Source organism: Pseudophryne corroboree, chromosome 12 (assembly GCF_028390025.1).
Source record: "Pseudophryne corroboree isolate aPseCor3 chromosome 12, aPseCor3.hap2, whole genome shotgun sequence".
In the NCBI taxonomy this organism is placed as follows: domain Eukaryota; kingdom Metazoa; phylum Chordata; class Amphibia; order Anura; family Myobatrachidae; genus Pseudophryne; species Pseudophryne corroboree.
Window position 1 is genome coordinate 90,753,178 of NC_086455.1, and position 72,089 is coordinate 90,825,266.

General features: G+C 46.5%; 1 protein-coding gene across 1 annotated transcript; it reads right to left on the bottom strand.

Moving 5' to 3' along the window:
- Nucleotides 1-26,625: 26,625 nt before the first annotated feature.
- GCHFR (GTP cyclohydrolase I feedback regulator) lies at nt 26,626-53,596 on the bottom strand. The gene is made up of 3 exons (XM_063947090.1): nt 53,454-53,596; nt 44,040-44,134; nt 26,626-26,999 (listed from the first exon to the last, which is right to left on the bottom strand). The coding sequence occupies exons 1-3, from the start codon at nt 53,487-53,489 to the stop codon at nt 26,876-26,878; spliced, it is 255 nt and encodes an 84-aa protein (XP_063803160.1). The 5' UTR covers nt 53,490-53,596; the 3' UTR covers nt 26,626-26,875.
- Between the last annotated feature and the right edge of the window lie 18,493 nt (nt 53,597-72,089).

Below are 72,089 nucleotides of genomic sequence, written 5' to 3' on the forward strand. Positions count from 1 at the left end.
GGTTTGCACAGTCTTTACAATTATTAGATGTTTGGAGAACTTTGAACCCCATAGAGAAAGATTATACATGTCTGTCTGCAGCACATGGAACTCTGTCCCGAATAGATTATATATTCATTTCTGATAAATTATTGCCTCATGTGATTAGAGTTATGATTGAACCTATTGTGCTTTCTGATCATGCGGTAGTATGGATAGAACTAAAATTACACACTGAGAGGAGCACTTTTCGGTCTTGGAGATTCCCTTCCTCTTTGTCCCACTCCCTGGCCTTTAGGAATAAAGTAAGAGTCCACATGGAATTCCTATTGTGATACCAACTCTGAGACCCTTTTGAACTCGCCTCAGCTGTTTTGGCAAGCCTCAAAAGCGGTCCTTAGAGGGGAAATTATTTCTCATACCTCTCAAACCTACAAAACTTTAAACTGAATTCTTACAGGCGCAATCCGCATTGACGGATTCTTTCCAGTCTTATAAATCTGCTCCGACCCCTACTAACAAAATTTTATATGGCACAGCTAAGCAGGCCTTTGATAGCTTGCTTCTTAAAATGGAATCTAGATACTCTTTTAAGAAAGATGCCAGGTTTCATCGATTTGGTAATAAATCGGGAAAACTGCTCTCGCATCTATTACACGGCCAATGCCCACCGATGCTAATACACCCTCTCTGAACCCCGGAAGGTTCTATTACTTCCACTAATGCCCAGATTGCACAGATTATGCACACTTATTATACCTCTCTATACTCCAAGCCCACCGCTTCTTCCTCCCCCTCCAAATCTCAAGTTTTTTGGAAAGACTTACCTGCCCCTCAACTGGCAACTACCCTTGGTGCCACGTTGACAGCGGCTATTACTGAGACGGAGGTCTCCAGGACCATTGCTAACCTAAAAAACGGGAAGGCCCCGGGACCAGACGGCCTTTCCTCGGAATTTTATAAATTATTAGCTCCCAAATTGACACCTTTATTGGCCAGGGTTTTTAATGATATTCTCTCCACTGGAGATCTACCCTTATATTTTAACACTGCCACAATTACCATTCTACCCAAACCTGGAAGAGACCTATCTGACCCTGGATCTTATCGTCCTATATCCCTGCTCAATTTGGATTACAAGATGTTGACGAAAATCCTTGCAGAGAGGCTCAAATTGGTCATGCCTTCTATTATCCATAGGGTTCATTATGGGCCATTCCTCAACTGTGAATATTTGGAAAGTTTTATCAGCAATCCTTACATCCCAGAGCACCAGATCATCTGTCCCGGCAGCTGTACTATCATTGGATGCGGAAAAAGCATTTGATATGGTGCACTGGGATCATCTATTTGACACAATGTCTAGATTTGGTTTCCCTTCTCGTTTTATTGATTATATACGGATCCTATATCATAACCCTGAATCGAGAATCCTCTGCAATGGTTTTCTGTCACAGCCTTTTCTTACCCAACAGGGTACCCGCCAGGGATGTCCCCTCTCCCCCCTTTTGTTTGCAGTGGCACTGGAGCCACTAGCCATTTCCATTAGCCAATCATGTATCATGGCATTGGAATAGGTTGTCTTGACCTTCGTCTCTCATTGTTTGCCGACGATATGTTGCTACTTATGTCATGACCTGATTTAACCTTGCCAGCAGCCTTTGACCTGATCATTGCTTTTGGCTCATTCTCTGGATATTCTATAACTGTACGCAAATCTGAACAGCTTCCCTTGAATGGCCCGCCCATCTATTTAGACATGCATGATCCGTATTGACATATTAAGATTGCCACTAAAGCTATAAAATATTTAGGGGTGCAGATACCGGTAATCCTTCGAGATGTGTACAGTCTAAATTTTACACCGATTATTACGTCTGTCTCAAAGAAAATTGACACCTGGACATCTTTGCTTTTGTACATGTTGGGTAGGAATGCTTTAATTAAGTCAGTACTTTTTCCCCAACTATCCTACATGATACAAATGCTCCCTTTACGAATGTCGAAATCTGACATACAAAAAGTTGAAACCATGGGGGTAATTCCAAGTTGATCGCAGCAGGACATTTTTTAGCAGTTGGGCAAAACCATGTGCACTGCAGGGGAGGCAGATATAACATGTGCAGAAAGAGTTAGATTTGGGTGGGTTATTTTGTTTCTGTGCAGGGTAAACACTGGCTGCTTTATCTTTACACAGCAAATTAGATTGCAGATTGAACACACCCCACCCAAATCTAACTCTCTCTGCACATGTTAAATCTGCCTCCCCTGCAGTGCACATGGTTTTGCCCAACTGCTAACAAAATTCCTGCTGCGATCAACTTGGAATTACCCCCCATGTTCAGTAGATTCCTTTGGAAAGGGGGCAAACCACGGATCTCTAGTAGATCTTTAAAATTACCAAAAGATAAGGGTGGTATAGGATTCCCTGATATATTGCATTTTTCTCAATCGGTACTATTCAGGTATGTTTTGGATTGGTTCTATGAGCGCAGCATGTTTACCTGGTATGAACTAGATTGTGCTCTATTCACCCCTTTCTCTCCCAGTGCTCTTCTGCATACACCTAGTTCCATGATCCCTGACTCTGTACGTTCCCATCTATTGTTCAGTGATATTTACCAGTCCTGGTGGCGGTCAATAGGAAACTGTCTAGGAATCTATTGTACTACCAGTATTTACCTCTATGGGGTAACCCACTTTTCACTCCAGGCATTGATGATGCAATTTTCTGTCGCCTGCACTTAAAAGGCATTAAGAAAATTGCAGACATTTTCGACCCCGGTGGTGTCTTATTTTCATTTGTCACATTAAAAGAGAAAATTGGTTTACTTACCTCCCACCTCTATGCCTATTTCCAAATGCGACATTACATAAACGCATTGCCGCCGGTAATGACTGATCCCACTTTGACCGACCCTCTTTTCTAATTACAGAGCTTATCCGGCTCCCGCCCATATAAAACTAGATACTTGTACAATTAATTGCTTAGTATTTCTTGTGATAAAATTCAGAATCGAGTTGTGCAATCATGGAACAAATTTATTCAGAGTCTTACAAATTCAGAATCCATATTTCACCACTGTGGTAAAACAATGCACATACTGAAAGCATCATGATTACAAGAGGTACATGTTAAGACTGTGTATAGGGCATATATCTCACAGGTACAGAGGAAACACTCTGTGGCTGAAGAGACCGGGAGTTGCTTGAAGTGCTTTCACTCTTCAGCAACGTTCTTTCATAACTTTTGGGAGTGTGGTAGTATCAAAAGATTCTGGAACAAAATAGTACAATATAATACTAATAGCCTTAAGATTCAAGTCTCATTACACCCGCAGGCATTACTACTAGCTGATTTTTCATTTTGGAACTTGGGTACCACACATTCCCACCTCTACCCACTCCTAACGTTGATAGTCACTATAGCCAAAAAGGTTATTCTCCAGAAATGGATATCTAGACATGCTCCAACTCTATCAGCAGTTCACAGTTCATGCCTTGCTACTTAAGGTTTTGTTTATAGATCGCTTTGCTACCATACCTAATTCAAAGAGTGGCATGGCAAAATTTTACAAAAAATGGAACCCTTATATTAGCACCCTTCCACATGTGTCTCAAACCCAGATTTTTGCCCGATTTGACTCCACAGATTGGTACTTACATCGGAAAATGTTGTTTGACTTGTAATCCACCAATTACTATTTAAGCATTCTGTCCCATTTTGCATATTCTCATTTTATGAAGATCCCAGCCTTTTTCTCATGTGAGGCATAATAATCCATGATCTTCATATTTAGGAATGTTCACCCATGACTGTTGGTTCTGAACGAATGTGACCCTATATGTCATGTGTTTGTTCAATTAGGCATAGATCACCCTTCCCCCATTTTCCCTCTCCCCCTCTATCCCCCATCTCCTCTCTTTTTCTGACTTTTTTTTCCAGTTGAAGTTTGATATCTGTATTGGCGGTGTATAGATTTACAGCCTTTTATGTGTATCCTTGAGTGTCCCATAGCACTTTTAAGTAGTTACTGTGGTATATAAAGAGCAACATTGGCTTGGTTAAAACAAGGACTCCCCTGACGACGGCAGGAGCCGAAACGGCCATTGGGAGACATAGCTGGGTGGGGTGTATATCCCCAGCTTGGATATGATTTGTGAGAAATTCTTTACAAGTCTTGTATTCTCTTTCTAATATGCTGATTTTGCACAGGAGTTTGTTACTACACAATTTGAATTGACACTATAAAAGTCATTTAAGCATACATGGAGTGCTGGTCTCTTCTGCAACACAGACCCTGCTGGAGCCTCATGGTGTGGATGAATATATATATATATATAGTAAGTCCTTCTCATAGCCCATATCGTTATGGGAAACTAACCCCAGCAGTAGTTGTGGGAAAGACGGACATGGGTAAAAAACTTGAAAAAATTGATATCAACGGTAACACACATGAAATACGGGACTTCATAATGTGTAACGTTAAAAATGTGATCTATACAATTGAATGTCCTTGTCACTTGTTCTACATTGGACGAACCTCACGTCCGTTGAAAATACGAGTGGGTGAACACATTAGGAATGTGAAAAAGGGCCTAGAAACGCATGCTCTATCCAACCATTTCAAACAGTATCACAATAGTGATCCAAAGCAGATTGTTAGGTTTGTGGGCTTGAAATGGGTAGAATGCAATCACTGTCAACGGAATTTGTCAAAACTTCTTGCAAAATCTGAGATGGAATTGATTTACAAATATAATATGTTAACACCCAATGGCATTAACTTAGATTTTGAACTGAAGTGGTTTTTATGATTTCTATTTTATATTTTGATTAGTCCATTATCTCTTTAAGAATTGTACTTGTTTGAATTCCTTGGAATCATTTTTATTATTATCAGATAGGTTGACACAGTTGGTGGTATGCTGGGCTTCAGGGCCGGATTAACAATGGGGCGGATGGAGCTGCAGCTCCAGGCCCCCCATCAAAATAGGCCCACTGCATCTACTGTGCTGCGGCTGTAGACAGGAAACATTTTTCCTGCTACAGCAGCCTGCAATTGCCACCCTCCGACCACCTCCCCTCCTCCTGTGGCACCCACGCACAAAGGCCACCGCAGGCACAAACTTCATGGGCGGCGGAGTGGAATGGGTCACTAACCCTCCCTGCGCGCACAGGCAGTGACGTAACACCAGTCAGTGTTTCTGCCTTTCTTCCGGAGTCCCGGTAGCTCCGCCTCCAGCCAGGTCGTAAAAAAAAAAAAAAACCAAACAAACATAAAAATGGGCGTGGCCACGGGGGTCCGATGTTAGGCCACGCCCCCGAATTTGCTTGGCTCCTGGCGTCGGCGGTAGTCTGTGTGTGGCCTGCCCCTCACTGCTTCCTCTGTGGGGACTTGGAGGTGACAGGTACAGAATACATGTGTGTGTGTGGGGCGAGGGGACAGGCTGAGTGTATGTGTGGTGACTGGGATAACAGGCTGTATGTGTGGGGGGGTGACTGGGATAACAGGCTGTATGTGTGGGGGGGTGACTGGGGGTAACAGGATGTGTGTGTGGGGGTGGTGACTGGGGGTAACAGTGTGTGTGTGTGTGTGTGTGTGTGTGTGGGAGGGGGTGACTGGGGGTAACTGGTTTTGTGTGTGTGTGTGTGTGTGTGTGTGTGTGTGTGGGGGGGGGGGGTGACTGGGGGTAACTGGTTGTGTGTGTGTGTGTGTGTGTGTGGGGGGGGGGTGACTGGGGGTAACAGCTGTGTGGGTGTGACTGGGGGGATAACAGGCTGTTTGTGTGTGTGGGGAGGGGATGACTGCGAGTAACAGGCTGTGCGTGTGTGTGTGGGGGGGGGGTGACTGGGGGTTACAGGGTGTGTGTGTGTGTGGGAGGGGGTGACTGGGGGTAACAGGGTGTGTGTGTGTGAGGGGGTGACTGGGGGTAACTGGTTGTGTGTGTGTGTGTGTGTGTGGGGGGGGGGGATGACTGGGGGTAACAGCTGTGTGGGTGTGACTGGGGGGATAACAGGCTGTTTGTGTGTGGGTGAGGGGATGACTGCGAGTAACAGGCTGTGCGTGTGTGTGTGGGGGGGGGTGACTGGGGGTAACAGGCTGTGTGTGTTGGGGGGTAACAGGCTGTGTGTGTTGGGGGGTAACAGGCTGTGTGTGTGGGGGGGTGACTGGGGGTAACAGGCTGTGGGGGTGACTGGGGGTAACAGGCTGCGTGTGTGTGTGGGGGGGTGACGGGGTAACAGGCTGTGTGTGTGGGTGACTGGGGGTAACAGGCTGTGTGAGTTTGAGGGGAGGGGGGATGACTTGGCTGGGGAGTGGCTGTGTGTGTGTGTATGTGAGTGTGTGTGACTAGGGGGAACAGGTGGCGTGTGTGTGGGGGTGACTGGAGGTAACAGGCTGTCTGTGTGTGAGGGTGACTGGGGGTAACAGGCTGTCTGTGTGTGAGGGTGACTGGGGGTAACAGGCTGTCTGTGTGTGGGGGTGACTGGGGGTAACAGGCTGTCTGTGTGTGAGGGTGACTGGGGGTAACAGGCCGTGTGAGTTTGAGGGGAGGGGGGATGACTTGGCTGGGGGGTGGCTGTGTGTGTGTGTGTGACTAGGGTGAACAGGCTGCGTGTGTGTGGGGGTGACTGCGGGGTAACAGGCCGTGTGAGGGGAGGGGGGGCATGACTTGGCTGGTGGTGGCTGTGTGTGTGTGTGACTAGGGGGAACAGGCTGTGTATGTGCGGGGAGGGGGTGTGTGGCTGGGGGGAACAGGCTGTGTGTGTGTGGGGAGGGGTGTGTGGCTGGGGGTAACAGGCTGTGTGTGTGTGAGTAAGGGGGGGTGACTGGGGGGGAACAGGCTGTGTGGGGTGACTGGAGGCACTGTCGGAGCCACCCCATGTTGTTTCTGCCACTTTTTTTTTTTTTTCAAGCAGGGACCTGCGGCAGTGTGGTGCCATGAAGGGGCATGCAGCAGTACTAGCAGGAGGAGGTGGTCCAGCCAATCCAGCCACACTCACCTTTTTTACCACTCTCTGACGCTGTTGCCCGACGTCATGATCCAACAAAAAACAGAAGAAGGGACCCACTGCTGCCGGAGAAGAAAGGGGACCCGCTTTTCCTGTCACTGATGAGAAGGGGGACCCACTACTGCCCGAGGTACACAGTGCCGTTTCACTGAAGGGAGGGACGCACAGTGTCACTTGTACTGGGGTCAGGGGGACAGAGCTAAGTACACAGGGCCATCTGTACCCCCTCTCTCTCAACCATCCATCCGTCTCACCTCTCTCTTTTTCCCCTCTCTCAACCCTGGTCTCTCTCACCTCCACTGTTTCCCTCTTTCTTTTTCTTTCATTCTGTATCCCCCCACCCCCCTCTTTGTCAACCCCTTCTCTCTCTCTCTCTCTCTCTCTAACTCTCTCGTTCTCTTTTCTTTCTCTCATTTCTCTGTCTTGCTCTTTCTTTCTCTCTCACTTTCTTTGTCACCTTTCTCTCTATACCCTGCTCCCTTTTCTCTGACCCTCCCTCGTTCACACACCCCTGTCTTACTCAACTTTGTCTCGCATCCTCCCTGTCTCTCTAATTCTCTCTCTCTCCCCCCTGCTCTCCACCCATCCCACTCTCTCTCTGCTCCCTCTTCTCCGACCCTCTCCCTCGTTCACACACCCGTCTCACTCAACTTTGTCTCGCATCCTCCCTGTCTCTCTAATTCTCTCTCTCTCTCCCCTGCTCTCCACCCCATCCCACTCTCTCTCAACCCTCTCTCTTACACTACCTCTCTGTCTCACCTTTTTCTTTCTCATACTTTCTCTCTCTAACCCTCTCTCCCTCGCTTTCTTTTGCTCTCTTTCCCTCTCTCTTACACCCTGCTCCCCCACTCTCACAACCGTCTGTCTCTCTTTCTTTCTCTGTCTTTTTTTCTTTCTCCTCCTCTCGACTCTCTTGCGCTGCTTTCTCTACCCTGCTGTCTCTCACCTCTTTCTCTCCCCTTTCTCTCTCCTCTCTCTTTCTCTCTCACACACACACTCTGTCACCTCTTTCCTCTCCCCCTTCCTTTCTCTCACCCCCTCCTTTGTCTCACCTCTCTCTCCCTCTCTCTCTCATTCTTTTCTCTCCCTCTCATTCTCTCTTCCCTGCCTCCTCTCCCCCGCCCCCCCTCTCCCTCTTTCAAACCTCTCACCCACTTTTCTCAACTTTCTTTCTTTCTTTCTCTTTCTCTCTTTCTTTTCTTTCTTTCTTTCTTTCTTTCTTTCTTTCTTTCTTTCTTTCTTTCTTTCTTTCTTTCTTTCCATTATATCTCATCCTTCCTCTCTGTCTCCCCTCTCTTTCATTCTCTTTATTTCTCTCTCTCCTGCTCTCTCCTTTCACCCCTCCCTCTGTCTCACCTCGCTCTCTTTTTCTCTCTCTCCCTATTTTTCTTTCTCTCTAACCTTCTTTCTACCTATCTCTCTTTCTTTTGTTCTCTTCTCCCTCCCCTCTCTTACACCCTGCTCCCCCTCTCTCTCAACCCTCTCCCACTCACCTCTCTCTCTTCTGCCTCACCCTGCTTTCTCTACCCTGCTATCTGTGTCCCTTTCTCTCTCCTCTCTCTCTTGCCCCGTTGTCTCTCTATCCCTCTCTTCCCCTTTATGAGGGATGATGGGTGTTGCTGGCTGCTGCTGTGATCTGTACTGTTGGGTGCGATGCTGGGAGAAGGGTGCTGGTCAGAGGCGGAACTAGCGGGCGATGCTAGGGGCCACCAGCTAGAATCTTGCCTTAGGCATCAAACTGGTTAGGGCCGGCTCTGAGTGTGCCGCCTTGCCACCACTACACCAGGAAGCACTGGCAGCATTGACAGCAGGATTCTCCATGAAGGTGGCCCGGGCCTCCTGAGGTGAGGAGTTTTTTTTCGGTATGGCACTCCCAGTAACAGCATAGTGTGTGTGTGTGTGTGTATATATATATATATATATATATATATATATATACACATACATACATACATACATACATACATACACACACACAAACACACTTACATATCTATTTTGATTAGACATATTGTGTCCTTTGACATAGGGGATCATTCCGAGTTGATCGCTCGCTAGCTACTTTTTGCAGCGCTGCGATCAGATAGTCGGCGCCTATAGGGGAGTGTATTTTCGCTTTGCAAGTGTGTGATCGCCTGTGCAGCCAAGCTGCACAAAAAAGTTTTTAGCAGTTTCTGAGTAGCCCAGGACTTACTCAGCCGCTGCGATCACTTCAGCCTGTCTGGTCCCAAAATTGACATCAGACACCCGCCCTGCAAACGCTTGGACACGCCTGCATTTTTCCTACCACTCCCTGAAAACGGTCAGTTGCCACCCACAAACGCCTTCTTCCTGTCAATCTCCTTGTGATCGGCTGGGCGAATGGATTCTTCATACAATCCATCACTCGGCAACAATCCGCTTTGTAACCGTATGACGCGCAGTTCTGACCTGATCGCAGCGCAGCAAAAAATCCTAGCTTGTGATCAGGTCTGAATGACCCCCTTAGCGAGTTGAATCCAGTTGTTTCTTGCATGCCCATAATTAATGGCAGCTCGACAGAGCTATTCAATTGTAATGCAAATGAAAGTGAAGGCTATGGCCACCTATTGCTTATCACTTAGAAGCACTTGGTAAAACTGCATAATGTGGCTAAACCAGTCTAAACTATTGGTCATGCTGCCAAAATAGCAGTTTGGGCGATCCAACAGCCAATTGTTCATAGATTTCTGCTCACCACCTCAAGAGACTGCGAGCAGAAATCATGCAGTCATGGCAATACAATTGAATAGTTCCATTGGGCGCCCATTACTTATGGTCACCCAAAAAATAAATTCCCCTAGTGACTCTCTCTAGAGAGATAGATATAGAGAGAGATAAAGATATATATAGATAGATTTTTTATTTTATTTTCAAACACGCATACACACACGCATATATACATATATTTAAATACAGCACTAGTCACGCACCCATATCCGTAGCCCCCATCACAGCCCTGAGGAAGCACACAACAGGCCCTTCAAAAATTTCAGCTCCAGGCCCATTAAGACCTTAATCTGGCACTGCTGGGCTTGTACTGTCAAAATTGTACTGCTATTATTTTACTGCAGCTTTCCCTCTTGTTGATGGTTTCCTTTTGGATTTTTATAATATGTTCTTATTAGCTATTATGAATTTTTGGCATAAATACCTACCACCAATGAAGAAAAATGAAAGTCTTACCTGTCATGGTTCTTAAACAATATGGGACTATGGGACTGCCGTTTGATGGTATATTGAACTATCACAAACAACCAAGTCGCTGAGAGTATCGCCATGGACATCCTAAATATATTCTTATATCTTTATATTTATATATTTTTACATGTTTTTAATGTTGAGTATATGTGATTATATTTTATTTTATCACATCTATGTTTTTGCTGATGTAGGAAGAATAGACATAGTTAAGAAGACAAGGAATTTATATGATGTTTTATTCCCTTGTTTGTCCAGTTATGTAGTGATGGAGTATCCTCCGTGTTATTCATTGAATAGAAGCCACATGACACTATTTTATTATCCGCTCCTTGGAGCATAAATTTGTTGGCTAGCACCTTAACTATCAGAAAGAGACGTCATTATAGAGTACTTCAAGCAAAGGACGCAGGCAACACAAACCCGCACCACGGAGCACATCTTTGGTTACCTAGTTACCCTATTGCCGGAAGTGATGTTGTGGTCACACGCGACTTCCGGCAACAGATACACTATTGTCGGGGATAGTTTCCCACAACTACTGATGGGGTTAGTTTCCCATAATGATATGGGCTATGAGAAGGACTTGCTGTCTGTGTTTCACTATACACTTCCCGGAGCGCTTCTCCAGTTGCCTGGTTACAATATTGCCGGAAGTGACGTGACGTTTGGACGTGACTTCCGGCAATGGACACACTATCGCTGGGGACAGATCCTCATTGCCTTAGGAAGCATTCGAAGTACTACACAAAGATATACTTTGAGAACATTATATTTTAATTACAGTTTAAAAGGAATTGTTTTCCACCTATTTCCTTACTTATGTTCTATGTGCAGATGGGTCATCTCCATGACAACTATATTAAACATATGGGGGCGGCCATGGCTTACTCAGGTGTTTAGATTTTACAATTAGAGATCGGATTGGAGGGACAAGGTTTAAATAGATTTCTAGAGGGCAGATTAGCACACTTGCCTTGATAAAGGACCCAGGAAGAGTTTGAAACGCGTTGGTACAGCTGGAGGGTTGTCCACAGTGGTGATCATGGGAATTAGACACCAGTAACCAGAGCATTGCTTACCCGGGAGCTCGCTTGGAAATTGTTTTACATCTGTTTGAGAACAAGCTTTGTTCTCAGACTATCTGGTAATTATTCCATTCTCACCATTATAGGATATCATCTTTTGCTGAGTGTGTTTTATCAGTCCATTATTGGGACTTTGCCTGTGGATTTTAGTTGTGTTTTGGTACTAGAAGTTTTATCCTGTATGTTTTGTTTTGTGAATAAATGAACGTATTACACTAAAATTCGATACGTTTTATTTTTTATGATCATTGTGAATGAGGTCTTTGGAAAAAGGAGAAAGCTTGAGAAGAATTATTCAGAGAGGAGATACATGCCGAAAATTGTCTTATGACAGGAACGTAAGTACTATTGTTCTTTTTGTATTTTAAGTCAGAAAACGCCTTCTTGTGAGATCTGCATAATCTTTTTGTCAGGAACTGGTGCAGAATCCGGAATTTGGGATCAGGTACCAAGTGGTTGATGTTACCCAGAACAGAGGCGCGGAGTCTAACACGCCTGGAGGTTTTCACCAGGGAACCCCGCAAGGGGATATGGACTTTGCGGCTGCCGACGTGCAGGTCGCAGTCCCCTGTCTGGGTCACTTGATACCTGAAGTGTACTAGAGTTATGGTAGAGGTGTTGTATATGACAAACCGCAGGGATACGCAGGAACAAACAGGAACTGGAGAGGGTCGCAGGGTGCACACAGCCAGATACACTGGGGCCGTGGAGATGGAACAGCAGCAGAAACTCTAGGAGAGACACAGGAGGTAGCGGCACATGGACGGACTGGGGTGCAGACACTTGGAGACAGGGTAACGGCAGTCGGCAGACTAAGGTCGTCAGCAAGATGGTGAAGCTGGAATTCAATGCAGGAACAAGGCAAAACCCACTGGACAGATGTACTGAGACCAGAGAGAAACCAGAGAGCAGAACACCGTATGGAGTAGCTATAACTGGCAAAAAGCCTCTTGGGATTGAGAGGCTTAAAAGAACAGGTTGGACCAATCAGCTGTGAGCACCAGACAGGCCCCCAGTAATTGATATAACATGCAGCTGCAGTGCAGACTGAGCAGGCTGACAAGCTGAATAGTAGGTTTCAGGTAACCAGCTGTGATTACAGAATCCAGGCACCTGTGGAGTCAGTTGCTGAGTGCAGGAGCTGAGGCACTGGGAGACAACTATGCACCAGCTAGCTGTGACCTGTAGTTCCACAAACTGAAGCAAAGGTAAATCATAACAATAACTAACAAAACATGAGTAATATGCTCAGGATTATAACACTTTCCTTGTATATTGACCTCTTCTAATACAGTTTCCCCTATTTTTCCCCATTTAATTGGTAGGTTGCATGTTTATTCTTAGTCCCAAAGTGCATAACTTTAAATTTTTCCACATTAAACCTCATACACTATTTCATTGCCCAAACTTCCAGTTTAAATAAATCGCTCTGAAGAAACTCCACATCCACATCTGACTTGATTACCCTAGATATTTTAGTATCAGCTGCAAAATTTGACACTGTGCTTTCTAGTCCTTCTCCTAAATCATTAATAAATATATTAAATTATAGTGGCTCCAGCACAGAACCCTGCGGTATTCCACTAATTACTTTAGCCCAGGTGGAAAACATCTCTTTAATCACCACTCGCTGTTCCCTGTTATCGAGCCAATTACTCACCCTTGTACAAATAGTGTCTGCTATACCGAGCTCCCTTAATTTGAAATTCAGCCTCCTGTGAGGTACTGTGTCGAAAGCTTTTGCAAAATCCAGATAAACCACATCTATTGCGTTACCCTGGTCGAGATTGTTGTTTACCTTCTCATAGAAGCTAACCAAATTAGTTTGGCATGACCTGTTTCTCACAAAACAATGCTTGTTCTTATTAATAGCATGGGTGTTCTCCAAGTATGTATGCTGTCCCTTAGTACACTTTCCAATAGTTTCCCCACTATTGATTTCAGACTAATCGGTCTTTAGTTACCAGGACGAAGTTTAATATCCTTTTTAAATATTGGGATTACATCCGCTATACACCAGTCCTTTGGTACCATGCCTGATCTAAGTGACTCAGTTAAAATCAGATACAGAGGTCTTGCTATTTCAGCATTTAGCTCCATCAGACCCCTAGGATGTAGGCCATCTGGAGCAGGAGATTTATTAGTCTTATTTTTGTGTAATTGTTCACGGACTACTTCCTCAGACAGATAAGTAATAAGCAATTGGCCTTATCAATACTATTGTTATTGTTACTCACTAATCCTACAATCTGGTCCTCTCTAGTAAACACTGATGAGAAAAATGTGTTCAATATTTCAGCTTTTTCATTGTCATTTATCAAGAATCCCAGTTCGTTTTTTAATGGTCCTATATTCTCTTTTTTTAGCCTCTTACCATTTATGTACTTAAAGAATTTTTTTAGGGTTAGTTTTACTCTCCTTAGCAATTTGCTTTTCGTTTTCTATTTTAGCTGCTCTGATTTCCTTTTTGCATTTTTTGTTACATTCCTTGTAGTACTGGAATGACTCCGCCTTCCCGTCTGATTTTAAAGTTCTGAATGCTCACCTCTTTTTATCCATTTCTTCCTTAACTTTTTTGTTTAACCACATTGGTTTGAATTTAATACTCTTATTTTTACTGCCCAAGGGGATGCACTTATGGGTATATTTGTCAAGCATCGTTTTAAAAACATCCCACACTTTGCTCGTGTTTTTCCCCTGAATCAAAGTTCCCCAATCTATGTCCTTTAGTGCGTTTTTCAGCATGTTAAAATTAGTTTTTTTAAAGTTAAGAGTCTTAGTTGTACCCTTAGAGCGCTGCTTTTGAATGCTAATGTCGAATGTGATCATATTATGATCACTGTTACCCAAGGTCTTGCCTACTGTGGTATTCGCTATTATCTCCACGTTAGTATCAGGTACAATATAGTCCCTAATCTGGTTGGTTCCTCGACTATTTACAACAAGTAGTTATCCTTTAGCATATTTAAGAACCTTTTACCCTAGCTGTATTACATGATCCGCCACAGTGTTAGCTGTGTCTATATGTTACTGGGTGGTAATCCCTGATACCAAGAAACCTGCTATGCTTCATTCCCTATCCCAGCACAGAGACCTTGCTGGGGCAGAGAACAAGCTATTACCCACTACTACCCCCTCCCCCCATTATCCTCTCCCCCCTCTCCGCACACACTATACAGTGCCCTGCTAAGCACAAGAGACCCACACAGATTAATCACCTCACTCCGTGCCGCTGCCGAACTCTCACTGAACGCTGCTTTCACGCATTTCCATCGCTTCTGTTCTGTGCTAAACCTCTTGTCATGTTAGTGAAGAGGAGCACCCGAGGAAAGAGACGGGGCAGGGACATGCAGAACAGAGGAGGAGTCTGGGTGGGCACATGTAGGAGGTGTGAGTAGAGGGAGAGTGACACTGATGGGGAAGATTCTGTTGGGCTGCATGGCACCTGTTTTTCATATAGTAATGCGGGGCCGAAAAAAATATATGTTTTGGGCTGCAAGTTTGATATGCCTGCCCTAAGGGATTGAAACCCATTCTTATACCAAGGTGTGCCTTTTTCATTGCCCCATTCCCATTGCCAGCTGTAAAGGTCACACGGCCAGGCAACCTTTTGGTCTTCCCACCCACCCCCTCACACCCTACCCTATTTCCCCGTTCCATCTTCCTTTACGTATTACAGATTTAGCTGAACTTTCCAACATCTCTAACCACAGTTTCTAGATAAGTGGAAAAGCTTGGAGGGTTACATTTATATTGTGGAAAAGAAGTGTTTGATTCCGCACCAGCCAAATTATTATTATTATAATAGATGCCAAAAATAGACAGTAAGCAGGAGGCCCCATAGTGTAGTCCAGTGGTCAGGGAACAGGGGTAAATTACCCCAAATAGGGTAAAAATGAAATTCCTGGGGGTAATGGATGGTCGCGCTGCCGAGACACAGTCCCGTCCAGCACCGGATGGCTCGCGATGTGACCTGCTGAGCTGACGTCACACCGCCCTCCCTCCTGCCCGCCCTTCGCTATGCTCCTGACTGCCCTGTGCTGTGTTCCTGGCCACGGTGTGACGTGCTGATCTCCCACCGCACTCCCTCACGCCCACAAGTCCTGGGCTGTCCTGTACTCCCGCGGCCCACCAACCCACACACAGAACTTGAAGTGTTCTGTGGCTGACCGCTGACGGAGTTCTGCAGGATCAGACAGTGGCCCACATAACAGTGGGAAACTCCCACTAACATTACTGAGGTGAGGATATGACCATCTGTCTCCTAAAAGTCCTGTCCCCCCCCCCCCCCTTCCCCACTCATCCATCTCTCTTACATTTATTCTGGTGTTTTGGGGAGAAAGTGTTAATTAACCCATTCATTGCCAAAAAATAATTGGCAAAAATAATAAAATATATATATATATATATATATATATTGTCGAAGTCGGAAAATATTGCAATACACACACCACATGCAAACACCACACAGCTGGCATCCATATATGTACTTAGTCTGGCGTGCGTGCAGCATACTCGCAAATTGCGTACAATCGCCTCCCACGGGAGTGCGCCTACGGGCGTGGTATGAGCAATTACAGAAAGATTCTTACTATTAATGCAGAGACATGCCACAGTGCCCAGCCTGTGTTGAGTCACTGTTCACACACACACTAATCTAACCAAACATGCACATCCTTCCAACACAATGTCTTGGTATTCCAATGTTTGAACAGATCCCCTGGTCTGTGAAGAAAGATACACACAAACCAAACTGTCATTGTTTAATGGAAACCAGGACAATAGGAGACAAATATACTATACAAAGAGCACAGGCCTTGCTGATACAGATCACTAGCAGCTGACAACTTACATGGATCAGAGGTGTAACATTTATAGTCAAAACTCTTGGAATTATATATATATATATATTTATTTGTGTGTATCTTGAGAATGGTTGGTCATTTCATGTGTAGGATCATGTTGCTTTGAGAGATCGCATGACAGGGTAACCTAATGAACATGGAAATATCTGTCACACATTGCATGTTTCCCAAACTTGGTGCACACATTGCACATAGACTCCCCTTTCCCCTCATGCAACTTTTACTTATTTGCAAGGCACAACAAGGGAATTATACACCTTTACAGTATGCGAGGGGACAGTAACTGATCAGAGCATCATGCATGGTATCTACGTGTTCGGGTAATTATGAGTAATAATCCAGTGTTGGTTTGGAGAAGATCGCATGTCGTTGCGAATAGTTATTCGCAAAGGCAGATTAAAGGTATATTTGTGTTTATTATGTACTTAGTATGCGGCTGGAATCCAGAGCTACACACCCCTGGATCAAGGCATCGCCCATCTCTTCAAACCGACCAATGACCTCTCCTGTACTGTAAACGACCATCCCTCCAACCAATCAGTGGAGAGCATACAACCCCATTGTATTGTATTTTGGGCAAGGGTATATAAACCTTGCACCTGGGCCGGTCACTCTCTCTCTGCTTTTTAAAAGACTCATAGGTCGTCTTGCCAGACGGCTGGGGACCGGATCCGGGTGGCGCAAGCAACAAAGCGTACGTATCATTGAGTGTGACTCTCTCTCTGTGATTGAATTGTATTGTGTTGTACCATTATATTTGAACTTATTGTAACCCCCTTTTACAAATATATTATTACTTGTTGCTGCTTTGGACCACAACATACAATCAAATACTGGTGTCGCATTCAGTTTCTGTTGAGCATTTGTATAGTATAATTGCCACACCTAGAGCTGCCTCGTGCTCTCAGCGTGTCGGTCTGTGTGTATGCACTGAGTGTAAGCTGCACGGCTATTCCGGCGTGTGTACGCTAACTGGGGACAGAGTATTTATTACAGCAGCCGCAGCGGCTTCAGTTACAGTGTGCAATAGGGGTTAGTGGCTGTTTTCCAAGAAGTCTGTCGAACGTCTCAATATATATATATATATATATATATATATATATATATATATATATACATACATACATACATACATACACACAGTATCTCAGAAATGCCATATAAACAGTGATAACCAGTATATATGTACAATAATATATGATCTCCTTTCTTTCAAATCAAGGGGGTAACGTTGGCGTATCTAAATATATTTTGGGGTAAAAGGTAAAAAAGTTCCCTGACCTCTGGCGTAGTCAAATTGGTGGTGCACCCAGAGTCAGTGAATATAATGGATTACATCAAAGGAAGAAGGATTAGACTCTTTGTTGGGTGCACTCTTAGATAAATATAGTATTAGAATGGAGGAAATTAAAACATAACTATTAATCAATTATCAATAATACATTAGGGTGTATCCAACCAAACAAAAAAGACACAAATGTTCAAAATCAGATGAACTGTAGTCCTTGTATATGTGTCTGATACTGTGAAAGGCCCTTTTCTAGGGTATTTTCACAATTCACATGATTACACTGGACTAATTAAGACAATTTAAAATTACAGTGTATCGTGACCCAGAATTGGGTCAATACAGGACTCAAATGCAAGTCTACACTGTTCTCTGTGGCGTTTAATATATTGTCACACAACGTGAAGCCCATAGAAGAGAGGTGCATTTTTAGAGTCATTGAAATCACACAAACACAATGTCGTTTTTATCACTCTAGATATGTCTGAAATTATATTAAGGAACAATATATTGACATTGTGTGATAATATTATAAAAAAGCAGCATTTTTGATGTTTTAAATTAGCAAATGAAAGTACTGTTGGACTGAGAAACAACACTGTCCATGGCCTCACATCCCTTTTTTTCTCTCCAAGACTTCTTTCAGACTTCTACATGTCACTTAAACCCCCTACTCATCCTCCGCTGAGAGTAAAAGATGTCACCCACTACTAATCTAGCCAGGGCATATTTAAAAAACTGACTGAGGAAGTCACATTATGCGGAAGTTGGCTGGTCAAATAACAGGATTTTAATACCTACCGGTAAATCCTTTTCTCCTAGTCCGTAGAGGATCTGGGGTCCACTTATTGACCATGGGGTATAGACGGTTCCGCAGGAACCATGGGCACTCTTAAGACTTTTCAATGGGTGTGAACTGGCTCCTCCCTCTATGCCCCACCTCCAGACTTCAGTTATAGGAACTGTGCCCAGGGAGACGGACAATTCGAGGAAAGGATTCACTTTAATACTAGTGGTGAGATACATACCAGCTCACACCTCAACCATGCCGCACACATGGCAATCAACATAACACACGCCAACAGGCATGAATCAAATGCAGCAACAAGCTGACACTAACATAACACAACTTGTGTATAACTAAACTGCAGGTAAAGTACGCACTGGGACGGGCGCCCAGCATCCTCTATGGACTAGGAGAAAAGGATTTACCGGTAGGTATTAAAATCCTGTTTTCTCATACGTCCTAGAGGATGCTGGGGTCCACTTATTGACCATGGGGTTTATACCAAAGCTCCAGTACGGGCGGGAGAGTGCGGATGACCCTGCAGCACCGATTGACCAAACTTGAGGTCTTCATCGGCCAAGATATCAAACTTGTAGAATTTTGCAAACGTGTTTGACCCCGACCAAGTAGCTGCTCGGCAAAGTTGTAATGCCGAGACCCCCCGGGCAGCCGCCCAGGATGAGCCCACCTTCCTAGTGGAATGGGCCTTCACCGACTTCGGCAACGACAATCCAGATATAGTATGAGCTTGCTGAATCGTACTTCTGATCCAACGTGCAATAGTCTGCTTGGAAGAAGGAAACCCAATCTTGTTGGGAGCATACAGGACAAACAAAAACTGTTTTCCAAATTCGAGCTGTTCTAGCGACATAAATCTTCAAAGCCCTAACCACATCTAGAGACTTTGACTCAGTGAACATGTCAGTAACCACTGGCACCACAATAGGTTGGTTTATGTGGAAAGAAGAAACCACCTTTGGAAGAAAATGTTGGCGAGTTCGCAACTCTGCCCTATCTTCACGGAAAATCAGGTAAGGGCTCTTGTGAGACAAGGCCCCCAATTCAGACACCCGCCGTGCGGATACCAATGCCAAAAGCATCACCACTTTCCAAGTGAGAAACTTCAACTCTGTCTCTCGTAGAGGCTCAAACTAATCCGATTGAAGGAACTGCAACACCACATTAAGGTCCCATGGTGCCACTGGAGGCACAAAAGGAGGCTGGATGTGCAGAACACCTTTCACGATGGTCTGAACCTCTGGAAGAGAGGCCAATTGTTTTTGGAAGAACACTGACAAGGCCGAAATCTGGCCCTTGATTGACCCCAATCGGAGGCCCGCCTCCACACCAGCCTGCAGAAAATGGAGAAAACGTCCCAACTGAAACTCTTCTGTAGGAGCCTTCTTGGATTCAAACCAAGACACATACTTTCTCCAAATACGGTGGTAATGCTTCAACGTTACTCCTTTCCTGGCCTGAATAAGTGTGGGAATGACTTCTTTCAGAATACCCTTACGGGCTAGGATCCGGCGCTCAACAGCCATGCCGTCAAACGTAGCCGTGGTAAGTCCTGATACACGCATGGCCCCTGCTGCAGCAGGTCCTCGTGAAGAGGAAGAGGCCGAGGATCTTCTATGAGCAACTTCTGAAGATCTGGGTACGAAGCCCTCCTTGGCCAGTCTGGGGCAATGAAGATTGCTTGAATCCTTGTTCTTCTTAGGATCCTGAGAACTTTTGGGATCAACGGAAGTGGAGGGAAGACATACACTGACTGGAAAACCCACTGGGTCACTAGCGCATCCACTGCTATTGCTTGAGGGTCTCTCGACCTGGAACAATATTTCTGAAGCTTCTTGTTGAGACGAGATGCCATCATGTCTACTTGAGGAACTCCCCAAAGACTTGTCACCTCTGCAAAGACTTCTTGGTGGAAGACCCACTCTCCTGGATGGAGATCGTGTCTGCTGAGGAAGTCTGCTTCCCAGTTGTCCACTCCCGGAATGAAAATTGCTGACAGAGCTTTTGCATGCCTTTCTGCCCAGAGAAGGATCTTTGGGGGTAATTCCAAGTTGATCGCAGCACGAATTTAGTTAGCAACTGGGCAAAACCATGGCCCTCATTCCGAGTCGTTCGCTCTGTATTTTTCATCGCATCGCAGTGAAATTCCGCTTAGTGCGCATGCGCAATATTCGCACTGCGACTGCGCCAAGTATCTTTGCTATGAAGAAAGTATTTTTACTCACGGCTTTCTCATCGCTCCGGCGATCGTAATGTGATTGACAGGAAATGGGTGTTACTGGGCGGAAACACGGCGTTTTATGGGCGTGTGGCTGAAAACGCTACCGTTTCCGGAAAAAACGCAGGAGTGGCCGGAGAAACGGGGGAGTGGTTGGGCGAACGCTGGGAGTGTTTGTGACGTCAAACCAGGAACGACAAGCACTGAACTGATCGCACAGGCAGAGTAAGTCTGGAGCTACTCTAAAACTGCTAAGTAGTTTGTGCTCGCAATATTGCGAATACATCGGTCGCAATTTTAAGATGCTAAGATACACTCCCAGTAGGCGGCGGCTTAGCGTGTGTAACTCTGCTAAATTCGCCTTGCGACCGATCAACTCGGAATGAGGGCCCATGTGCGCTGCAGGGGGGGCAGATTTAACATGTGCAGAGAGAGTTAGATTTGGGTGGGGTGTGTTCAATCTGCAATCTAATTTGCAGTGTAAAAATAAAGCAGCCAGGATTTACCCTGCACAGAAATAAAATAGCCCACCCAAATCTAACTCTCTCTGCAAATGTTAAATCTGCCTCCCCTGCAGTGCACATGGTTTTGCCCAATTGCTAACTAAATTCCTTCTGCGATCAACTTGGAATTACCCCCTTTGTCACCTCTGCCATTGCTGCTCTGCTTTTCGTTCCGCCCTGTCTATGTACGCGACTGCTGTTACATTGTCAGACTGAATCTGCACGGGATGATCTTGAAGAAGATGTACCGCTTGTCGGAGGCCGTTGTAAATGGCTCTCAATTCCAGCACGTTTATGTGAATGCAGGCTTCCTGACTTGACCATTTTCCTTGGAAGCTTTCCCCCTGAGTGACAGCTTCACAGCCTCGGAGACTTGCATCCGTGGTTACCAGGACCCTGTCCTGAATCCCGAATCTGCGTCCCTCTAGTAGGTGCGTAGCTGTGTGTAGCCACCACAGGAGTGAAATCCTGGCTTTTGACGACAGGACTATTTTTCGGTGCATGTGAAGGTGGGATCCGGACCACTTGTCCAACAGGTCCCACTGGAATACTCTGGCATGGAACCTGCCAAACTGTATGGCCTCGTAGGCCGCCACCATCTTCCCCAACAACCGAATGCACTGATGGATCGACACACTGGATGGTTTTAATAATTGTTTTACCATTTTCTGGATTTCCAGAGCCTTTTCCACCGGAAGAAATACTCTCTGAACTTCCGTGTCCAGAATCATCCCGAGAAAAGACAATCTTGTTGTCGGTTCCAGTTGTGACTTTGGATAATTTATGATCCAACAGTCTTGTTGTAGTATCGACAGGGAGAGCATGATGTTTTGTAACAACTGCTCCTTGCATCTCGCCTTTATCAGGAGATCGTCCAGATAAGGAATTATTTTGACTCCTTTTTGACGAAGGAGGACCATCACCTCCGCCATCACCTTGGTGAATACCCTCGGCGCCGTCGAGAGACCGAAAGGTAACGTCTGGAACTGGTAATGGCAATCCTGACCCGCAAATCTCAGATAGGCCTGGTAAAGAGGATAAATGGGAACATGCAGGTAAGCATCCTTGATGTCTACCGACACCATGTAATCCCCCTCCTCCAGACTGGAAATCACTGCCCGGAGTGCTTCCATCTTGAACCGTTTCAAGTAGAGATTCAAATTTTTTAGGTTCAGGATCGGTCTAACCGAGCCGTCCGGCTTCGGAACTACAAAGAGGCTTGAATAAAAACCCTCCCCTTGTTGCGGCAAAGGCACCAGGACTACGACCTGGTCCTGACATAATTTTTGGATTGCCGCTGTTACTGCTTCTCTTTCTGGAAGAGAAGCTGGCAAGGCTGATTTGAAAAATCGGCATGGGGGAATGTCTTGAAACTCCAACTTGTATCCCTGAGATACTATTTGCAATACCCAGGGATCCAGATCAGACAGAATCCAACCTTGGCTGAACAGTTTGAGACGTGCCCCCACCCGAGCGGCCTCCCGCAAGGGAGTTCCAGCGTCATGCTGAAGATTTGGCAGAAGCAGGGGTAGACTTCTGCTCCTGGGAACCTGGAGCCGCTGTGGGCTACTTTCCCCTACCTCTTCCCCTTCCTCCAAAGAAGGGGGAACCTCTCGCTCTTTTGTATTTATTGGGCCGAAAGGACTGCATGTGTGTGTGATAGGTCTTTTTTGCCGGTGCAGGTGCAGAGGGCAAAAACGCTGACTTACCTGCGGTAGCCGCCGAGACTAACGCATCCAGACCATCGCCAAATAAGGTCTCACCTTTATATGGGAGAGCCTCCATGTTTCTTTTGGAATCCGCATCCGCCTTCCACTGGCGAATCCACAATGCCCGCCTAGCTGATACCGCCATGGTAGCGGCTTGTGAACGCAAGAGTCCAATATCTTTCATTGCTTCTAGCATGTAGGCGCCAGCGTCTTTGATATTCCCTAGCTTAAGGAGTATCTCATCTTTATCAACTGTGTCAATTTCTGATGACACACTGTCTGACCATTTTTCAATAGCGCGACTGACCCACGCGCAGTCAATAGTGGGTCTGAGCAGTGTACCATTGGCAACATAAATGGATTTCAATGTAGTTTCCATCTTACGGTCACCCAGCTCTTTTAGTGAATACGTGCCAGGTGCAGGGAGAATAACCTTCTTTGTCAACCTGGATAGTGCACTGTCTAACACAGGGGGCGATTCACATTTTTTCCTGTCCTCTGCTGGGAAAGGGTAAGCTACCTGAATCCGTTTAGGAATATGACATTTTTTCTCAGGATTCACCCAAATCCCTGCAAAGAGAGCATTTAGCTCGTGGGAAGGAGGGAACGTGATTTTGGATTTCTTTTCCTTACATAAATAAGCCTTCTCCTGAGGTACAGGCGAGGCTTCTGTAACTTCCAACACGTCCCTTATAGCCACAATCATATATTGTATATTTTTTGCCAACTTATGATCTATTTCTCTAGAGTCACTATCATCGACACAAGAATCAGAGTCTGTGTCGGTATCAGTGTCGGTATCAGTATTCACAAATGGTCTCTTATGTGACCCAGAGGGACAGAAGGAAGAACTGAGTCCTGAAAAATCACATCTTCCACAGATTTTCTCCAGCATTCAGCCTGAGATTCAGACTTATCTAACCTCCTGTTTATAAGATGCATACTGTCACGTATTTCTTTCACCCATGCAGGCTCTTGGTGTTCCGGCAGCGCCACAACATTACAACTCTGTGTCCCTAAAATGCCTTCCTCCGGGAAGGAACTCCCTGCCTCAGACATGCCTTACACGTGTACAGCACACACTCACAGACACACTGGGACTTATAAGGGGACAGACCCACAGCAAAATCTGTCAGAGGGACACAGTATAGGAGCAGCCAGTCCACAACCCCAGCGCCAGTATGTAATGTCTGTGAACACAGAATGCCCACAGACAACAGCGCTTTTACATAGTAATTCACACTAGTAATGTACCACCAAACGCTTTGTGCCCCCCTTATTTGCACACTGTACTTGTTGCCAGAAGTGGAGGTAAGGACCAGCGTTGTCTCTGCACCTGAGAAGAGGAAATGGCGCTGAGCAGTGTGCTGGCTGCCTGAGGAAGAAGCTCCGCCCCTGCAAATGGTGCATTTTTTACTCAGCAAGGTCTGTTAGTATTTATACTGGTGGGGGTAGGGCTGTGCCAGCGGCATCTTCTGCCCCCTTCGCATCAGTTTAAGGTAATATTTTGCTGCCCGGTGTGCCCCCCCCCCCATGCCCTGCAGTGCTCTGTGTGTGTGGGCAGCAATGGCGCGCTGCGCTCCAGCCAGCTGCGCCGTACCTCAGCCGTCACTTTAGTTGCTAGAAGATCTATCTTCTCATACTCACCTGTCTTCAGACTTCTGGCTCTGCGAGGGGGGTGACGGCGTGCTGTGGGAGTGAGCATCTAGGCACAGCTAGCGTTCAGTTCCCTTCAGGCGCTAATGGTGTCCTGTCAGCCAGAAGCAGAGCCATGAAACTCTTCAGGAAGTTGGTTCTGCTTCTGCCCCCTCAGTCCCACGAAGCAGGGAGTCTGTTGCCAGCAGTTCTCCCTGAAAATAAAAAACCTAACATAAGTCTTTTTAAGAGAAACTCAGTAGAGCTCCTCAGAGTGCATCCAGTCTTCTGGGCACATTTCTAAAACTGAAGTCTGGAGGAGGGGCATAGAGGGAGGAGCCAGTTCACACCCATTGAAAAGTCTTAAGAGTGCCCATGGCTCCTGCGGAACCGTCTATACCCCATGGTCAATAAGTGGACCCCAGCATCCTCTAGGACGTACGAGAAAAATAGATGTTCAGTCTTATTTTCTGCTTTATTACCTGCTAGGCTTCCTCTTTGGCCCCAGATCTTATCAATAAAAGTTTGGGCCCTGGATACCCAAATAAGAGAGACTAAGCCATAGCAGTAGCCAGATGGTGAAAGAGCTGGGGACCGCAGGGTAACATTCGGTGGGTTAGTGCACCCCTCAGACTGCTTAGTAATTAGTAACCCGGCCTAGTAATTCTATAATTGGTCTTTATTTTGTCCTACTTGGTGTATTTTGTGGGGGATGTGTTTCCCACTTTTACTGCCACATTTGTCCTACTGGTAGCACAGACTTCTTAATGATTGTGCTCAATTCACGAAAAAATATAGAATACTTGTAATGGGCTTAAATGTATAGAAACCTTTAGGATATACAATGGGATAATAGCAAGTCATTAAATTGAAGATACTTTCACCTATTTGTCCGCTAGACGTAGCCTTTTATGTATCAACATAAGATATATCCAATGTTATGGAAAATGATTTACTGTCTGCACTAAATAGGACACTACAAATAGAGTGCAATGGCCCAGATTCAGAGATGGAGGCAATGGGGATTTTGTATGCAGTGGAGCGTTTTCTTTTCCATTATGCATGTGTATATGTCGCACTCGCCATGTGCTGCAATGGTCTGGCATCAGTGGTCACAGTGAGGATTTATTCAGAAAGTGATCGACAGTCAGGGATCGTTTATTGGAGGTACCTGGAGAGTGGCGACTCACACAAAGTCCTGTTGTGACTGTTTTGGGGACATGCGACAGCATGTGACTGTGATCCTGTAGGCAGTTACAATGGAATGTAGTCAGAAACCCGGCGGTCAGAATACCGACGCCAGGATCCTGACTGCCAGAATGCCAGCAGCGCAGCCACAGCTATTACCACTCCTGGGTGTCCACGACGGGATCCGGTCTGAAGATCGACAGTGCCTAGGTCGACAATGTTTAGGTCGACCACTATAGGTTGACAGTCACTAGGTCGACATGGATGGAAGGTCGACAGGGTTTCTAGGTCGACATGTGCTAGGTCGACAGGTCTAAAGGTCGACATGAGTTTTTCACATTTTTTTGGGGGGGGGGATTTTTTCATACTTAACGATCCATGTGGACTACGATTGGAACGGTAAAGTGTGCCGAGCGAAGCGGTAGCGGAGCGAAGGCACCATGCCCGAAGCATGGCGAGCGAAGCGAGCCATGCGAGGGGACGCGGTGCACTAATTTGGGGTCCCGGTCACTTTACGAAGAAAACGACACAATAAAAAAATAAATCCTCATGTCGACCTTTAGACCTGTCGACCTAGCACATGTCGACCTAGAAACCCTGTCGACCTTCCATCCATGTCGACCTAGTGACTGTCGACCTATAGTGGTCGACCTAAACATTGTCGACCTAGGCACTGTCGATAAAACGAACCACACCCGTCCACGACACCCATGGAGTGGGAATAGAACCTGTGACGAGCCCCCCTGCTGGCATTCTGGCGGTCGGGATCCCGGCGGCTGAGTCATTTGTATTCTGACCGCTGGGATCCCGATCCCGTACCCAACCCGTTACAATGGCTACTTCCAGCGGTCAAGCTGCACAACCATAGGGTTTTTCAGAAGGTCGATGTTTGACTGATGTCAATGGTTGTGTCTTGGTACGCAAGCGCCGGTTCACAGACACCGCCAGTTGGTGCCTTAATATAAATCCCGGCGGTTGCGTCATTTGTATATTTTCACCAACTGCTGTGTACAAATTGGCAGCTGTGGTGGCATTAGTGCATTAGGTAATTACGGTTGTACCAGTTTGGTTATATGCTGAGCAATTACTTCAATAACGCAATAACGGTACCAATGAAACATGAAATCTTACTTTATTTTGTAAACACTGACAGCAGAACACTACAATTATACCATGATAGCATTTTCATGAAGCATCCCTTTACCCCATCACTGTCTGTTGATCAATACTTCATCTGGAATGTACTGCAGCCACGTCCTCCTCTAGTGTGCATTGTGATGTGGCTTTCAGGACCAATGCAGCATGCTATGTAAATGGGCACAAGCGTATCGTCCTTAACTGATCCCTATGAAGCTCAGTACATCTATTCTTTGTGCAGACACCACACCAGAGTCTGCCCAACTCCTGTCATGCTGATAACATGGTATCCTAGATTTTCGAGCTTGTCCAATGTCACTCGTGGTGGTTCATTCACAACATACTCTGCGCTGAGATAAAAGGATGACAAAATAAGAATGGCTTTAGTCTGACATGTTCAATCGCAAGCATGGACACTTGTCTCTCTACAAGAGCTGCCATATTTGAGTTGATGTCTGGGTGCAGTTGTTTATAATATCCAATATTTAGGGCAGGCATTCCCAACCTTGGTCCTCAAGGCACTAAAAGTTTAGGTTTTAATGATATCCAGGCTTCAGCACAGATGGTTAAATCAAAATAACTGAGGTACTGATTCAGTCACCTGTGCATAAACTTGGATATCACTAAAACCTGGACTGTTGATGTGCCTTGAGGACCGTGTTTGGCAATGCCTGATCTAGGACACACTAAACACTTAGCGAAACTATACACCATGCGAGTATAACAAACATATTTATCAGTCATTTGTCATGTATTATTTTTACAGATGGGTCCACGTTTATCTTGACCTTTAATAGGATTAACTGAGACTGACCAGTCGGACTTAATCCCCTGCTGTAATGACTTAATCCCCTGCTGTATTGTTTTCTGTATTGTATTGCAGCTGAGAATAGATGAAGGGTTTATGCTAATAAGTCATGTTGTGCCTAGGTGCAGAAAACTAGTCAAGATAAGCATGGACCCATCTGTGCATGCTAGAAACAAAACCTCATACTTGGAATGGGATTGTTGGGTCGACCTCATTTAGGTTGACACGCATTAGGTCGGCCATTATTGGTCGTCAGGTGCTATGTCAACACCCGGCAAAGATCGATATGGTCATCAGGACGACATGGAAAAGGTCGACATGAGTTATTTTTTTTTTGGGGGGGGGGGGGGGGGGGTTGTGTTGTTTTCTTCGTAAAGTGACCGGGAACCCCAATTAGTGCACCCTGAGTCCTCGCATGGCAAGCGAGCTCCGGGCAAGGTGCCTCGCCATGCTTCGGGCAAGGTTACTATTTCCAATCGTTGTCCACATGGATCGCAAAGTATGAAAAAGTAAAAAAAAAAAGTGAAAAACTCATGTCAACCTTTTCATGTGTCGACATTTGCCATGTCGGCCTAATGCCCACGTCGACCTAATTTGTGTTGACCAATAGTGGTCGACGTAATACCTGTCGACCTAAGTGAGGTCGACCTATGGACCGTATCCCCCATGGCCTGGCTGCCTAATTCGGTCCAAGGCTCAAACAGGAGCTCACATGGCTGGCTTAGTACTAGATGCAAGGCATATTCAGGTACATGATCTGTAAAAATGGGTCTCATTCGTTGTAGAGGGGCGAGGAATCATCAAAAGTGGTTTGAAAATTTGATTCCAGTAAAAGATAGAATAGAAAGTGTCAAGGGACCTACACACTTTAAGATTATGGGGTATATTCAATTAGCAGTGATAACGGACTTTTCGCGTGAAAAGTCTGGTTTTCGCGCAAAAAAACTGACTTTTCCCGCGAAACGCAATTACAGCCTATTCAATTTTCCTGGAAAATTTATCGGTGATCATTTTTTCACTAATTCACTTCACCTACTCTGAAGGAGGTGAAAAGTTGGGAAAAGTCACTATTTTAAGGTAAAAATGTTTGGATATGGTACAGAACTCCTGGGACACCCCCCTTAATGACTAATTAGGCACGTTGAAGTTTTTAATTATTTTTAATTGGCCAATAATGACATGTCATTTTTGGGGTGAAAAAGTACAAAGTGATGGAAATTGGGGTTCAAGGTATGGGACAGGTATATTGGGGTGCTTTATAAGTGGGACAGGTGTTTTTTTAGGCTTGCAGATGGGAGTAATCGGTCTGTTTCCACTTTTTTTTTTAAAGTACCCTAAAATGACCCAAATATATACTTATACCCATTTTCATGTACCCCAAATTTAATGAGAGCATTTATTTTGCTAAAAAAAACTTGCTTTCTATCATTTTTTTGCATTTTTAAAAAAATGCATATAACAGCCATTTCACACAATTTAAGTCCCCAAAAACTCTCTAATGTGATCTCTAACACACTTCTCTTATGTTTTCCTATGTTAGTTTAGCATTTTTTGGGGTACAGGCTGATTTCCCCATTTTCACCTGCACTTTTCACTGCAAGAATTTTCACGTGAAACCCGTTTGGAATCGAATAGGTCGAAAAACGGAGCGTTTTCGCGGCAATTTTCGCCCGATTGGCGCGAAAAAAATTTTGGTCGAAAAATTGCCACGAATTTGCGGATAATTGAATACCCCACTAAGTGTCCAATCTGGCTGGTTGGAGCGAAAATCTGGTGATGCATGACAATCAACCATTTGCTCTCAAATGCCAAAAAATGGACAAAGCAGACAAAAAATGGTATTTCAGACAAATAGATTAAATCAATCTGATTTAACCAATTTGTCTGAATGACCATTTTTGTCTGTTTGCCAGTGTTTGGGAGCAAATGATCAACTTTCATTTGCTCCCATACATTACTAGATTTTCTGAAGACCTATTGAATTGCATACCCAAGTTTAAAATGTAATTTTAAAATGTAATTTAGGAGTGAACGTAAAAGATAGCCATTCTTATGGTAAATACTTACATTTCCATATATGTATTTTGAGTTACACACATTTCTCTGACGTCCTAGTGGATGCTGGGAACTCCGTAAGGACCATGGGGAATAGACGGCTCCGCAGGAGACTGGGCACATCTAAAGAAAGATTTAGGACTATCTGGTGTGCACTGGCTCCTCCCCCCATGACCCTCCTCCAAGCCTCAGTTAGATTTCTGTGCCCGGCTGAGCTGGATGCACACTAGGGGCTCTCCTGAGCTCCTAGGAAGAAAGTATATGTTAGGTTTTTTATTTTCAGTGAGACCTGCTGGCAACAGGCTCACTGCACCGAGGGACTAAGGGGAGAAGAAGCGAACCTACCTAAGTGGTGGTAGCTTGGGCTTCTTAGGCTACTGGACACCATTAGCTCCAGAGGGATCGAACACAGGACCCGACCTCGTCGTCCGTTCCCGGAGCCGCGCCGCCGTCCCCCTTACAGAGCCAGAAGCAAGAAGGTGGTCCGGAAAATCGGCGGCTGAAGACTTCTGTCTTCTCCAAGGTAGCGCACAGCACTGCAGCTGTGCGCCATTGCTCCTCATGCACACCACACACTGCGGTCACTGATGGGTGCAGGGCGCTGGGGGGGGGGGGCGCCCTGAGCAGCAATATTAACACCTTGGCTGGCGAACTGACACCATATATAGCCCCAGGGGCTATATAGGTGTTTATTAACCCCTGCCAGAACTTTTACAATAGCGGGAGAAAGCCCGCCGAAAAAAGGGCGGAGCCATCTCCCTCAGCACACTGGCGCCATTTTCCCTCTCAGCCCCGCTGGAGGGATCGCTCCCTGGCTCTCCCCTGCAGTCCTGCACTACAGAAAAGGGTTAAAAAGAGAGGGGGGGGGGGCACAAATTAGGCGCAGTATAAATATATTATGCAGCTATAAGGGAAAAACACTCTGTATAGTGATATCCCTGTGTTATATAGCGCCCTGGTGTGTGCTGGCATACTCTCCCTCTGTCTCCCCAAAGGGCTTTGTGGGGTCCTGTCCTCTGTCAGAGCATTCCCTGTGTGTGTGCTGTGTGTCGGTACTGCTGTGTCGACATGTATGATGAGGATAATGTTGTGGAGGCGGAGCAAATGCCTGTGAATGGGATGTCACCCCCTTGCGGGGTCGACACCGGTGTGGATGGACTTATGGAAGGAATTACGTGACAGTGTCAACTCCTTACATAAAAGGTTTGACGACATAGGACAGCCGGCTGCTCAGCTTGTGCCTGTCCAAGCGTCTCAAATGTCATCAGGGGCTCTAAAACGCCCGCTACCTCAGATGCCAGACACAGATGTTGACACGGATACCGACTCCAGTGTCGACGACGATGAGACTAGTGTACCTTCCAATAGGGCCACCCGTTACATGATTGAGGCAATGAAAAATGTATTACACATTTCTGATAATTCCCCAGGTACCACAAAAAAGGGTATTATGTTTGGTGACAGAAAACTACCAGTAGTTTTCCTGCATCTGAGGAATTGATATGAGGTGTGTGAGGAAGCGTGGACTTCCCCCGATAAGAAATTGATAATTTCTAAGCAGCGTACCCTTTTCCGCCAGAGGATATGTCACGTTGGGAAATACCCCCTAGGGTAGATAAAGCGGTTACACGCTTATTAAAAAAGGTGGCACTACCGTCTCCGGATACGGCCGCCCTGAAGTACCTGCTGATAGAAAGCAGAAAACTACCCTTAAAGCTATACACACACACACGGGCATTATATTGAGACCTGCTATTGCCTCGGCATGGATGTGCAGTGCGGCAGCTGCGTGGTCAGATTCCCTGTCGGATAATATTTATACTATAGATAGGGACAATATTTTGCTGAAAATAGAGCATATAAAAGACGCTGTCTTATACATGCGTGATGCACAGAGGGATATTTGCCGACTGGCATCACTAATAAGCGATATGTAAAACCATTGCCGCCAGACGGGGGTTATGGACTCGGCAATGGTCGGGCGATGCCGATTCAAAATGGCACATGGCAGTTTGCCCTATAAGGGGGTGGAACTGTTTGGGGATGGTCTTTCAGACCTCGTTTCCACAGCTACGGCTGGGAAATCAAAACTTTTGCCACAAGCTACCCCACAGCAAAAGTAAGCACTGTAGTATCAGGTACAGTCCCTTCGGCCCCAGAAAAGTAGAGGACTAGAGGCTCATCTTTTCTGCCAAGAGGAAAAGGTAGAGGGAAAAAGCTGCAGCACACAGCTAGTTCCCAAGAGCAGAAGTCCTCCCCTGCGTCCGGTAAGTCCACAGCATGACACTGGGGCTGCTCAGGCGGACCCGGGTACGGTGGGGGCCCCTCTCAGAGATTCAGCGCACAGTGGGCTCTCTCACAGGTGGATCCCTGGGTTCTTCAAACAGTGTCTCAGGGGTACAGGCTGAAATTCGAGACGTCTCCCCCCCCCCGCCTTTTCCTAAAATCTGCCTTACCGGCAACTCCCTCTGCCAGGGAGGCAGTGTTGGTGGCTATCCAAAAACGGTATTCACAGCAAGTGATTATCAAGGTACCCCTCCTTCAACAGGAAAAGGGTTACTTTTCCACAATGTTTGTGGTACCGAAACCGGACGGTTCGGTGAGACCCATCTTAAATTTAAAATCCTTGAACACATATAACAAAAGATTCGAGTTCAAGATGGAATCGCTCAGGGCGATTATTGCGAACCTGGACGAGGGGGATTACAGGGTCTCTCTGGACATCAAGGATACTTACCTGCATGTCACCATTTGCCCTCCTCACCAGGAGTACCTCAAGGTTGTGGTACAGGACTGTCACTATCAGTTCCAGACGCTGCCGTTTGGATTATCCACGGCACCGAGGGTCTTTACCAGGGTAATGACCGAAATGATGATACTCCTTCGCAAGAAGGGAGTTTATTTATCCCGTACTTGGACGATCTCCTGATAAAGGCGAGCTCCAAGGAACAGTTGGTAAGGGGGTAGCACTTTCTCGGGAAGTGCTGCAACAGCAGGGCTGGATTCTCAATTCCAAAGTCACAGCTGGTCCCGACGACACGTCTTCTGTTCCTGGGAATGATTCTGGAAACAGACCAAAAAAAAAAAAAAAAAGTGTTTCTTCCAATGGAAAAAGCAGAGGAGTTGTCATCTCTAGTCAGAAACCTCCTAAGACCGGGACAGGTGTCGGTACATCAATGCACACGAGTCCTGGGAAAAATGGTAGCTTCGTACGAAGCAATTCCATTAGGAAAGTTCCACGCAAGGAATTTCCAGTGGGACCTGTTGGACAAATGGTCCGGGTCCCATCTCCAGATACAGCAGCGGATAACCCGGTCGGCAAGAACCAGGGTGTCGCTGCGGTGGTGGCTGCAGAGGGCTCATCTACTAGAGAGCCGCAGATTTGGAATACAGGACTGGGTCCTGGTGACCACGGAGGCCAGCCTTCGGGACTGGGGTGCAGTCACACAGGGAGTGAAATTCCAAGGACTGTGGTCAAAACAGGAGATTTCACTTCACATAAATTTTCTGGAGCTAAGAGCCATTTACAAGGCCCTAACCCAAACAAGGCCCCTGCTTCAAAACCAGCCGTACTGATCCAATCAGACAACATCACGGTGCTCGCCCATGTAAACAGGCAGGGCGGCACAAGAAGCAGGAGGGCAATGGCAGAAGCCACAAAGATTCCCCGTTGGGCGGAAAATCATGGGGTAGCACTGGCAGCAGTGTTCATTCCGGGAGTGGACAACTGGGAAGCAGACTTCCGCAGCAGACTCCACGCGGGAGAATAGGGACTTCATCCAGAAGTCTTCCAAATGCTGGTAAACCGTTGGGAAAGACCACAGGTGGACATGATGGCGTCCCGCCTCAATAAAAAAAAAAAAGATATTGCGCCAGGTCAAGAGAACCTCAGGCGATCGCTGTGGACGCTCTAGTGACACCACGGATGTACCAGTCGGTTTATGTGTTCCCTCCTCTCCCTCTCATACCCAAGGTACTGAGGATAATAAGAAAAAGAGGAGTAAGAACTATACTCATTGTTCCGGATTGGCCAAGAAGGGCTTGGTACCAGGAACTTCAAGAGATGATCTCAGAGGACCCATGGCCTCTGCCACTCAGACAGGATCTGCTGCAGCAGGGGCCCTGTCTCTTAAAAGACTTACCGCGGCTGCGTTGACGGCATGGCGGTTGAACGCCGGATCCTGAGTGAAAAAGGCATTCCGGAGGAAGTCATTCTTATCCTGATCAAAGCCAGGAAGGATGTCAGCCTGAAGTTCAGACGTTGTAAGGGAGTGCTGCATATTCAGCCCCTTTTTGTGCCCCAGTGGCACCTTGGGATCTCAATGTGGTTTTGGAGTTCCTGGAATCACATTGGTTTGAGCCACTTAAAACCGTGGATTTGAAATATCTCACATGAAAAGTGGTCATGTGTTGGCTCTGGCTTCGGCCAGGCATGTGTCAGAATTGGCGGCTTTGTCATGAAAAAGCCCTTACCTGACTTTCCATATGGATAGGGCAGAGTTGAGGGGACTCGTCCTCACTTTCTCCCGAAGGTGGTATCAGCTTTTCACTTGAACCAACCTATTGTGGTGCCTGCGGCTACTAGGGACTTGGAGGATTCCAAGTTACTGGACGTAGTCAGGGCCCTGAAAATTTATATTTCCAGGACGGCTGGAGTCAGGAAAACTGACTCGCTGTTTATCCTGTATGCACCCAACAAACTGGGTGCTCCTGCTTCTAAGCAGACTACAGTGCGCTGGATTTGTAGCACTATTCAGCTTGCGCATTCTGCGGTGGACTACCGCAGCCTAAATCTGTAAAAGCCCATTCCACAAGGAAGGGGGCTCATCTTGGGCGGCTGCCCGAGGGGTCTCGGCTTTACAACTTGGCCGAGCTGCTACTTGGTCAGGGGCAAACACGTTTGCAAAATTCTACAAAATTGATACCCTGGCTGTGGAGGACCTTGAGTTCTCTCATTCGGTGCTGCAGAGTCATCCGCACTCTCCCGCCCGTTTGGGAGCTTTGGTATAATCCCCATGGTCCTTACGGAGTTCCCAGCATCCACTAGGACGTCAGAGAAAATAAGATTTTACTCACCGGTAAATCTATTTCTCGTAGTCCGTAGTGGATGCTGGGCGCCCATCCCTAGTGCGGATTGTCTGCAATACTTGTACAAAGTTATTGTTACAAAAATCGGGTTGTTATGGCGAGCCATCTGTTCAGAGGCTCCATTTGTTATCATACTGTTAACCGGGGTTCCTATCACGAGTTACATGGTGTGATTGGTGTGGCTGGTATGAGTCTTACCCGGGATTCAAAATCCTTCCTTATTGTGTCAGCTCTTCCGGGCACAGTGTCCTAACTGAGGCTTGGAGGAGGGTCATGGGGGGAGGAGCCAGTGCACACCAGATAGTCCTAAATCTTTCTTTAGATGTGCCCAGTCTCCTGCCGAGCCGTGTATTCCCCATGGTCCTTACGGAGTTCCCAGCATCCACTACGGACTACGAGAAATAGATTTACCGGTGAGTAAAATCTTATTATTGTGGGTGTCTGTGCAGCCCCCCAAGTCTATAAAACTTTCTAATATAAAGGTGTAACATAATTATATATTATTCACAAAATGATATAATAAATCAGTTTGAATAGTGTCGTTTGGTTAAGTTATTTCATAGACTAATGCACCTTGAATCTGAATCTAATGAATTGCATACATGTATGCAATTTTCCTGGACAAATGTATATGACAGCTTGACAGCCAAAACAAAGGGGAATATCCAATTGGCTGCAAGTTTTTTTTCGCACTGGCTGTACAACTTTGGGCAGCACGGATGGTGTAAAGGTTAGCATTACTGCCTCACAACACTGAGGTCACGGGTTCAATTCTCACCATAGCCCTAACTGTGTGGAGTTTGTATATTCTCCCCATGTTTGCATGGGTTTCCTCTGGGTACTCCACTGGTAGGTTAATTGGCTCCCAACAAAAATGAACCCTGTAGTGTGTGCGTGTACATGTGATAGGGATTATAGAGTGTAAGCTCCACTGGAGCAGGGACTGATGTGAATGGCCAAATATTCTCTGTAAAGCGCTGCGGAATATGTATGAGCTATATAAAATAAGAATTTACTTACCGATAATTCTATTTCTCATAGTCCGTAGTGGATGCTGGGGACTCCGTAAGGACCATGGGGAATAGCGGCTCCGCAGGAGACTGGGCACAAAAGTAAAAGCTTTAGGACTACCTGGTGTGCACTGGCTCCTCCCCCTATGACCCTCCTCCAAGCCTCAGTTAGGATACTGTGCCTGGACGAGCGTACACAATAAGGAAGGATATTGAATCCCGGGTAAGACTCATACCAGCCACACCAATCACACCGTACAACCTGTGATCTGAACCCAGTTAACAGCATGATAACAGAGGAGCCTCTGAAAAGATGGCTCACAACAATAATAACCCGATTTTTGTAACAATAACTATGTACAAGTATTGCAGACAATCCGCACTTGGGATGGGCGCCCAGCATCCACTACGGACTATGAGAAATAGAATTATCGGTAAGTAAATTCTTATTTTCTCTAACGTCCTAAGTGGATGCTGGGGACTCCGTAAGGACCATGGGGATTATACCAAAGCTCCCAAACGGGCGGGAGAGTGCGGATGACTCTGCAGCACCGAATGAGAGAACTCCAGGTCCTCCTCAGCCAGGGTATCAAATTTGTAGAATTTAGCAAACGTGTTTGCCCCTGACCAAGTAGCTGCTCGGCAAAGTTGTAAAGTCGAGACCCCTCGGGCAGCCGCCCAAGATGAGCCCACCTTCCTTGTGGAATGGGCATTTACAGATTTTGGCTGTGGCAGGCCTGCCACAGAATGTGCAAGCTGAATTGTACTACAAATCCAGCGAGCAATAGTCTGCTTAGAAGCAGGAGCACCCAGCTTGTTGGGTGCATACAGGATAAATAGCGAGTCAGATTTTCTGACTCCAGCCGTCCTGGAAACATATATTTTCAGGGCCCTGACTACGTCCAGCAACTTGGAGTCCTCCAAGTCCCTAGTAGCCGCAGGCACCACAATAGGCTGGTTCAAGTGAAATGCTGAAACCACCTTAGGGAGAAATTGAGGACGAGTCCTCAATTCTGCCCTGTCCGTATGAAAAATTAGGTAAGGGCTTTTATAGGATAAAGCCGCCAATTCTGAGACACGCCTGGCTGAAGCCAGGGCTAACAGCATTACCACCTTCCATGTGAGATATTTTAAGTCCACAGTGGAAAGTGGTTCAAACCAATGTGATTTTAGGAATCCCAAAACTACATTTAGATCCCAAGGTGCCACTGGAGGCACAAAAGGAGGTTGTATATGCAGTTCCCCCTTGACAAACGTCTGTACTTCAGGAACTGAAGCCAGTTCTTTTTGGAAGAAAATCGACAGGGCCGAAATCTGAACCTTAATGGACCCTAATTTTAGGCCCATAGACAGTCCTGTTTGTAGGAAAAGCAGGAAACGACCCAGTTGAAATTCCTCTGTAGGGGCCTTCCTGGCCTCGCACCACGCAACATATTTACGCCAAATACGGTGATATTGTTGTTCGGTTACATCCTTCCTGGCTTTGATCAGGGTAGGGATGACTTCATCCGGAATGCCTTTTTCCTTCAGGATCCGGCGTTCAACCGCCATGCCGTCAAATGCAGCCGCGGTAAGTCTTGGAAGAGACAGGGTCCCTGCTGGAGCAGGTCCTTTCTTAGAGGTAGAGGCCACGGGTCCTCTGTGAGCATCTCTTGAAGTTCCGGGTACCAAGTCCTTCTTGGCCAATCCGGAGCCACGAGTATAGTCCTTACTCCTCTCCTTCTTATGATCCTCAGTACCTTGGGTATGAGAGGCAGAGGAGGGAACGCATACACTGACTGGTACACCCATGGTGTTACCAGAGCGTCCACAGCTATTGCCTGAGGGTCCCTTGACCTGGCGCAATATCTGTCTAGTTTTTTGTTGAGGCGGGACGCCATCATGTCCACCTTTGGTTTTTCCCAACGGTTCACAATCATGTGGAAGACTTCTGGGTGAAGTCCCCACTCCCCCGGGTGGAGGTCGTGTCCACACCCGGAATGAACACTGCTGACAGTGCTATCACATGATTTTCTGCCCAGCGAAGAATCCTTGCAACTTCTGTCATTGCCCTCCTGCTTCTTGTGCCGCCCTGTCTGTTTACGTGGGCGACTGCCGTGATGTTGTCCGACTGGATCAGCACCGGCTGACCTTGAAGCAGAGGTCTTGCTAGGCTCAGAGCATTGTAGATGGCTCTTAGCTCCAGGATATTTATGTGATGTCTCCAGGCTTGACCACAATCCCTGGAAATTTCTTCCCTGTGTGACTGCTCCCCAGCCTCTCAGGCTGGCATCCGTGGTCACCAGGACCCAGTCCTGAATGCCGAATCTGCGGCCCTCTAGAAGATGAGCACTCTGCAACCACCACAGGAGAGACACCCTTGTCCTTGGAGACAGGGTTATCCGCTGATGCATCTGAAGATGCGATCCGGACCATTTGTCCAGCAGATCCCACTGAAAAGTTCTTGCGTGGAATCTGCCGAATGGAATCGCTTCGTAAGAAGCCACCATTTTTCCCAGGACCCTTGCGCATTGATGCACTGACACTTGGCCTGGTTTTAGGAGGTTCCTGACTAGCTCGGATAACTCCCTGGCTTTCTCCTCCGGGAGAAACACCTTTTTCTGGACTGTGTCCAGAATCATCCCTAGGAACAGCAGACGTGTCGTCGGAATCAGCTGCGATTTTGGAATATTTAGAATCCACCCGTGCTGTCGTAGCACTACTTGAGATAGTGCTACTCCGACCTCTAACTGTTCCCTGGACCTTGCCCTTATCAGGAGATCGTCCAAGTAAGGGATAATTAAGATGCCTTTTCTTCGAAGAAGAATCATCATTTCGGCCATTACCTTGGTAAAGACCCGGGGTGCCGTGGACCATCCAAACGGCAGCGTCTGAAACTGATAGTGACAGTTCTGTACCACAAACCTGAGGTACCCTTGGTGAGAAGGGCAAATTGGGACATGGAGGTAAGCATCCTTGATGTTCAGAGACACCATATAGTCCCCTTCTTCCAGGTTCGCTATCACTGCTCTGAGTGACTCCATCTTGAATTTGAACCTTTGTATGTAAGTGTTCAAGGATTTCAGATTTAAAATAGGTCTCACCGAGCCGTCCGGCTTCGGTACCACAAACAGCGTGGAATAATACCCCTTTCCCTGTTGTAGGAGGGGTACCTTGATTATCACCTGCTGGGAATACAGCTTGTGAATGGCTTCCAATACCGCCTCCCTGTCGGAGGGAGACGTTGGTAAAGCAGACTTCAGGAACCGGCGAGGGGGAGACGTCTCGAATTCCAATTTGTACCCCTGAGATACTACCTGCAGGATCCAGGGGTCCACTTGCGAGTGAGCCCACTGCGCGCTGAAATTCTTGAGACGACCCCCCACCGTACCTGAGTCCGCTTGTAAGGCCCCAGCGTCATGCTGAGGACTTGGCAGAAGCGGGGGAGGGCTTCTGTTCCTGGGAAGAGGCTGCCTGCTGCAGTCTTTTTCCCCTTCCTCTGCCCCGGGGCAGATATGAGTGGCCTTTTGCCCGCTTGCCCTTATGGGGACGAAAGGATTGAGCCTGAAAAGACGGTGTCTTTATCTGCTGAGAGGTGACCTGGGGTAAAAAGGTGGATTTCCCAGCCGTTGCCGTGGCCACCAGGTCCGATAGACCGACCCCAAATAACTCCTCCCCTTTATACGGCAATACTTCCATATGCCGTTTGGAATCCGCATCACCTGACCACTGTCGCGTCCATAACCCTCTTCTGGCAGAAATGGACAGCGCACTTACTCTTGATGCCAGAGTGCAAATATCCCTCTGTGCATCTCGCATATATAGAAATGCATCCTTTAAATGCTCTATAGTCAATAATATACTGTCCCTGTCCAGGGTATCAATATTTTCAGTCAGGGAATCCGACCAAGCCACCCCAGCACTGCACATCCAGGCTGAGGCGATTGCTGGTCTCAGTATAACACCAGTATGTGTGTATATACTTTTTAGGATATTTTTCAGCTTTCTATCAGCTGGCTCCTTGAGGGCGGCCGTATCCGGAGACGGTAACGCCACTTGTTTTGATAAGCGTGTGAGCGCCTTATCTACCCTAGGGGGTGTTTCCCAACGCGCCCTAACCTCTGGCGGGAAAGGGTATAATGCCAATAATTTTTTAGAAATTAGCAGTTTTTTATCGGGGGAAACCCACGCTTCATCACACACCTCATTTAATTCATCTGATTCAGGAAAAACTACGGGTAGTTTTTTTCACACCCCACATAATACCCTTTTTTGTGGTACTTGTAGTATCAGAAATGTTCAAAACCTCCTTCATTGCCGTGATCATGTAACGTGTGGCCCTACTGGAAAATACGTTTGTTTCCTCACCGTCGACACTGGAGTCAGTGTCCGTGTCTGGGTCTGTGTCGACCATCTGAGGTAACGGACGCTTTAGAGCCCCTGACGGTGTTTGAGACGCCTGGACAGGTATTAACTGTTTTTCCGGCTGTCTCATGTCGTCAACAGTCTTTTGTAAAGTGCTGACGCTATCACGTAATTCCTTCCATACGACCATCCAGTCAGGTGTCGACTCCCTAGGGGGTGACATCACTATTACAGGCAATTGCTCCGCCTCCATACCATTTTCCTCCTCATACATGTCGACACAACGTACCGACACACAGCACACACACAGGGAATGCTCTGATAGAGGACAGGACCCCACTAGCCCTTTGGGGAGACAGAGGGAGAGTTTGCCAGCACACACCAGAGCGCTATATATATACAGGGATAACCTTATATAAGTGTTTTTCCCTTATATAGCTGCTGTATTATTAATCTGCCAAATTTAGTGCCCCCCCTCTCTTGTTTTACCCTGTTTCTGTAGTGCAGGACTGCAGGGGAGAGTCAGGGAGCTTCCCTCCAACGGAGCTGTGAGGGAAAATGGCGCTTGTGTGCTGAGGAGATAGGCTCCGCCCCCTTCTCGGCGGCCTTTCTCCCGCTTTTTTAAGGAAAAACTGGCAGGGGTTAAATGCATCCATATAGCCCAGGAGCTATATGTGATGTATTTTTAGCCATCTAAGGTGTTTTTATTGCGTCTCAGGGCGCCCCCCCCCAGCGCCCTGCACCCTCAGTGACCGGAGTGTGAAGTGTGCTGAGAGCAATGGCGCACAGCTGCGGTGCTGTGCGCTACCTTATTGAAGACAGGACGTCTTCTGCCGCCGATTTCCCGGACCTCTTCAGTCTTCTGGCTCTGTAAGGGGGCCGGCGGCGCGGCTCTGGGACCCATCCATGGCTGGGCCTGTGATCGTCCCTCTGGAGCTAATGTCCAGTAGCCTAAGAAGCCCAATCCACTCTGCACGCAGGTGAGTTCGCTTCTTCTCCCCTTAGTCCCTCGGTGCAGTGAGCCTGTTGCCAGCAGGTCTCACTGAAAATAAAAAACCTAAAACTAAACTTTTCACTAAGCAGCTCAGGAGAGCCACCTAGTGTGCACCCTTCTCGTTCGGGCACAAAAATCTAACTGAGGCTTGGAGGAGGGTCATAGGGGGAGGAGCCAGTGCACACCAGGGAGTCCTAAAGCTTTTACTTTTGTGCCCAGTCTCCTGCGGAGCCGCTATTCCCCATGGTCCTTACGGAGTCCCCAGCATCCACTTAGGACGTTAGAGAAATAACTGGTAATAAATAACTGCAGCAGGCCATGAGGTTTTTCCTATCCAATTGGCTGTGAGAATTTTAGCAACAGAAATTTCAATAGGATGTAATGCTCCTTTTTCCGTGCAACTTCAGAGCAGGTGCGAAATCAGGGAAAATCATTATTTTAAGGTAAAAATGTCAGAAATGTCAAGACTAAGTCAGACCGTATAGCTAGGGTGCGTTTTTTGCATCCCTGAGATCAGGTTGTCACCGCCTCCAGGGGGAGGGGGAATTCGCTGTGCAGGAGTGCGATCGCTTGTGCCGGAGAGCTGCACAAACAGCAGTTTGTGCAGTCTCTGCACAGCCCAGGACTTACTCAGCCGCTGCGATGATCGGGGCCGGAGCTGACGTCACGAATCCTCCCACAAAACGTTGGGTCCCTCCTGCGTTTTTCCGGACACTCCCTAGAAACGGTCAGTTGCCACCCACAAACACCCTCTTCCTGTCAATTTTCTTGCGATCGCTGGTGCGATCGGATTTTTCGCACCATCCCGTTGTTGCGGACCATCGCGCTTGCGCATTGCGGTGCATATGCATGCGCAGTCAGACCTGATTGCCCGCTGTGCGAAAACACACAGCAGCGATCAGGTCTGAATTAGCCCCTTGGTTCAGAATACCTGGGGAAGCCTCCCTAATGATTATTTCGGCAATTAGAAATTTTTAATTAGCTAATTTGCCCAATAATTATATGTACTTTTTGGGGTGATATTCTTCTTCATTGTTGTACTCAATCCCTTTAAATATTCCAATGGGTAGATAATTATTGATTCCCTCCACCCCTACTTAGACCACAGAGAGGGTTGCGGGGAGATGTATGCATTGATGATAAAGAAACCTTGATGTGTATAGATTAATCCCTTTGATATGTGAGTTGGGGTACGCTCACATTAATTATCATAATATTCAGAAAAATATTTTTTAAAAGAAGATTGATATTCCATATGCACTTATTATCACCATTACATGTTTTGGCACTTATGTGTATTAGATAGAAACACGTAAATCAAATGAACATGGTCTTGAAATTTAAAACTTTTCTACACGTTTGTATTTTCATTTTTTATGTTCACCGTTTGATCAAGTTTGAATTGAAGCACCAAGTGACATCAGAATAGGCGGAAGCATGAATACAACTTGACCCTATTGAATTGGACGTATTGTATATTAATATATGTGACCACTGTGATGTTCCATGTATGTTTTACCATCTAGCGCCCAGATTTTATCCTTTCCAATTTCTTCCTGAGTGGCGTCTATTATTGTCTGTGTGTGTTGTTTTTTTTTGTATGCTGTTGCGAGAATGTTGGAGCCTGAATTAGAGCTACAAATTTCCTTGTTAAACTTCGCAAGCATGGAAGAGAAATCAAGAGAGAAGCTAGTGCAAGTTTTCAGGGATAATGCTGTAAAGTAAACAGCAGTGGGTGTAACGTTTTTCTGAGGAAGAGAAAGTGTACTGATGATGAGAGATCTGGGCGGCCAGCAACGAGCAGAACTGAAGAAAACATTGCAAAAGTTTGTTAAATTGTGCATGAAAATCTTCGGCTGACTACCAGCAGCATGGCAGAGCAAGTGACGGAAACGACTCAAACTCATAGATCTTGCATCACATCAATGCACCCGCACTGTCTGTGAGGGAGTTTTTAGCTAGTAAACAAATAACGGTGTTGGAAGACCCTCCCTATTCACCAGATCTATCCCCCAATTACTTTGTTCTGTTTCTGAAGATAAAGGAAATATTGGAAAGAAGGCATTTTGATGACATCATGAGTAATACAACGACAGCTCTGAAGACCATTCCACAAAACCAGTTCCAAAATTATTTTAAAGGGTGAACTAGGCGCTGGCATTGGTGCATAGCTTCCCAAGGGGATTACTTTGAAGGCTACAACAGTGATATTCAGCAATAAAGTATGTAGCACTTTTACCGCAAACTTTTCAGTCTTTGGGGGTAATTCTGAGTTGATCGCAGCAGGAACTTTGTTAGCAGTTGGGCAAAACCATGTGCACTGCAGGGGGGGCAGATGTAACATGTGCAGAGAGAGTTAGATTTGGGTGTGGTGAGTTCAATCTGCAATCTAAATTGCAGTGTAAAAATAAAGCAGCCAGTATTTACCCTGCACAGAAACAAAATAACCCGCCCAAATCTAACTCTCTCTGCAAATGTTATATCTGCCCCCCCTGCAGTGCACATGGTTTTGCCCAACTGCTAAAAAATGTCCTGCTGCAATCAACTTGGAATTACCCCCTTTGTATGTTACAATTCATTTTTTTTTAAAGTGACTAGAAATTGCACAAAATTAATTACATTTTTTATGCATCCCAAAATTTATTTTGACGAAAAATACTTTTGTAATTAGTTTTTTTTGTGTGTTTTAAAAAAGTGCAAACCTCAGCCTGTTAAAAGCTCAAAATATTTTTCTTCTGGACAGTGATAGACATCTATACTGTTATTCAATATTTATTTGTAGGTTTTTCTTTGAGGGTACAGTGTGATTATCTTTATTTTTAATATTTCATGCAGCTTTTACCAGAAAAAGATATCGCACCCATTTCTTTACAGTTAGATGGAATGGACATCGGGAACGTGCAAATAGCCACGGTAATCGGAAATTGAGCACTATAGGCAAATTACTTTCTGCCGCAAAAATCTTGTGGCTAATTGGATATGCCCCAAAGTGTCTGTCTTCAGGATCTACTATAGATGTCAGCAAAGTAACGTTAGATACAGTTTCTATTTTTGAAACAGTGTTTTATCAAGACCACAGTGATACACTTACAAGTTATTTCCTAGAGCAATCCTTTTGCTGGCTCCAAGCTGCTCCATCAACTGCGGATCAGAGCATTCATCTCCAACTATTGTAGGGCCGATCTCCTATGCAAGAAACAACTTGTTATTTTAGTAACGTATGCATGGGGAGCATTTGTATACACAACTATATAAATGAGGAAAGCTCTTTCTCCCAGCTTGGTGTCAATACTTCTATGTTTGACTCCTGCACTGCGATAGTAACTTACTTCTAATATTTGCAATTCTCTATGCAACACTGAACATGTACAGGTGAGGGAGGTCCTCATAAACGACAGCCATGCTGTAGATGTAGCATGGTTGTCATTCCCCCCGCTGCCCCCCCGTCGTCGCTCCCTGTTTCGGCCGCATCGCCAAGTGTGTAGGCACTTGCCGATGTTGGCCCCCCTCCGCCGCCGCCAATAGCGGCGTCGGCGGGGATCACCTAGTGCAGTGGTTCTCAAACTATTTATAGTCAATATAATAGGCAAAACCAGTGCTTGTGGCTGCCAATCATAAAATATGTGGACAAACAGAAGCAAATCTTGTCCCTCACCACACAATTGAACCTAAGGATGACATATAAACCTAATTTACTAAATGTGATTATTTGTTTTCTCAATTTCTCAATAAGAAACTTTTGGCCTAGGAGTGCCGTGCAAAAAAGTATGATACTCTAGGGCGCCGTGAGTCAAAAAAGTTTGGGAACCACTGGCCTAGTGTGTACTAGGCTTAAGCCTATGGTGAAATATACATAGAAGTGTAAAATCCATAGCAAGACATCATATGTTATCTTTCAGTTTCTAAACTGTTCTAATAATGACAACTATAATTACATACCTCCTAACCATCCTGATTTGGGGCCTGATTCAGACCTGATCATTGTTGTGCGAATTCGCACAGCGGACGATTATCAAATTACTACGCATGCATATGCACCGCAATGCGCAGACGAGACGCCAAACAGCGTCAGAATGGTGTGAAAATTTTGAGCGCTAGGCGTACGCAAGGTGATTGACAGGAAGCAGACATTTGGGTGTGGTATCTGGCCGTTTTCTGAGTGTGTCTGGAAAAACGCAGGCGTTCCCAAACGTTTTCAGGGAGGGGGTGTGACGTCAGCTACGGCCCCAATCAGCCTGTTTGTATCGCACTGTAGGAGCAAGTCCTGGGCTACGCACAGGCTGCACAGTACGGAAAAATCATTTGATGGTGAGTGAGTTGCGAACGGGTTTGCAGATGTCCGCTGCCTGGCGATGTTTCCGCACGGCGTACACAAGCATTCGCAGACCTGCACAGGGCAGGGTTACATTCTCCCTGGGCAGCTACTATCTGATCGCAGACATCTGCAAATTTGCAGCACAGTGATCAGGTCTGAATTAGGCCCTTAGTCAGGTATACTCCCAAATTGAAGAGACTGTCCTGCAATCTGCACATTTATCCCGATATGCTGGGAATTGGGAGGTATTTCCTCTGCCACACACACTGGAGGCAGGTCCCTGCAGTGAATGTGGCAATAAAACAATGTTTCTGTGCTACAAAGGTAGACCAAGGCGGTATGACAACCATAACAGCGATGGAGCCATTCTCCAGTGTTCTGTCTCCAAAAGTGCCATATTGGGGGAAATTGGGAGGGCCACCAGGTGAATTGGCTCTCAATTTAGAAATACATAAATGTATAACCCAAAGAAGGTGCTATTATCCTGACCACCATAGCAGAGAAACCTTTCCGTGGCTGGTGGTTGCTTATCATATGTTTGCAAAAGAACAGTATGTAATCGAGATCTCTGTATTGTTATTATCATTTTAAGATGTATATCTATTTTTCCGGTCCATTGCATTGTGCTGGGGGAATTTGTTGTGTAGATTAACCCCTCCCTTGCATGCACCTGTGAAAGGTAATAAATTGATTTGAGCAACCTCCATTCTGTGTATCACTGTTCTGAGAGGGAATATAGATTGTAAGCCCCTCTCCAGCAGGCACTGATGTGAATGGTCAAATATTCTCTGTTGTGCGCTGAGGAATATGTGTGCACAATGGACCCGATTCAGTAATGATTGCAAATTCTGCTAAGTAACAGAATTTGCAATCCTCTTGATCGCATGCTGGGGGCCGCCAATCGCAGACCAAGGCCGCCCAGCATGCTATCAGCCTCCCCCACCCTCCCACCCGAGACCACGCTGAAATTGCCCATCGCCATCTTTGTAATCGGATTGGCTGCGTGTGACGTCATGCAGCTGCCCCGATCACGGCCATGCCACGCCCCCGTTCGACTGCCGCCGTCCCCATTTTTATTGCGCCGCCCCCACAACGCCCCGTCTAGGAAACAAAGCAGTGCCAACCCCCTCCCGACCCACGAATGCCTTTGCCTGATTGACAATCAGAGGCGTTCGCATTTACTGCGGAGCACCTGCAGAAAATGCGGGCGCATGCGCAGGACGGGCCCTGTGCATGCGCCCGCAACCTCTTTGTAATTTTTGCGGTTGGATCGTGTTTTGCAATCCAACCTGAATAGCACCCTATATAAATAACTGGTAATAAATAGAATACATTCCCTTCTAAATCTGAATCGGGCCCTATGTCTTCCCAAACTACTAGTCAATCAATTTATTATCGCCTACATGCTTCTCCGTGGCACTAAGAAAAGCGCTGTAGACTACTATGGTGCTTCTGCAATAAAAGAGTAGACATACATTTTCTTGTTTTACTTCTGCTAACAAAGCCACGGGGGTCACTATGTGAAACTCCTGAAATGGTCAACACAGCAACTAACAACTGGAAATCTAATCAGTGTATTTTCCTGCAAGGTCACAGCTGTGAGCACGGTACATCCCAGAGCTGGGCGTCATACAGATGTTTCTAGCACAAATCCTGACACGGGAGAATAAAGTCCCTACATCCTTTGGGTTGAAACATGATTAGTAAATGAAGTTAAGTAATAACAAGGGACGGAAGAGCAGTGTCACATGTCACTACTTATAGTGCAGTTCTCCACAGAACGATGACATAGCCAAAACACTGGGGTGTGTAACATGGGGGAAGCCAAGGCAGTGTTACTATTAACTATTAATACTACTAATTCTGGTTTATTTGCAAATACAAAACGCAGACTACATCAGTGGTTCCCAAACTTTCTTGAATCACGGTGCCCTTGAGTATCAACATTTTTTTCACGCCACACCTAGGCCTAAAGTTTCTTATACCCCGTTGACGCTGCACAAATAACCTGGTATCGACCCGGTATTTAGCCAGGTCGACACGGGTCGCTGTGCAGTGAGAAAGGGTCACTGCCGAATTCCAGAGTCGCCTGACCCGGTAATTCAACCCGGGAAGGTGCAGTGTGAACAGGGTTACCCGGGTCAATGCAACCCGGTACCTGTTCACAGAATAGGGAGAGGCGGCGCGGAGATGATCTCATCTCCTGCGCCGCTTCCGCCCCTGATGCCGCCTCTGTCCCCGCCCCCAGATGGCAACCCGACCCAGCATATTGCCGTTCACACTGCACAGGTCCAATGTCGGGTCACACCCAGGAAGGGCCAGTATCCAATTCCCGGGTGCGAACCCGGCAACAGCAATCTAACGGGGTATTACTGAGAAATTCATAAAAAAATGTACATGAATAAACTGTGCTTACCCGTCACCCTTATGTTATGGTGGGCAGCCATCAGCACTGGTGTTGTCTATCACACTGACCATAATTTTACTTGGTCCTGGACCATCACCCCGTACCACCCCTACAAGTGCCCTGTTTGGGAACCACCGGACTAAATAATGAGATACTTTAACCAGTATTACACAAAGTTTTTTTGTGTCTGAAAACAATGAGAAACAGATACTCAGGGTCCCAGATTAAAAACAAAACAAAACAAAAAACAGATTTGGATGGGACAGTTCTATTTGAGGACTGCATTATCCAGATCAGCATGTAGAAGTAGTGTATTTACACCCATATGAAGCACACTGCTCTGCATCAGTAGTATATACTCCAGGTTTACACCAGGCGTACTTACATCCAGATACACTTACACCCGACTAGGTCATAACCACAAGAAAAAATTTAATATAAGGTAAAATGTAATGGAATATTTCTGCCCCTTTCAGTAAGGACCCAGCTCACGAATCTATGACAATAGGCACAGCTGATATCGCCAATGACATGAAACCAGTGCTGAACTGGCCCACTGGGTATTGCAGAAATGCCAGTGGGCCACACCATCAGGCTGTTCTACCCTTAAGGTGCATACATACTGGGCGTTTTTGCCCAGCGTGTATGCAGAGCGATGATGTGAACATCACTGGCAGGAAAATAGCTCAGTGCATACACACGGAGCGATTTTCACTGTGCCCAGCGATGTTCACGTGGGGTGAACCACTTTCCACAGTAGGAGACTATGGAAAGTGATTCACTTGGTTGTTAAAACAGCCCTACGGATGGTGGCGGCCAGCGATGATGCGGGAGCGCGCATCAGCGCTCACTGCCCGGCCATACACACTGGCCGAGTTTGAGCTCAAAGTAGCTCAAAACTCCAAAAGTGAGCTACTATGAGCACAAAATCGGCTAGTGTGTATAGGCCTTTACTGTCAGATGTGGAACCCTGCCTACCGTCTGTACCAATAAAGCAGGGAAAATACAGGAAAGCATGGGCAAGCGGGAAGGATGGCAGGATGATGGTGATGTTTCCAGCTGTAAATGATGGGTGGTCTTCAGTTTGCCGTCTGTCGGGATCCCGGCGCACAGTATACCGGCGCCGGAATCCCGACACCCGGCATACGGACACCTTTTCTTTCTCTTAGGGGCCCAAGGGGCTCATTTGCGCTCGCCCAGGTGTTGGTATGCCGGCGGTCAGGATTTCGGCACAGGTAGCCCGGCCGCTGGCATACCATACTACACCCGTAAATGCGACAGCACTGGCAATTGGCTAGGAGGAGGTTGAATGCTGTGTCAAGGGGTATGATTGGTTGTGGAAGCAGTGCTCTATTTAAAGGGATTTGATTGATGGTGGTCGTCGCATCCTCTCCACCTGCCAGCTCGGTGACCACATCTCTGCCTCCTCCTGCCGCAGACATATAGGTGATATTTTCTCAGGCACCAGTGAGCAGTCCAGAAATTGATCTTAGGGATTGGAGGAAGTGGACAACGAGGACAGAGGATCCTAGCAGGGGACATGCAGTCAGGGGAGGCAGTGCTCCCCTAATGATTAAATTACATAGAAGATACTTATGACACAGATTCTGTGTCATAAGTATCTGTTATCCTTTATATTATTTAAATCATGTAAAAAAAAAGTTTTAAATATGTTCGGAGGCACTGCTCTCGGTGCCTCCTGCTGTCAATATACAAGGGCCGGAAACGGGGTGGCGGGGCCAAACATCGGGCAGTAGGAGCCCATTAAAAAAAGCCAGATAAGCGGCACCCATAGAAGTGCCTCTGTGAGAGGGCGCCCATATGAAAGCACGCCCCTGTCAGATCACTGATGATGCGGCCGATAAGCCCCCCCCCGCTGGAGTTTACAGCCGCTGTGGCCGCATCATATGCAGGGAGAGAAGGGCTGCCACGGAGGTCCTGCCACCCTCCCAGGGCCGCCCGCCACAGCTGTCTTTCACATAGACAGCGCCAGTGCTCAGAGCCGCAGACTCCAGCTGCCAGTGCCCCAGAGTCCGCGGCAATGTGGCCACTGTAGTGTTCGGGTTCCGGACGGGAGGAGGAGGAGCCGTGTTCTCAGCTCCTCCCCTGAGTCAATAATGCAGGTTGCGTGGAACTGCCCAGCCGGAGGGGGAGGAGGGGCCTCTCTCTCTCTCTGCTCCTCCCTCATACTCCCTAATGCTGCCTGTGTGGGACTCCCCAGCTAGAGGGGGAGGAGGGGTCGATCTCTCAGCTTCTCCCCTATATCATTCTTCCCCATGTCCCCTGATGTCCTGAGCACCATAACGACCATCGGAGGGAAGCAGAGGCACTGATCATTTCGATGTACAGCAGCAGCACATGATTGTCCACACCACAGAGGCCAGGTAGGAGAAACAAAATCCTGGAGTTGTACAAGTGGCAAGTGCTGTTCAGCATCTCTTTGTCTGTCCATTGGCCGCCTCTCTCTCTTTCTTTCTATCTCCCCCTCAGCTCCCACTCTCTCTTGCCCCCTCACTCTCTCCTTCCCTCTGCCCTCTCTCTCTCTCTTGCGCACTCTCTCTTCCTTGGCCCCCCTATCTTTCTATCTACCCCCCTCTCTCTCTCTTTCTCTCTATTCTACCCCCCTCCATCTCCCACTTCGCTGTATCTGCCTCTTGCCTTATTCCCCCACTTGTAACTGCTTGTAGTCCCTTTTCCTTGCATTAACTAGTTCTGCTTTTTACTTACATACTGGCTTATTGCTATATTTGATGGTCTCCCCCTATTCCTCCTCCCTCTCCTCTCTCCAGTTGCCCCCTATTCCTCCTCTCTGCCATCTCCCTCTATTCCTCTCTCACTCCCATCTACCCCCATTTCTCCTCTCTCCTGTTTCCCAGCTACTTCTCCTCTTTACCGTATACCCCTATTCCTCCTCTCTCTCTCTCTCTCTCTGCAATCTCCTCTATTCCTTCTCTCTCTATCTCCCACTACTCCTTCTCTCTTTCCCATCTCCCTCTATTCCTTCTCCCCCTATTCCTTCTCTCTCTCCCATCTCCCTCTATTCCTTCTCTCTCTTCCTTGTTCCCCTATTCCTCTCTCTCTGCCTGCCATATCCCCCATTCCTCACTTCTCCCTCTATGTTGTCTCCCCCCTATTCCTCCTCTCTCTTTCCTGTCTCCCCCTATTCTTTTTTTCTCTCTCTCTCTCTCTCTCTCTCTCTCTCTCTCTCTCTCTCCCAGCTACCTCTATTCATTCTCTCTCTTCTGACTCTTTCTATTCCTTCGCTCTTCCTTCTCTCTCTAAAATGAGGTTGTGTGCAAACTAATGAATGCTCATGTGTTTTATTGGACATTTGTTGAAAAAAATCAATAAAAAAAAGTGCACACTTCAGTTATTCTGTTCTGAAGTACAGTGTACACTTTTTTGGTTTTGGAAATAAAATTTCAAATCAGTTCAATTTCTTATTCTTCTTATTCTCTTTTTTACAAAGAGACAAAATAAAAATAAAAATCATTTTCTATAAGTTTTGTATTTGTTGGTACCTTTTCATGCATTTTATTTGCAGATTTAATAACTATTTATTTTTCCCACAGAATTCATCTCCCCATGGGACAACTTCTATACATCTTACAAATTAATGTCTGTCTGTCTGATGGAGATAAACTCCAAAACCACTAAACCAACTGTGATGTGGTTTTCACCATTGTGTAGGTAATTTTCCCAGGCAGGTTTTTGGCTAAGTTTTATCACGATCAGTTATCAGGGGACTGTGGACAGGGACTATGTATAAAGGTGTATTATAATGACAGAAATCCCATTAACATGATTGGATACACCAGAAACCCCATCACAGACGTATCACTCTACAACTGTAAACACTTGCATCATTCAGAGACACTACTTACGGAAAAGAAGCACATCGCCGCCTCACTGACAGCAGCATATCACCACCTCACTGACAGCAGCACATCCCCACCTTACTAACAGCAGCACGTCACTGCCTCACTGACAGCAGCACGTCACCGCCTCACTGACAGCAGCACGTCACCGCCTCACTGACAGCAGCACGTCACCGCCTCACTGACAGCAGCACGTCACTGCCTCACTAACAGCAGCACGTCACTGCCTCACTGACAGCAGCACGTCACTGCCTCACTGACAGCAGCACGTCACTGCCTCACTGACAGCAGCACACCACAGTGCCACTGATAGCAGCACATCCCCGCCTCACTGACAGCAGCACATCCCTGCCTCACTAATTGCATCACATTCCTGCCTCACTGACAGCAGCACATCCCTTCCTCACTGACAGCGGCACATCCCCGCCTCACTGACAGCAGCACATCCCCGCCTCACTGACAGCAGCCCAATCCCCACCTCACTGACAGCAGCACATCCCCGCCTCGCTGACAGCAGCACATCCCTGCCTCGCTGACAGCAGCACATCATTGCCCTACTGATAGCAGCACACCCCAACCTTGCTGATAGCAGCACATCCCTTCCTCTCTGACAGCAGCACATCACTGCCTCACTGACAGCAGCTCATCCCTGCCTCACTGACAGCAGCTCATCCCTGCCTCACTGATAGCAGCACATCCCTGCCTGGTTGACAGCAGCACATCCCCGCCTCACTGATAGCAGCACATCCCTGCCTCACTGACAGCAGCACATCCGCTGCCCTAGGGGTGTAGTTTCACGGCGAGGGGAGAACATAAGTACCTCACCCCCTGTCTGGATTTCAGTTGTTGGGATGCCAGCATAGGTATAAGGAACGCCGGCATCCGGACCGCCGGTAACTCATACCCAACCCACGCTGATACATGAAACTGTAACTACAAACACAAACTTTAGTGCAAAAATGTATTTCTTTATTGTGTAATTGAATTTACGCCAATTCTAAATGAGGCCCTTACTAAATCATTAGGGTAACAAGCAATAATTTAGCCAAAAATATCTAAAACTTTATGAGTAACATTCATTTCAGTTTTACATTGTTCATGTAATTAAAGATTGAATACAGATTCCATATCAAATCACTCTCCTACTCTCCTTATAAGCACACAAACCGTTCCACTGAAATGTAACAATAAGGAAATCATTGTAGGACTGGTCCAGTCTGCTCCATTGTATTTCAGTAGTTCTGATGCCCTGCGTTATTCTGCCCTCACTTCATTTTCCTACCTCCCCCGTTCTGAGTGTCAGATGCAGATCTAAGCATATGATCCTATTAGTACTACTACAGTGTCACCCTGGGGGGGTTGGTCGAGGTTGTGTAATTTTTTCCATAAATGCAATCAAAATGATACTAACAGTAATTTATACCCAGCAATTCACAGTACAGGTATGCTGGAGTTTATGATTTAAGCATTAAAGGAGGAGCAGAAGCAAATTGTAACCATAAGATAACAACAGTACATGTGAATGTGAATGTAAACAGCATTTACATAGCTACTGTACTTGTATTCTAAATGAATGGATTATAGTACTTACCACAACCGAATAACATATTATTGTAATTGTGGTGATGGTTCTTCTTCTTCTTCTTATTATTATTATTATTATTATTATTATTATTATTATTATTAGAGAACTCAAAATTATAGGACAACAACGGATATTTGATATTAAGATGCTATACTAAACAAGGAAGAAATCATAGTCATAGTTGCCAATGTCATTTAAAAACATTCAAAAGTCACATATTACCCCAGCAGGTAAGATAATAATATGTCATAAATGGAAATATGGTTTCATATACCTAAAAAACCTGTTCTCCCATGACAACAACTCTGCCTGCCTCTTACCATGCGGATCTGGGTGCTGATCAGTATATAAGGCATGCTGGCTGCTGCTGTGCGGCTCCGGTCCCCTCTCTCCTGTCACTCTACCAGCCAGGCACCATCTACAGACGTGACCTTCGGCATTTCTTACTCCTCACCGCCGGCTAGCCAATTAACGCGCTCCAACCTAGCTGACGTCAGGGAGGCGTCTCCGGAAGTGGTTGTACGAGTTCAGGAATCCCATTGATGTGCTGGCAGTGAGTCAGGGCAGGCTCGGATAGAAGTGACAATTATTAAGCGTTCTCTCCGTTACTAAACACAGTATTGCATCGCTGTTATATAAAAATAGAGAGGAAAGTATAAACAGGTCAGTGGGACATTGAAGATTGAAGAATTCACAATATCCTGGTGATACCTCTGAAAGCAAGCAAACTGCAAATTGTCTAGTCCCCAGCCCTTTTTCTGCAGCATTACAGCTGTAATTGTGAAACTTGCAGGATAACACTATCGAATCTATTCAAAATGCTTGAACTTAAAGTTTACCACATTTAGGGCCTAATACAGTAAGGATAGCAAATTCTGCTAATTATCAGAATTTGCTATCCTTTGGAGCACATCCTGGGGGCCGCCTCCCCCCCATAACAAGTAGAAATTGCGAACGTATCGCAATTTCTACTTGTTAGCAGAAATAGAGGAAGCCTCCTGCCGGCGCAGCTTAGCTGTGCCTGCAGGAGACCCGCCGCCATGTTCCCGATCGCGGCGGCTGCGTGTGATGTCATGCAGCTGCCGCAATCACGCCCTCAACACTCCTGTTCACGCCGCATCGCCCCCCCCCCCCCCCCCTTCCCCATTCATCCGGAACCACCCCCGAAGCGCTTCGTCTCCTCCCTGGAAATGGAGCATTGCCCGTCCCGCGGCCGCCTCTGCCTGACAGGCAGAGGCAATCGCATTTTCTGCGGCCCCCCCGCAGGAAATGTGGGTGCATGCGCAGGATGGGCGCTGCATATGCGCCCGCATCTTTTTCTCAAAAATTCCTGCGATCCAACCTGAATTAGGCCATTCATTGAAAAGGTATGACACTGAGAATTGCATGCGAGTCCACTTTGCGGAAGAATTTTGTACATTTGGGGTCTATTTACTAAGCCTTGGATGGAGATAAAGTGGACGCAGATACAGTACCAGCCAATCAGCTCCTAACTGACATGTCACAGGCTGGGTTTAAAAAATTACAGTTACCAGTTGTTTGGCTGGTACTATATCTCCGTCGACGTTATCTCCACCCAAGACTTAGGGGTCTATTTACTAAGCTTTGGATGGAGATAAAGTGGATGGAGATAAAGTACCAGACAATCAGAATCTAACTGCCATGTCACAGGCTGGGTTTGAAAAATGACAGGAGCTGATTGGCTGGTGCTTTATCTCCGTCCACTTTATCTCCATCCAGGGCTTAAGGGGGGTAAACACCTAGTGATGTGTGCTGAGCGATCTATCACAGACCGCTCAGCACTCAGGGTGATGTGTGCTGAGCATGAGGGGGGGCGCTCACTTCACACAGCGCTGAAGTGTGCGACCTGCTAGATTGAGCATGCATACAGGCTGGGGGTCATACGAGAGATCCGTGCTTAATTTCTAAGCAATCTAGTCAGATTGCTTAGATTTTAAGCACGGATCTCTCCGTATGTACCCCTCTTAAGTAAATATATCTCTTAGTAAATAGTAACATAGTAACATAGTATTTGAGGTTGAATAGAGGCAAATTGCCCATCGTGTTCAACCTGTATTAAGTTGTGATGATTCTACATACTTGCTGAATAATGTTTTATGACTAGTTAGCTACTATAACTCATGTTACCCCCGGATTAGCCACGTTAATATTTTAAATATTAAAACCTTGGATAGCTTTTTCATTCAGAAATTTATCCATTCCTTTTTTAAATCCAATTACAGAGTCCGCCATTACCACCTTCCCTGGCAGGGAATTCCACATCCTGATTGCCCTAACAGTGAAGAAACCTTTCCTCCATTGCGTTCTGAACTTTCTCTCCTCCAGTCGCAGCGAGTGACCACGTGTTCTTTTAATAAATAATTCCTCTGATAACTCTTTGTTATGTATCTTTACATATTTGAAGATATTAATAATGTCTCCTCTTAGGCGCCTCTTTTCTAGTGTATACATATTCAGCCTAGTAAGTCTTTCCTTATAGTCCAGTCCTTCTAGGCCTTTAATCAATTTAGTAGCTCGCCTTTGAACGCTTTCGAGCTCACTGATGTCTTTTTTATACAATGGGGCCCAAAACTGAACACAATATTCCAGGTGCGGACGTACCAATGCCTTATACAGCGGCATGATTACATCCGAGTCCCTTGTCTCAATTCCCCTTTTTATGCATGCTAGTACCTTACTTGCCTACTATACTGCGTTTTGACAATGTATACGGTTATTAAGCCTATTATCAATGAATACCCCCAAATCTTTTTCCAACTCTGTTTCCCCTAGGCGTTCCCCATTTAATATGTAGGATGCAAGTTTGTTTTTAGTCCCAAAATGCATAACCTTGCATTTGTCTGTATTGAACCTCATTTTCCATTTAGACGCCCAGAGTTCAAGTTTAGATAGATCATTCTGCAAGGACTCCACATCCAATTCAGAATTAATTACCTTACACAGTTTAGTATCATCTGCAAAGATTGACACTGTGCTTTCCAGGCCTATTTCTAGGTCATTGATAAATATGATGAACATTAGTGGTCCGAGTACGGACCCTTGTGGTATTCCGCTGACTACTGGGGACCAGGTTGAGGACTTCCCGTTGACCACTACTCGCTGTACCCTGCTATCTAACCAGCTGCTTATCCATGTGCAAATAGTTTTTCCTAGGCCAAGCTCCTTTAATTTGATCATCAGTCTCCTGTGAGGCACTGTATCGAAGGCTTTTGCAAAATCTAGGAAGACCACATCCACTGCTTTTCCTTGATCAAGATTATTGCTCACTTCCTCGTAGAAGCTAATTAAGTTAGTCTGACATGACCTGTCTCTCACAAACCCATGCTGGTTCCTGCTAATAATCCTAGCGGACTGTAGATACTCCTGTATGCCGTCCCTTAGAATTCCTTCCAATATTTTTCCCCACTATAGATGTTAAACTAACTGGTCTGTAGTTTCCCGAAAGGTTTTTGGATCCCTTTTTAAATAATGGCACTACCTCAGCTATACGCCAATCCTTTGGTACTATGCCTGATCTAATTGAACTATTGAAAACCAAGTATAGGGGTTGTGCTAGTTGTGAACTAAGCTCCATAAGAACCCTCGGGTGAAGTCCATCAGGACTAGGTGATTTATTAATCTTTTTTTTCTTCCAAATATATTTTATTGAGGTACAGTCATAAACCAACATGAGCAATACAAGTAACAGGAATAAAGCCTTGTGTACAAAACTAAAGATATCTGAGTGAGGAGATATATAGCGGCATCTGTATAAACCCAATTATACCTCACATTTTCCATTTTCAAATATAAAACAAGTGGACTAGAAAAGGGTGACCAGAACATAGTACGAGAAAATGATACAAATAGACGTAGAAGAATACACCTCTACAGAATCACAACCGGTCCTATATTGTTCTGAACTATACTTATATCAAGGTGTCCTTCAACACATATCTAAGAGAAAAAAAGAAAACAAAAACTTTTATTAAGAACCAAAAACATATAACAAAAATAAAAATAAAACTTAATTAAGTCGTTGTCCGCCAAGGCCAGGGGGTCCACAACCCATCCATGGAGAGAATATCAGGGCAGAGAAAAAAAGAAGAGGATATGAGTACTGGAAATCAAAGAGAGGTTTAAGAAGGAGTGAAGTAAGACGGGGGGGGGGAGTGTCAGAGAGAAAAAGAGAAGGTCGGCTCATGGAGCAGATGGAGTGTTCCCATCGCATCGAGTTATGGAAGAGAGACAGGGGGTCTATGGTCTAGAAGTTGATGCCAGTACCAAGTGGTGTAGTGAAAGCTTTGTTGGATGGCTCGTTTGGTGGATGTGGGCAGTGTGTGGATGTATTTGCCCCAGCATAGAAATAACGCAGGGGTAAGGGTCTCTTTATCAAGAGAGGTCTCTAACCAGTCCATGGTAAAAAGGAAGAGCAATCTGGAGGTTTTCATGGGTAGGGAGGGGGGATTAGCGTATATCCACTGCTGGAGAATAGCTTTTCTCCCCACCGCTGATAAAAGAGTCACTAGTTTTTTGTCAGTAGAGGGAATGGTTGGCTGATCTAGGAGGTAACCAAAAAGAGCCCATGAGGCGGTACATTGAAAATTAATACCTAAGGAGGAGGAGCTCTATGCTTGCAGGTTGCCCCAAAATTTTTGTATGTGGGGGCAGTGCCAAAAGCAGTGCATAATGTCGGCTACTGGTGCGGAACATTTGACGCATGCTGCAGACTCCGAGAGGCCCATCAAGTGGCTTCGTTTTGGGGAAATGTAAGCCCTGTGTAAGATTTTATATGACATTTCCTGATAGATACTCGCTGGAATAAGCCTCAGAGATGTATTGAAGCAGTCTAGCACTGCTTCCGGGGATAAAGAAGGGATTTGGGATGCCCATTTTGTGAGTTGTGTGAGATCGGAAGAGGGAATGATGTCCGTGCGTATTCGAGTGTATATAGTTGATATGGAATATGTACCGGAGTGTAGAAGCGTATCAAGGGGGCTAAGGAAGTCCCTAGCATCAAGTCGTGTTAGAATCGAGCGTATATAATGGGAGGCCTGAAAATAATAAAATTCATGGTTGGGGTTAATATTATATTTATAGCTTCAGTGAAGGTGAGGGGTTCATGTGAGGAGTTGAGAAGATTTCGAATATGGACGATTCCTGCCGAGTGCCAGCTATTGAAAGGAAAAGAGGCCCGTCCGTGATGAAAGTCTAAGTTCCCCAGAAATGGGAGAAACGGAGAATGAAGGCAATGTATGTCCAGTGATTTCCTTGACCTCTTCCATGCTAAGATAGTAGAGGTTAGAAGGGTGTTGTCAAGGTGAGGTGTCTTCAAAGTAGCATTACTGGCATGCAGGATGTAACTAAGGGATAGGGGGGCGCATAATTGGGATTCCAGTACCGAGTCAGTGAAGACATTTGTGGCATTGAGCCAATCCATAGCTATACGGAGAAGGCAGGCCCTATTATATTGCTCTATATCAGGTAGATTTAGCCCTCCATTTTGTACTGATTGGGACAACTTGAGGAAACTTATCCGAGGTCGTTTATTGGCCCATATAAACTTAGATATATGTGCGTTGAGAAGGGATAAGTCCGATTTAGTGAGCAATATAGGGACCATCTGCAGCACATAGAGCAATTTGGGGAAGCTAGCCATTTTGACAAGGTTACATCGTCCTAGAAGGTTGAGAGGGAAATTTCGCCAGAGGCCTAACTCAGTTTGAATTTTAGTAAGAATAGGTTGAACATTGTAGGAATAGAGAAGGGAAGGGTCTGCGGGTAGTTGAATTCCTAAGTAAGTGAGATGGGTGGGGGCCCATCAGAACGGAAAGGGAGGGTCCCAGCCTATAGTGGCTTGTCGAAATATAGCTAAGGCTTCAGATTTGTCATAGTTAATCAAAAAGCCAGCGAAAGAAAAAAAAGCAGGCTATAGCTTCTTGTAGTGCCGGGACTGATTGTTTGGGATTTGAAGTAAGAAGAAGGATGTCATCCACGAACGCTATGATTTTCAATTCCTGAGTACCAATTAAGATGCCTCTGAAGCTATTTAGATGAATAATATGGCGTATAAAGGGTTCTAAGGCCAAATTGAAAAGGAGGGGAGAGAGGGGATATCCCTGTCTAGTTCCTCTTTCGAGGGTGAAAGGAGAGGAGGAGATATTATTAACCATTACTTGCGCAGTAGGCGTAGTATAAAGGGAGTTGACAAGACCACAAAACTTCTCCCCGAAATGTTGATGGTGTAGGACCCGAGTAAGATGAGGCCAGGCGATCTTGTCAAAGGCCTTCTCTGCGTCTAAGTTAATCAGGACGTTGTCCACTAAGTTATGGGAGCGAGAGTGAGTAATAGCAGCCAATGCTGCCCTAATGCCTTTCACAGATTGCCTGTTTCTAAGGAAGCCCAATTGAGCCGGTGATATGATGCGGGACAGACAGGATTGTAAACGAGTGGCCATGAGTTTGGTCAAAATTTTAAAGTCCTGATTCTAGAGGGATATCGGTCTGTAGGAAACAGGAAGGGAGGGGTCCTTGCCAGGTTTCGCTATAACAATAATTTTGGCCTCGTTGAACCTAATAGGGGTTAGTTTGGAAGAGAGAATGTGATTGTAAAGGGACGTGAGAGTAGGAGCCAGTTCATCACGCATCATTCTGTAAAATTCCGCGCTAAATCCGTCAGGGCCAGGGCTTTTGTTGTTAGGCAAGCTTTTAATAGTGTCTATAACCTCCTCAATAGTAATTGAGCTGTCTAGTAGGTCTCTTTCTTCCTGAGAGAGGATCGGGAGATCAGCGGATTCAAGAAAAGAATAGTTAGCAGTAGGGTCGTCAGGGCCCTTGGTGTTTAAGGAGCGGTAGAAGTGCATAAATTCAGTGCAGATTGAGCCGGGGTCTGAGACTAATTTACCAGATATGTCAATGGCGTTAATCCAAGTGCGGGATTTGGGGCCCTTAATCAAATTAGCTAATAATCTGCCCGATTTATTGCCCCATCTGTGAAACTTATTCCTTTGATAGTCACAGGAGAGTTGAGCTTGTTCAGTAAGGAAAGTGTCATATATGAGCTTCGCCGAGAGATACGCCTCTTTACAGGCCGGGGTGTCATGTTGTTTGTATCTCCGATATGAGAAGGTGAGCGACGCACTCAGAGTCTGCAGCTGCGAAGAGAACTTCCTCTTTTTGGCATGGGTATAGGACATAATATGTCCTCGAAGGACCGCCTAAGCAGCTCCCCAAAATACAGGGGAGTATAGCGTTTGGTCACTATTGTCTAGAGTGTAGTTAAGCCAGGAATGTTTGAGGTAAAGCAGAAAGTCAGTAGAGTGGCGGAGATATGCTGGAAAACGCCAACATGGGGGGCCACGAGGTGACACAGTCATTCGGATATCTATGGATATAGGGGCATGATCGGAGATAATGATGTCTGTAATAGACGTATGTGTAACCTTGGGGAAGAGAGATGTGGAAGTGAAGATGTAATCAATGTGAGAGTGGGAAGAGTGGGGATGAGAGTAAAATGTGAAGTCTTTCTGGGTTGGGTGAAAGATGCGCCAAGGGTCAAGTAAGTCAAGTTGTGTGCAGAAAGAAGATAATAGTTGGGAGGTAGAGAGAGAGACTGAAGCACTTACCCGAGATCTGTCCATGAATGGGTCGAATACTGAGTTGAAATCGCCACCCACAACCAAGTTATGGCCGCTCCACTGTAGAAGCGTCGATAGGAGAGCTGCAAAGAAAGAGTCAGGGGAGACATTGGGAGCATATATATTAAGAAGGGTATATGTGGTACCATCAATTAAAGCGTCAAGTAAAATGAATCTACCCTCAGGGTCAATGTGTTTCCTGCTAATCGAGTGCTGTAGGCTGGCGTGGAAAATGATGGCCACTCCCCGGGATTTAGTGTGGTATGGGGCCGATATGCATTCCCTTATCCAGGGAGCCCGTAAGGAGTTCCGGGGGTCGTCTAGCCAGTGTGTTTCCTGAAGAAATGCTATCTGAGGAGCCATACGTTTTAAATGAGAGACTACTTTCTTTCTCTTAACGGGGTGATTAAGACCTTCCACATTCCAGGAAGTTATGCGCAGAGGGGTATTGTGAGAGATTCCAGTACTATGAGAGGGTGGGGAGGCTACAGAAGCCATATCAACCCACTCCTACGGTCGGGAACAATATGTTAAATATGTGAAGTGCAAAATGGAGCCCCACCCCGTCCCAGCGAGCGGGGGGAGGACAACCCAGGAGGGCCCTGGGACCCCAGGTTGGGCAGACAAAACAAACCAAAAAACCTAAAAGTAATAACATGGTCATGAACAGAAAGAATAGTAAACAAGTAGGGAGTGAACTAGAAGCAATCATGCTTCACAAATATGGCATCTCACAAGTGAAACCCATGTGAAGGGATCAAAACATTGACAGGCAGTAAGATAGTAGGCAACAGTCAAAGTCAAGTATCAGGTAAAGAGAAATGTAGCTTCGCCTCTCCCGGGTTGTCAAAGAACAGTGGTTTGCCGTTTTCGAAAATCCGGAGGCAGGCGGGGTAGAGGAGAGAGAACTTGACCTTGGTGTCGAAAAGGTGTTTACAGACGGGGGCAAACTCTCTGCGCTTGGCAGCTACAAGTGCTGAGAAATCTTGAAAGATCAGGAGGCGTTCTCCGTTGTAGGATAAGGAGGCCGTTTTGCGATAGTGGTCAAGAAGTCTCGTCTTGTCGGCAAAGTTCAAGATTCTCATTATGACAGGACGGGGATGTCCCATGGGGTTCCTACGCTCCGGTCCAAGCCGGTGAGCTCTCTCGATCGTGAGTGGGGCTCCTTTGAGATTCATGGCCAGTTGCTCTGGGATGCCAGAGGAGAGGAGATCCATGAGCTCATGACCTTTGACCAATTCTGGGATGCCAATGACCCTCAGATTATTACGCCTGCTGCGATTTTCAAGATCATTGATCTTCTCTGATAGATCAGCGATCTCCGATTGGTTAGCTTGTATGGTTCTCTGGGCCGAGGATAGGTCATCTTCCAGCGTAGAAATTCGCTGTTCCGCCTCGTCTAAGCGTGTGGAATGTTGGTTCAGTTGGGTTAGCGTGGACTCGATGGCTTCCTTTATGCCTGCTAATTTTTCGTCTAACAGGGGGCCCAGGACAGCTACCAGGTCGTTATGCTTCATTTTCGGTTGTTTGACAGGGGTCTGGATCTACGTGAACGTTGGGACACAGAACGTGAAGTTGAGCGGTCGGAGTTGGAGGAATTACCACCAGGGGTTCCGTTACAAGATGGCAGTGATGCCCCCGCAGAGGTCATTGACGTAGGAATCAAGAACTTTTCCATGCAGCCGTGGTAGGACAATCGCTGTGGAGGTGCGCAGAGAGTAAGAAATGGCAGGGACGTGTCGGGTCACATATGCGAAGGTCCAAGCCAGTACTGTGTCACATCACCGCGGAGTCAAAGCAGGCATCCGGGTTCGGGGTCAGCCCACTCAAAGGGTAGGGTGGTACGACTACAGTCCGCCCATATAGGACATCCCGAGGAGAGCCAAGTGAGTGGCGGGTGATAAGCAGGGAAGAGGGCAGCGAGCCGAAGTGGGTACGTTGTGTTTTTGTCTTGAAGAGGGGGAGGAAGAGTTCCTCGCCCCACCACTAGCACCTAGTGATACCAGTAGTGTGGCTCCTGTCTCCCACCGGTCCCACACCTCAGCGCAGCTTAAAAGCAGTTAAATGATGTGTGCAGGTAATGCGGCCTGCAGCCCTTCCCCCCGCGAGCATCAGAAGGGGGGAGGTAGCGGGATTAATAGGTGGAGGAATCCGGTGGTGGAACAGTGGGGAATGGTGCCTGGGAGCCGCACAGGGGAGGACACCTTACCAGAGATATTGCTGGCTGTGTGGTGTTGGTATCCTCTCCCCTGTGTTCTGCTCTGTGTTAGCCAGCCGCAGCAGCAGAGGTGAAGGAGCCGCCGTGTCCCGCCGCAGTATCTCGGAGGCCGTCAGCAGCGCCTCCTGCCAGGGCCTCCCGTGGGAGTAGCGGGCGCAGGCTGGAAGGAGACGATCCCCGCAGGTAGCAGGTCCAGGGCCCACCAGGAGGTAGAGAGCGTGCACCGTGAAAACGGCATGGCTGAAAGTCCGGCGGGTGGGCAGTATAATCGAGGCCCCGGCTTCGGAGCCCGGTGCAGGCCGCAATCCACGTGAGCTTTTCCAATGCTCCCCGATTCCGCGGCTTCAGGCTTCTAGCAGCAATAGAGGCTGGGGGGAATGTAGCAGGGAAGGTAGGGGTGGAGGCACGAATTTGGGTAGGTTAGGAGGGTGACAAAGGGGCTTTGAAGCAGGAGCTGTAGGAAGCTGTTACTGCTCTCCGATTTATTAATCTTAATTTCTCTGACGTCCTAGTGGATGCTGGGGACTCCGTCAGGACCATGGGGAATAGCGGCTCCGCAGGAGACAGGGCACAAAATTTAAAAGTTTGACCACTAGGTGGTGTGTACTGGCTCCTCCCCCTATGACCCTCCTCCAAGCCTCAGTTAGGTTTTTGTGCCCGTCCGAGCAGGGTGCAATCTAGGTGGCTCTCATAAAGAGCTGCTTAGAGTAAAAGTTTTGATAGTTTTATTATTTTCAGTGAGTCCTGCTGGCAACAGGCTCACTGCAACGAGGGACCTAGGGGAGAAGAAGTGAACTCACCTGCGTGCAGGATGGATTTGCTTCTTAGGCTACTGGACACTAGCTCCAGAGGGACGATCACAGGTACAGCCTGGATGGGTCACCGGAGCCGCGCCGCCGACCCCCTTGCAGATGCCGAAGTAAGAAGAGGTCCAGAAACCGGCGGCTGAAGGCTTTTCAGTCTTCATGAGGTAGCGCACAGCACTGCAGCTGTGCGCCATTGCGCTCAGGCACACTTCACACCGGCGGTCACTGAGGGTGCAGGGCGCTGGGGGGGGCGCCCTGGGCAGCAATGTTAATACCTTTCTGGCTAAAAAGAATACATCACATATAGTCCATGAGGCTATATGGATGTATTTCACCCCTGCCAGGTCTCAGAAAAACCGGGAGAAGAGCCCGCCGGAATAGGGGGCGGGGCCTATCTCCTCAGCACACAGCGCCATTTTCCTACACAGCTCCGCTGCTAGGAAGGCTCCCAGGCTCTCCCCTGCACTGCACTACAGAAACAGGGTAAAAAACAGAGAGGGGGGGCATTTTTTGGTGATATTATATATATTTAAGCAGCTATAAGGAAACAACACTTATATAAGGTTGTTCCTATATAATTATAGCGCTTTGGTGTGTGCTGGCAAACTCTCCCTCTGTCTCCCCAAAGGGCTAGTGGGGTCCTGTCTTCTATCAGAGCATTCCCTGTGTGTCTGCTGTGTGTCGGTACGTGTGTGTCGACATGTATGAGGACGATGTTGGTGTGGAGGCGGAGCAATTGCCGGTAATGGTGATGTCACCCCCTAGGGAGTCGACACCGGAATGGATGGCTTTGTTTATGGAATTACGTGATAATGTCAGCACGCTGCAAAAGTCGGTTGATGACATGAGACGACCGGCAAACCAGTTAGTACCTGTACAGGCGTCTCAAACACCGTCAGGGGCTGTAAAACGCCCTTTGCCTCAGTCGGTCGACACAGACCCAGACACGGACACCGAATCTAGTGTCGACGGTGAAGAAACAAACGTATTTTCCAGTAGGGCCACACGTTATATGATCACGGCAATGAAGGAGGCTTTGCATATCTCTGATACTGCAAGTACCACAAAAAGGGGTATTATGTGGGGTCTGAAAAAACTACCTGTAGTTTTTCCTGAATCAGAGGAATTGAATGACGTGTGTGATGAAGCGTGGGTTACCCCTGATAAAAAACTGCTAATTTCAAAGAAGTTATTGGCGTTATACCCTTTCCCGCCAGAGGTTAGGGCGCGCTGGGAAACACCCCCTAGGGTGGACAAGGCGCTCACACGTTTATCCAAACAAGTGGCGTTACCGTCTCCTGATACGGCCGCCCTCAAGGATCCAGCTGATAGGAGGCTGGAAAATACTCTAAAAAGTATATACACACATACTGGTGTTATACTGCGACCAGCAATCGCCTCAGCCTGGATGTGCAGTGCTGGGGTGGCTTGGTCGGATTTCCTGACTGAAAATATTGATACCCTGGATAGGGACAGTATTTTATTGACTATAGAGCAATTAAAGGATGCATTCCTTTATATGCGAGATGCACAGAGGGATATCTGCACTCTGGCATCAAGAGTAAGTGCGATGTCCATATCTGCCAGAAGAAGTCTATGGACATGACAGTGGTCAGGCGATGCGGATTCCAAACGGCATATGGAAGTATTGCCGTATAAAGGGGAGGAATTATTTGGGGTCGGTCTATCGGATTTGGTAGCCACGGCAACAGCCGGGAAGTCCACCTTTTTACCTCAAGTCCCCTCCCAGCAGAAAAAGACGCAGTCTTTTCAGCCGCAGTCCTTTCGTTCCTATAAGAACAAGCGAGCAAAAGGACATTCATATTTGCCCCGAGGCAAAGGAAAGGGTAAGAGACTGCAGCAAGCAGCCCCTTCCCAGGAGCAGAAGTCCTCCCTGGCTTCTGCAAAGGCCTCAGCATGACGCTGGGACCTTACAAGCGGACTCAGGGGCGGTGGGGGGTCGCCTCAAGAATTTCAGCGCACAGTGGGCTCACTCGCAGGTGGACCCCTGGATCCTGCAGGTAGTATCTCAGGGTTACAGGTTGGAATTCGAGAAGTCTCCCCCTCGCCGGTTCCTAAAATCTGCTTTGCCAACGTCTCCCTCAGACAGGGCGACGGTATTGGAAGCCATTCACAAGCTGTATTCTCAGCAGGTGATAATCAAGGTACCCCTTCTACAACAGGGAAAGGGGTATTACTCCACGCTATTTGTGGTACCGAAGCCGGACGGCTCGGTAAGACCTATTCTAAATCTGAAATCTCTGAACCTGTACATACAAAAATTCAAGTTCAAGATGGAGTCACTCAGAGCAGTGATAGCGAATCTGGAAGAAGGGGATTTTATGGTGTCCTTGGACATCAAGGATGCTTACCTTCATGTCCCAATTTGCCCTTCACACCAAGGGTACCTCAGGTTCGTGGTACAAAACTGTCATTATCAGTTTCAGACGCTGCCGTTTGGATTGTCCACGGCACCCAGGGTCTTTACCAAGGTAATGGCCGAAATGATGATCCTTCTTCGAAGAGAAGGCGTATTAATTATCCCTTACTTGGACGATCTCCTGATAAGGGCAAGATCCAGAGAACAGCTGGAGGTCGGAGTAGCACTAACTCAAGTAGTGCTCCAACAGCACGGGTGGATTCTGAATTTTCCAAAATCCCAACTGATCCCGACGACACGTCTGCTGTTCCTAGGGATGATTCTGGACACTGTTCAGAAAAAGGTATTTCTTCCGGAGGAGAAAGCCAGGGAGTTATCCGAACTCGTCAGGAACCTCCTAAAACCAGGGACAGTGTCTGTGCATCAATGCACAAGAGTCCTGGGAAAAATGGTGGCTTCTTACGAAGCGATTCCATTCGGCAGATTCCATGCACGAATTTTTCAGTGGGATCTGCTAGACAAATGGTCCGGATCGCATCTGCAGATGCATCAGCGGATAAAATTGTCGACAAGGACAAGGGTCTCTCTGCTATGGTGGTTGCAGAGTGCTCATCTGTTAGAGGGCCGCAGATTCGGCATACAGAACTGGGTCCTAGTGACCACGGATGCCAGCCTGAGAGGCTGGGGAGCGGTCACACAAGGAAGAAACTTCCAGGACAGGTATTGCGCCAGGTCAAGAGACCCTCAGGCAATAGCTGTGGACGCTCTGGTAACACCATGGGTGTACCAGTCAGTGTATGTCTTCCCTCCTCTGCCTCTCATACCCAAGGTACTGAGAATTATACGGCAAAGGGGAGTAAGAACGATACTAGTGGCTCCGGACTGGCCAAGAAGGACTTGGTACCCGGAACTTCAGGAGATGCTCACGGAAGATCCGTGGCCTCTACCTCTAAGAAGGGATCTGCTTCAGCAGGGACCGTGTCTATTCCAAGACTTACCGCGGCTGCGTTTGACGGCATGGCGGTTGAACGCCGGATCCTAAGGGAAAAAGGCATTCCGGAAGAGGTCATCCCTACCCTGGTCATAGCCAGGAAGGAGGTGACTGCACAACATTATCACCGCATTTGGAGAAAATATGTTGCATGGTGTGAGGCCAGGAAGGCCCCGACAGAGGAATTTCAACTGGGTCGATTCCTACATTTCCTGCAAACAGGATTATCTATGGGCCTCAAATTAGGGTCCATTAAGGTTCAAATTTCGGCCCTGTCGATTTTCTTCCAGAAAGAATTGGCTTCAGTTCCTGAAGTCCAGACTTTTGTAAAAGGAGTACTACATATACAGCCCCCGGTTGTGCCCCCAGTGGCACCGTGGGATCTCAATGTAGTTTTGGATTTTCTCAAATCCCATTGGTTTGAGCCACTCAAATCGGTAGATTTGAAATATCTTACATGGAAAGTAACCATGCTACTGGCCCTGGCTTCAGCCAGGAGAGTGTCGGAATTGGCGGCTTTATCGTATAAAAGCCCATATCTGATTTTCCATTCGGACAGGGCAGAATTGAGGACGCGTCCTCATTTTCTGCCTAAGGTGGTATCAGCGTTTCACCTGAACCAGCCTATTGTGGTGCCTGCGGCTACTAGCGATTTGGAGGATTCCAAGTTGCTGGACGTTGTCAGAGCATTGAAAATATATATTTCAAGGACGGCTGGAGTCAGAAAATCTGACTCGCTGTTTATACTGTATGCACCCAACAAGCTGGGTGCTCCTGCTTCTAAGCAGACGATTGCTCGTTGGATTTGTAGCACAATTCAACTGGCACATTCTGTGGCAGGCCTGCCACAGCCTAAATCTGTCAATGCCCACTCCACAAGGAAGGTGGGCTCATCTTGGGCGGCTGCCCGAGGGGTCTCGGCATTACAACTCTGACGAGCAGCTACGTGGTCAGGGGAGAACACGTTTGTAAAATTCTACAAATTTGATACCCTGGCTAAGGAGGACCTGGAGTTCTCTCATTCGGTGCTGCAGAGTCATCCGCACTCTCCCGCCCGTTTGGGAGCTTTGGTATAATCCCCATGGTCCTGACGGAGTCCCCAGCATCCACTAGGACGTCAGAGAAAATAAGAATTTACTCACCGATAATTCTATTTCTCGTAGTCCGTAGTGGATGCTGGGCGCCCATCCCAAGTGCGGATTGTCTGCAATACTTGTACATAGTTATTGTTACAAAAAAATCGGGTTGTTTATTGTTGTGAGCCATCTTTTCAGAGGCTCCTACGTTATCATACTGTTAACTGGGTTCAGATCACAAGTTGTACGGTGTGATTGGTGTGGCTGGTATGAGTCTTACCCGGGATTCAAAATCCTTCCTTATTGTGTACGCTCGTCCGGGCACAGTATCCTAACTGAGGCTTGGAGGAGGGTCATAGGGGGAGGAGCCAGTACACACCACCTAGTGGTCAAACTTTTACATTTTGTGCCCTGTCTCCTGCGGAGCCGCTATTCCCCATGGTCCTGACGGAGTCCCCAGCATCCACTACGGACTACGAGAAATAGAATTACCGGTGAGTAAATTCTTATTTTTGCTTAGTCTCTCCCGGACTACTTCTTATCTTAAACAAGTATCTAACCATGAATCATTAATGTCACAATTGTTATGCTCTACTCCCACCATCAGTTCGTCACTGGTGAATACTGATGAAAAGAATTTGTTCAGTATTTCCGCTTTTATTGTGTCATCATTTATCAATTCTCCTAATTCATCTTTTAATTGACCTATATTCTCCTTTTTTAACCTTTTACCATTTATGTATTTAAAAAACTTTTTAGGATTGGTTTTACGCTCTATAGCGATTTGCTTTTGATTTTCCATTTTAGCTGCTCTTATTGCTTTTTTGCATTTCTTATTACACTCCTTGTAATACTTGTAAGACTCCTCCTTTCCATTAGATTTAAATGCTTTGAAAGCCCGCTTTTTTTTTTTATCCATTTCTGCCTTAACCTTCTAGTTAAGCCACATCGGTTTGAGTTTAATACTCCTGCATTTACTGCCCATGGGAATAAAGTTATGAATATTACTATCCAGCAACCCTTTTAAAACATCCCACATTTCCGAAGTGTTCTTGTTATTAAACAGAACCTTTCACTCTATGTCGTTAAGTGCACATCTAAGCATACTGAAATTAGCCTTCCTAAAGTTAAAAGTTTTGGTGGAACCCCTGTAACTATGTTTCCTGAAACTGATGTCGAATGTGATCATATAGTGATCACTGTTACCCAAAGTCTCCCCAACTTTAGTGTTTGATATAATGTCCACATTATTAGTAATTACTAGATCCAGGGTAGTTTTACCCCTAGTTGGGTCCTCGACTAATTGAGACAAGTAGTGATCCCTAAACATATTTAAGAACCTGCTACCCCTCGCTTTAGCACATGAATCGTTACTCCAGTTTATATCTGGGTAATTAAAATCCCCAATCACAAGGATGTCCCCCAATCCCACAGCAGTTTTGATTCGCTGCAATAGTTGTTCTTCCTTATACATGCTAATATCCGGCTGTTTGTAGCACGTGCCTATGACTAGTTTTTTTGCATCAATTCCCCCACTTGAGATTTCAACCCATAGTGACACCACATTATCGCCAGTCTGCTCATAGATTACCTCCTTTAGGTATGGTTTAAGTGATGGTTTAACATAAAGACATACACCCCCTCCTCTTTTGTTAGCCCTGTCCCTCCTGAAAAGAGACTACCCCTCCAAGTTAGCAACCCAGTCGTGACAGTCGTCCCACCATGTTTCCGTAATACCTATAATGTCATACTCAGCCTTTGATGCTCACAATTCCAATTCCCCCATTTTACCTGCTAGACTTCTTGCGTTTGCAAGCATACATTTTAGTTTATCGGTTCCTTTATATGTTTGTTTTCCTAAAGATTTCCCATCTTGGTTAACTAGTGCATCCGTAGAGTTACTGATACAGACTGTCCTTCTCGCTCCCTCTCCACCCCACCGTACTTAGTATTGTCCACCTTACTTTTCTCTTTGGTCAACCCAATGTTCCCGTCTAAATTCACCGCCCTGACATAAGTATTTTCCCTTAAGTCTCGTACAACATTTTCTATAGGCTGTAATGATGACACATAATTGTTATTTAATGCTTTAGAAATACCTTTCTTAACACCCTTATTAGAACCCATGTAAATACCCTTACCGGCTGTACTTTCCCTCCCCCCTTCTCCGCCCCCTTTTATCACACTACCACCATCCTTACTATACTCGCTGCATGACCCATAGTTTCTAGCTAAACCTTCCCCCCAGGCTCCTAGTTTAAAAGCTCCTCCAACCTACTTACCATCCTACCCCCAGCACCACAGCCCCTTCCTCATTCAGGTGCAATCCGTCACGAGAAAAAAGATGGCGCCTGACTGAGAAGTCCGCCCAGTGTTCCAAGAACACAAACCCCTCTTTCCTACACCAGTCTCTGAGCCACACATTTACCTCCCTAATCTCCCTCTGTCTCCCTGGGCTAGCACGTGGCACTGGTAATATTTCGGAGAAAATTACCTTAGATGTCCTTTTTTTTTTAGTTTCTGGCCTAAGTCCCTATAATATTTCTTTAAGACATCCCACCTACCACTAACTTTGTCGTTGGTGCCAACGTGCACCAAGACCGCCGGGTCTTTCCCAGCCCCTCCCAACAATCTATCTACCTGGTCCGCGATGTGCTGTACCTGAGCACCCGGGAGACAACAGACCGTACGGCGATCACGGTCCCGGTAGCAGATTGCCCTATCTGCCTTCCTAATGATAGAGTCGCCTACCACCACCATCTGCCTGGGCGCCTCTCTAGCATTCATCCCATCCGAGCCAGAGGGACCACTCCTCCGGTTGCTAGAGGGAGCAGTCTGCTCCAGCTCCGTCATTTCGTCGTTATCATCCACCGAATATTCGTCCAATCGGGCAAATTTGTTCGGGTTTGATAGATCCGAGATGTCGTGCCTCCCCCTCTTTTTCTTCCTTCTAACAGGGACCCAACTACCTACCTGATTTTCCTCATCTACCAGTGACCCCTGCTGCAACTCCTCCACCGTTCTATCTAAACTTCGCTCGAGATTGTGAATAGCCCTCAGTCGCGTAACGGTCTACTCTAGATCAGTTACCTGGGCTTCCAGGACAACCGTTCGCTCACATCTCGTGCATATGTATTCGCCCTGGGTCGGCTGCTCCAGGTGCGCATACATCTTGCACGACACGCATAGTCCTCTTTGTTTGCAGTGCGCATACTCCACGGCTGAGCATACAACGATTAAGCGATGTACGCATAAGGGGGCGTTAGCACATAGGGTAAGTTTAGTGAGGGCATGATGGGTTTGTAAATGAAATTGCATTATCTGCAAAGTTGTGCGTACTGTCTGATTTGAGATGGATCTAGATAGGGCTTGGCACAATGATCACTACTTTTTAAAATACACATAGACATACCTAGGGCAGTGCAGTAAAGGTTGGCATTACTCTAATGGTTAGCATTACTGCCTCACAGCATTGAGGTTCTGGGTTTGATTCCCACCATAGCCCTAACGGTGTGGACTTTGTATATTTTCTGTGTACTTGTGTGGGTTTCCACTGGGTACTCCTGTTTCCTACCACAATCCAAAAATATACTGTTAGGTTATTTGGCTCCCAACAAAAAGTGTGTAAGTGTGTGCTACACGCATGAGTATATTAGATGGACCAAGCGGTTCTTATCTGCCATCAAATTCTATATTTATGTTACCTCCAGCGGCGTATTAAGAGAGAAGGGGCCCGTGTGTAGTCTGGACCCCTATTCTCCAACCGGCAGCGCAGAGCACTATTAAACTCTATTGCAGATGTGCAGGTCTTCAGGGAAATGGCATGGTGGACATTTTCCTGGTGATTT

Bases quoted from the DNA above. Each gene is read 5' to 3' on its own strand.
- GCHFR (XM_063947090.1), bottom strand. From the start codon at position 53,489: ATGCCTTATATACTGATCAGCACCCAGATCCGCATG. The intron at 44,135-53,453 runs GTAAGAGGCAGG...TTTCTTGCATAG, and splicing joins TCAGCACCCAGATCCGCATG to GAGATCGGCCCTACAATAGT. The intron at 27,000-44,039 runs GTAAGTGTATCA...CTTTTATCTCAG, and splicing joins ATTGCTCTAGGAAATAACTT to CGCAGAGTATGTTGTGAATG.